The 72,089-nt window shown below is 43.8% G+C and overlaps 1 protein-coding gene across 1 annotated transcript; it reads right to left on the reverse strand.

The window, feature by feature from the left end:
* Window positions 1-11,172: 11,172 nt before the first annotated feature.
* PKDCC (protein kinase domain containing, cytoplasmic) lies at window positions 11,173-52,912 on the reverse strand. Its single transcript, XM_068939713.1, has 7 exons — window positions 52,247-52,912; window positions 37,977-38,099; window positions 34,505-34,776; window positions 30,403-30,482; window positions 29,250-29,357; window positions 17,394-17,567; window positions 11,173-14,443 (listed from the first exon to the last, which is right to left on the reverse strand). The coding sequence occupies exons 1-7, from the start codon at window positions 52,853-52,855 to the stop codon at window positions 14,358-14,360; spliced, it is 1,452 nt and encodes a 483-aa protein (XP_068795814.1). The 5' UTR covers window positions 52,856-52,912; the 3' UTR covers window positions 11,173-14,357.
* Window positions 52,913-72,089: the final 19,177 nt, after the last annotated feature.

The following is a 72,089-nucleotide window of genomic DNA, read 5'->3' on the forward strand; positions in this document are numbered from 1 at the left end:
GTTTGGCTCCGTTTCTGCACTGAATGTGTGAATGAACAAGCGCAGAGGGATAATTTCGTATTTACTTTGAAATGCATTTCCTCAGGTTTTCCAGTAATCTACTTTGTGCAAATATTTGGCCCAGTAAAGTCTAATCACACAAACATTACGGAAAGCAAACACCAACTAGGTATGAGCCAAATGAATTCATTTAAAATTCTAGGAGAACGTTTGCAAAGTTCACCCACTACCACTATCTATAGATTCTGAGAAAAAGAGATGTCTCAGATCCTCTTGCTGAATGTGAGCTACTTTGTATAATTAATGAAGAAGCTAATGTATCCCAAGTCCGGGATATACCCTAAGGGCTAGGCGATATTCCTATGTCTCTGTCTGCTTAAGCTTGGGCTTAGCCTTCAGTACAACTGTAATCTCACAGGGTTTCTGTGTGTAAGTGCTATGCGGTATGTAGAACCGTGCAAGTATGAAATACCAGTATAGTAGCATTTAAGAGTGGATAATTTAAACTGGGCCTCCTCCTTTTGGTGGTTCCTACACTTCTGCTTTTCTTTTTTTAGCTTAAAAAATTGATAGCTTTTTAACATCATTTTCATTTATTTATTTGCAGTTAGAATTCTTGAATGTAATCAGCTGGAAAAATAAGCACACAGAAAAGAGTGTTGTGGGGCTTCCAGCCAGATCCAGCACTGCCCCAGGAAACGCTGGGGCACCTTGACTCTCCCTGGTATCAGGAGGCACTCAGCACCTAGCGTGACTGGCCAATGTAAATGAATGTTGGCAGGGCACTGATACCCTCGGATTAAAGGTGATATATAATTAGTCCACATGCCTCTTTTTGGTAATAATTGCAGGTAACTGACTGCATTCTATCAATTCAAATGACTATCACTGTATGCTGAGGTCATGCGTTATCGGCAAAGGTTTCATATTTCATTTCAAGCAAGGAGTTATCCGTTAATAAAACAGAAAGTGATTACGTTAATGAGTTCTCTGCCAAGACTGCCTAGCAAACACGTGCAGAACTTTCTGCCAGTGCTTTCCCACTGAGCAGCGCTCCCCCTGCTTCTCCCCTCTGCAGCATGGTTAGCCGCAGAAGGGCTCCCAAAGAATGGCAGAAATGCCTGAGTAATTCACTGCAGTGAAACGCAACAAGTAAATACTTGAACTGTGTTGTCCATTGAAAAGGAAACAAGACCATCTTGCAGTGGGAGAAGGGGCATGAAAAGATGTTAATCGCATGAGCAGTAATCTCTTTGGCTGTTCAGTGTGCCACACTTGGGCTTTGTTTGCCTTGACTTATCTGGCTTACTTATCCCAATCCGTGTGATCATGGAAGTGGTGGAGGGCCTCTTTAAATGTGCACAAGATCAGCTACTGGAGAAGGGCAATGAAACGTTAAGGAGGAAAGGTGGTATCATAAAAAAAAAAAAAAGCAAAAAAGCAACCTTCAAGGCCACCTATCTAGACAAAAGGGCTCAGGCAGGCAATAAAAGCAAAAAATCATTGAGACAGCAATGAATTATGAAGGCTATTAAAACCCACAACTGAATTTACAGAATCAGCTTCCCCTGATGTATTATAAAAATGCTTTTTCCCATGAAATGGAGATACCAGAATTTGTATTGCAGATTAATTACAGCCTTATTTAGCAGAGCTGGGGAGGGGGAGTTCAACTCAGTCAAAACAGTGTCGATATTAATAGTGTTAAACTTTCTGAATCTCAAATACTACCAGGAAATCATTAACATTACATTTAACAATTTCAGGTACTTTTGGTTTTGAACTCCAATTTTATTATTTATGGAATCTTGATTGCAGAAAAAACATACCCAGCACTTATATTTAGATTCTGTTTACAAAGGAGCTCTGTGTTCTCCCTGGAACTTGCATAAGAACAGAAAAGTAGATTATGTGGTTTCTTAATACTTCTTCACAAAGAGTCTTCTGTTTCTAACAAATGGTTTATGCAAATGTATTCTCTGTACTGCTTCAAGCAGTATACATGGAAAAATGACATTTTGCAATAGGGAACAATGAATATTCAACACATCTCATTTCTTAGGTGAACTAATGGACAACATATTTTCCATGGCCAGTGCTATTCTCTAATTTTGAAATTACAACAGAGGGCAGAGAAGCATCAGCTGGCTACGGGCAATGCAAAGCACTAATTTTCAGCTCCTCCAACAAGTATTCCGAGAAAGGCAGTATGGTATTTTAAATTGGAGACTGGAAGAAAATTTGCAGTTTCTGCATGCTAAACTAAAGGACTGTTTTATAAAGGGGCAGTACAGATTAAAAAAAAGGTATATGTGCCTTTGAAGTCACAGCTACTGCTGGACTTTGGAAGGGCAAGAGGGTGAAGGCTTCACAGAAGCCTTCCGCAGATATTAATCTGTGGTGTGAATAGCACAAAAAAGAGCCAATTTGGAATGTACAGGCCATATTTTACAGACCTCATTCATACCAGCAGTCAGGCTGAAGTCAATAGCATTGTTTGTGTAGGGCTGGGACAAGCCAGAGAGCAAAGACTGCAGGAGGAGCCCTCATTTTAAAGTCCAATTCAGAAAGGATGGGTTGGCAGTGTGAATTTGACCTTTTTATGAAAAAATAGGCTGAGGCCATCAGGATCCTTCAAGTTCATACACAGGTGCTATATTTAAATGACAGTGTGATATGATATAGAGCAAAAAACTGAAAGGTTTAAGAAAGGCAAGTTAAAGTAGCCCTAATTTATGTTTTAAGCCTCCTTTGCCTCTCATGCACCTTGTGTAAAAGCAGCAAGTTTTTCATGTTGAGTCCTATGAGTCAATACAGCAATTTTAGGGGCAAAAGCTAGGCTTCTCTCTCTCTTCTTCTCTACTCTGCACTCTTGCAGTTTTTCCCAAACGTTTTTCTGATTTGGAGTTTGGACATGAGTTGTTCTCAAGAGTAAGGGAATCTCAGCTTGTCCAGTTCCTTAGCCACTTGTATTTTGTTCTTACCAGTCTTCTACAATTACCAGGAGACTGGGTAACTGTATCTTGGAAACATACATAGAAGTTTGGAGATAAAGGATTGTCCATAAAATCTTCATGCAGTTTGAAAAAAGGATCAAATTGCTTATTTTCATGTAAAGCAGATGTATACAGTGTATGCAGCAGAGTAATTAATACCTTTGATCAGTGGGCTCTCCTAGTTTATCACATTAAGTGCCATTGGAGGTTGAAAAACAATGAAGTTTCATGTATATGAATGCCTACTAGCAAGCAAGCTTGATTAACAGATGACCTAAACAGAGAGACTTTGGACATGGAGTGCAAGTCTGGAATTTGCATTCCAAACAGTGAATTTAACAGCAACGTTGTGGGGAAATCCACTGTGTAACAGGAACGTTAAATGAATAAACACCTTAGCTATTTCACATCCTCAGTTATCTGAAGTTAATAGCCTGAGTTCACTGTTCAGTTACATAACCATAATTCTTTAATTAGTTTGAAGTAAAATTCATTCATTCAGCGATGTACCTGGGGAGCAGAATTCAGCAGCTGAGAGCAGAGTGTGCACTGCAGGATCACAGAGCATTGAATCTGCCTCAGTTGTTCTCACAAACTATATCTAGGAAATCAGAACTGTAGTGCTTGATCCGGACCTATATAATAATAATGTATGTCAAAAAGAATGCAGTATTACACTTTTTTTGGTTCCATCCGCAGAGATAATTTGAGAAACTTTCCTAAATAACTGTTCAAGACACGACTGATAGAAAATTCTGGTCTATATGTAGCAATACCATCCACTGCAAGAAGTTTAAACTAATCTTCAAGGATGGCAAAAAGCTTCGCCTTCTTTGTGGAGGCTAAGGCTTTGTTAAATTTATGATTGTTACTGCCTGATGTGGACTGTATGTGCTAATATCAAGATTCTAAGCTAAGCATTGTTTCCATCTTCCCTTGGACTGCATTTCTGGCTGACGAACAAACAAATATTGAAAGTAATTTGCAGAGGAAAAAAATTACTGAAAGCACCAAAGACGTGTTCCATTTGTAGATTTAATTAAGATATCATGTCAATAGAAAAGCACTCAGTAACAGAATAACGATTTCCTCCTGCTGCATATGCACCATGCCAAAGCTGAGGAGTTTATTTTCAAAGTAGGAGATATTGGTCCTATGCAGCTGTCAAGAGGAGCGATATGACACTCTTGTAGATAATGACTGTAGTTGGTTTAATAATTAACCTTGTGGAAATCCCTGAGCTGCCACCTGACAGAGAGTAGGAAAGTGTCAGAAGAAGGGGTCAGGGCTGTACTGGCCCTGCTTCATTCCCTAGGGGTCAGTCACTGGCCACTGTCAGACAGCTGCTAGTGGGATTGGCTTTTTGGTCAGACCTATCAGGGCAATTTTGGAGCCTATGGAAATTGCCTGCGTGGCAGACTCTCAGCACGGCCACAGTTTCGCTATCCTCAATTGCGATAAAGGATACCTAACTTTTCATGACTCTTTAAAGCCAACGGGACGTTTTGAAAGCCCAGTGCTGCTCCATGTGTAGGAAGGCACTGGAATTTGTGTGATCTGGCCCGTTTGCTCACTGGGTGCCTTCACTGGAAGACCGACTAACTTAACTGTAACCATTACTCACACGGGATAGCTGGAGCGTTCTCACTCTGAAAAAACACGGCCTGGAAACAACTGCTCTGCTGGTAGCTCTGGGTGACAGGTGGGGAAGGAGAAGGAAATGACAGAGGGAGGAATAGGTGGAGTGCTCCGACAATTTCCCAGGGGAACTGTGGTCCTCAGAACTGTGCAGAGCCCAAACAGCTAACGAAAGCCCTTTGTAACCTGTATCTAGGGCCAGGGTCAAAGGGAGATTCAGGATGCCAAACCCAGTCCTGATCACTGTTTCCCTCACTGGTGGATTCAGCTCAGGGAGTATTCTCATCTCCCCATGAGGCTAGTTGATTTATTACAAATAAAATCTTAATGCATACAGAGCCAGAAAATGCTATGTCCCAGTAACTTTCCCCAAACAGGGAAAGATAGGTACCATAGCACCTATGACGTTAGCAAATCAAATTTCCTGCGCTGAGCTTAATATGAACAGAAAATGGCCTAAAACTTGACCAGACTCAAGACCAAGAATGTAACAGGAATGGGGTGTAAAGTTGGTCTCCTATTATTGCAGCCTCAAAGTTTCTCTCAAATTCCTTCTTGGAAGCTGTGCTTGCCCTACTTAGAAAGATGCTAAAATGCTTCTTATGTAACCGCTTAGTAAAGGCCGTACACTGGTAACAAACTACTGAGCTGGCATTCATTTTGCTCTAATGTTCTGCAATATGACATATTTTACTTTAGCTCCACTGCTAGAGGTTCTTCTATCTATCAGCTTAAAGAGGAGGGTTTGACATTGAATTTATTTCCTGGATAATATACTGGATGCTTCTAAAGTCTACACTGGAGCATGAAGTGGTAGTGTCTGTTGAAGCCATCAGTTCTTATTGACAAGTCTGGTTAAATTATCAGGTTGTATGTAATTTTATGTGAATGTAGGAAAATGGAGGGTATAGCCAAGAGCTTGGTGGGGTTTTCTTTCCTGCGATGATGATTTATTCATTTTGGCTTCAATAGCTACGGTGTCAGGCATATTTTATATTTTTCCAACTTTGACACTTCAAACATTTGATTTCCCTTTGCAACTTCCAACCTTAAACATGTTTCCCATTATAGATTTTCAAGTGACTGCCTTGCACACACTGACTCATAAGGCTGGTTTTTATTTTCACAAAATATATAACCCTATTTGAACAAAATACAGATGGTGTCCAACACATTAAACACAGCAAATTTGCCATTCCCTCCTTCATCCTCTTCATGTTCCGTTCCCCATATTTTCTGTGGCTATATGAAATCTTATCAGCCAGGGTCTAAACAGTTCAGAGAGGGCATGGCAACAGAAATTTGATGCCATTCATATCTGGTTTGCTATGATAAATAATGTGCAGATTTTAAGATTATTACTTTTCTGTAGGCTTATGCATTCAGAGTTCTGCTTTAAAAGTGAGATGCATGCCCTTTGGAAGGTACTAAATAGCCAGCTTCACATGGTCCATTGCTGGAGTTTGAACCAAGGACATACAACACGGAACATGTGGACACTTGGCATCAAATAACTGTGCTTTCCAGGGGACAGCTGGAGCAGACTCAGTGGCTTCTTATATCACCAAACAGTTTGGAAGCAACAAAGACACAGTACAGTAATAGGCTAGGATTTTGTTCTAAGTAAATTTAACCTGTTGAAACTAATTGAAGAAAAACTGTTCCAAATTTGCTATAAAAGCACACAGATCCTAGTGTACGCACATATAATGGTTACTCGGAAAGTGCTAGATCTAGGTTTGAATAAGATTCCATCAGCATCACTAGATGGCATTGGAGGGTGGTTTATCTCGTCACAGGAGAAAAGGTAGTTTCTGTCAGTAGCTTACAGTAAATTTTATTAGAAATCCTAGTAGTTAAGGAATTAATTCTAAGCAAACTGAAGGCATGTTCTATGCAACTTAGGATGAGGGAAATGCAACAAGAAGCAAGAACCAAGGCCAGCGGAGCAGTCAGTGCATTGCTGGAATGTCATTCTGTCTGCACACACAGAGTCCACCATCTGTGAGCTCGAACTGGGAGACAAACGCAGACAGAAGTAAACTGCAAAGAGTACTGAAGAAACTGAAAACTGATATTACATGGGCTGGTGACTTCAGGGAGCTGAGAATTAATCCCTTCCCAAGATGCAGGGTGGAATTTCTGGTACTTTGTATTTGTTTTCCAGCCACACCAGAATTTCACCATTAGACAAATATTTATTACGTAAATGGTTTCTCTGTGCTTATTATACCCTTTTAACTCATCTGGTTCCCTTTTTTTTTTTTTTTCCTTTTCACTCATCTAGGTCCCTTTTTTATTACTTTTAGAATGAGATAAGTTTGCCATCCTGTAATTTTTTTTCCTTTTAGCACCAGCATCGACTTTGGAAATAATTAATCAGTAAGCTATTGTTGTCTTTTGCTTATTATTGTAAAGAATCAGCGCAGACTCAATCACACACCACAACTACAGTTGTTTGTGACTTGCATAATTATTGCAGTTTTACAGCTCTCTTTTATTCACACTTTTTAGTAGTCGATAAGAAGAAGCAAAGAGGAGTTTGTTCACAAATGAACTAGATGTCAGAATAATTATAGGTCATGAAACATATGTTGCAATATGAGGCAGCAAAACGGTAATTTATTTTCACATCTGTCACCTTGACCTGCAAAAATGGGCAGAGAGGAACCTCATGAAGTTCAACAATGGGAAGTACAAAGTTCTGCACCTGGGGAGGAATAACCCCACACACCAGTACAGGCTGTGGGCTGACCTGCTGGAGAGCAACCCTACAGAGAAGGAGCTGGGAGTCCTGGTGGCCATCAAGTTGACCATGAACCAGCAATGTGCCCTTGTGGCCAGGAGGGCCAATGGTATCCTGAGCTGCATTAGGCAGAGCGTTTCCAGCAGATCGAAGGCGGTGCTTCTCCCCCTCTGCTCAGCCCTGGTGAGGGCACACCTCACCAGGAGGGCTGGGTCCGGTTCTGGGCTCCCCAGTACAAGAGACATGGATGTACTGGACTGAATCCAGTGAAGGGCCACTAAGATGGTTAAGGGACTGGAACATCTCTCATATGAGGAAAGGCTGAGAGAGCTGGACCTGTTCAGCCTGGAGAAGAGAAGACTGGGGGCGGGCGGGGGGAAATCCGATCAATGTCTGTAAGTATCTGAAGGGAGGGTGTCAAAAGGCTGGGGCCAGACTTTTTGGTGGTGCCCAGTGACAGGACGAGAGGCAACGGGCACAAACTGAAACACAGGAAGGTCCGTTTTAACATGAGGAAAAATTTTCTAATTGGGAGGGTGGTTGAACACTGGAGCAGGTTGCCCAAAGAGGTCGTGGAGTCTCCGTCTTTGGAGCTGTTCAAAAGCCATCTGGACACAGATCTGGGCAACATGCTCTAGGTGAGCCTGCTTGAGCAGGGGGGTTGGACTAGATGATCTCTAAAGGTCCCTTCCAAATTTAGCAGTTCTGTGTTTCTGTGATCGAAGTCATTAAACTTAATAATTCTCCAAGTAGAAGGTGCTGAGTCTGCTTACAAATTCTTTTCCTACATGACAAAATGGAAGCTATTTTTGCTTCTGTAACATGCTCTCTGTTTAAGAGCAGTCTGCTACTCTAAATTGCATCCTGAATCAGAAATCAGAGCCATGCACAGATGGAAACCTGATATTTAATCAAAGTGTTTTCATTTTTCAAATAGGCTTTAGGTGTGCCACTCTTGGTACTAAAGCCCAGGATGGTAAAATATATAGAAATAGTTGCATTTGCATGATTAATAGCTTGTGTTCAGGATTGAGATGAGACTTAATAATTACTCATGTACAGTGTTAATGGGTCATGAACTCTCACAAAACCAACATCTTGTATAAAACGTTAAGTATACCCACGTCTAAAACTGCCACTGTCCCTAGTCATCTATTTGTGGCTGGTCCACATTCCTTCTAGTATGTGTCTAGAAAGCTGCAATTTGTCAACACCAACTTGTGCCATTATCTTCATATTTGCTAGGTACTTTTAAATATTGAAAACCGGAAATTCTTATTAGTGTATAGTACATAGTGAACTCAGCAGAACAATAAATAACAATGACATTATACCTGTTGGCAATCAGTGGAAATGTGTGCAACTCTTCATTTATTTGCTGAGATTATTTATTAAATAGTATTATTTGCTTTGCCTTGCAAAAGCTTCATTCTTAAAGGTAATGTAATTCTTCATGTCTTCACTGCTCAGCTCTCACAGGAACCCACACATGTGCTCACATACACACACACATATATGGAAAAAATAGTGTTTATATGGTCAAAATATTTATATTCAAAAGGCAGGTTTGGCTTAGGCCTACTCCACAGCTATTTTAAAATCTAACAGTCTGATTCAGTGTTTTGGCAACAAAAATCAAGGATTAACCAAATTACACTGGTAAAGTCAAGCTAAGTAAGATCAGATTCAGGGTCTATCATTTCAGATAGTCACCAGATAGCTTAGCCTTTGTTCTCAGCCTCATAGTCATTTGCCGAAAAACTATGGCTACCCAGGTTCTTTGTTTACAAGCCACACTTTCTAATAAATGTATTGTTTGCCCTCTAGCTTGACATCAAAGACAGTTTCATGAGGATGGCTTCTATTGAATTATTTTTCGCTTCAGTTTGCATCAGGAAGTGATGCACCTATTAAATAAAGGCAATTGCTGACCATATGCAACTACAAAGGGAAGCAATATGATGTTTTGTTTCCTTCCCATTTTTAACATGCAGCTCTTAAAAGCCTCCATGTTAACTGGAAAAAAATTACCTGTAGTTGCAAATAACTTACCTATTAGAGTTAAAATGCTGAGATCCACATCTGTGCTGAAGGATATAGACCCTATGTGCCCTGGGCGCTCTATGAGGCAGTCAGTATGATGTATCTCACTCCTGCTTAAAACTCGTGTTTTAAAACTCAAAATGTTTTCTTAAAAAAAAAAAAAGGTTCAAACGCTCATGTCTCAAAACATTAACTAGACTATGATTTTAAAGTTTTTGTATACACTGCCTTCTTGTCACAAATCTTTCTCTCCTTCCTTGAGCCTCATTTTCTTCTTTTTGATTCTGATTGCTTAAAAATTTCAGTTGAGTCTGTTTAACTTCTTTCAAGAGTGTTTCAAAATGTGAACATTTTGACCAAAACGTTGTGGATGTGTTTTCCTAGAAAAAGCTTGTAAACGTTTCCATCACTGCTTTTTTTTTTTCCAATTTATTTATTATTATTATAGAATACGAGACAGGGCTCTCTGTACGAAAGTCTGAATATTCCTGTATTCATATATTTCTTTGTGATAGGCAACATAACATGATCTCTGGATGTTCACCATCACCTTCCATATGCTTTAAATGACAATTCCTCTAAATCATTTGCTTAATCTAAATTATTAACAACAGTGTCTAACTTTTTTGGACTCATACGTAACAGCGCATGAAGAGGTGGGGGGGCCTTATAAACATTAGTAAGATCAGCACACCACATCTACCGGTAGAAGTGGAATAACTAGAATAATAGTGGGAAAGGTGGAATAATATTTTGTCTCTTTGTAATGTCTGCCTCCAGCTTATCCCCAGGTGTTTCTTACAGCGAGGTGTGGGAGAGCGGGCAAGCAGGACAGCTCTGAGCCGAGCTGCTGAGGCTCGGCTCTCCATAGGCATAGCAGTTAGCCCGCATGGTAACTGCTTCTTTTCAGATGCTTGTCTGTGACTGATTGGTTAGCATTTTGCTACTACTTCTACCCCTTCTTTGCTCAGCTGGTTGCCCAGACTTATCCTAATACATGATACAAACTGTTTCATACGTGGATGGAGAGCGCAGGCTTTCAGAGGCAGGAGCAAGCTCTTGATGGTGCATTTATAATGGACCTACCATGAGCAGCTCCTGCGCCATGGCAGTGATCCATAGCAGTTACCACACCACGTATGGATACTATTCAGAGGAAGACCTGCCTTCAGTGTGAGGAGCTGTCCTCCCTGCACCCCACTCTCCGCCTTCCCAGGAGACTGTTCTCACAAAGTCCATAGGAAATTTGGTGGTGAAGGCTGAGAGAAATACTAAGCAAAATGCTTTGGTAAGGCAGAATAAAGTAAATTAGAAATAGTAGTACCTACCCTTAGTTCTAAACTCTTCAGTACTAAATTGTGGTGGAAGAACATCTCTTTGTGATTCTTGACAAACGTCTCACTGCACATCAAACCCCCTTCACTGTCTAAACAAATTTATCAAAGCTCCTCAGCTGACAACAGGGCCCACTAATTGTCAGGCTTTCTTTCAGGGTCATAAATGCTCATGGTCATACCATAAATCTCACCACAGATGAGATTTCTCATAGATGAGATATGATGCAATAACTTCAGTTTCTAGAGCGGACTGCCTGAGACTTCAGCTTTCCACTTAAAAAGAAGCATTTTTCAGAGGTAGGGAGAAAAGCTCGGCAAAATGACCAGAGAGAAAACTGTAGGCTCAGATATCATACAGAAAAATGGAAGAACACATTTTTATTTTGGTCTAAGCATCACACCGTAGGCAAGTTTCATTTTCTGGGAGAAAGAAAGGGCCTAGCCACTGGAAGAAGGCAATATGCTTTTCTCTGAAATGGCTCCCTCCAGTCTCTTCCCGTTGGGGAAGTCTCTTTGCAGGGTCTTGCTGGAGAGCTGTTCCCGTCCAGCCCAGGCTGCCAATGTCTCCGTTAGGTCCCTTCCAGGGTCCGGCCAGAGGTAAGTGGTGGGGTGCAAGGCAGTCGGTTGCTGAGCACATCTTTGCCTGAAGTCTGTTCCCAGTGATGGGGATAGTGTCATCTCTTCACCAAACCAGCACGGAGGCCGTGGGCAGCTCTGCGAGGTCCTCTGACCTGCAGCCAGTTTGGGGGGTTGCCAGATTTCCGCTCCACAATGACAGCCAGGAGCGAGCACTTGGCAAAGCCCCTCTGAGAGCAGCAGCACCCACTGCTTCACTGAGTTCTCCCTTCTCCAGATTCAACATCCTGGTTAGCACTTCATTTTGTACACAGTCAATTGGTTTTTCACTGAGTAAATAATAGCTCTCTGTTCAGCATGACCCATACATAAATAAGTACACACATACACATGCATGCATGCTCGCAGACATCAGTCATTTCAAGCCTTGTGGGTGTCTTCTTTCATATTTCTACCTTGTGGCTTGAGGAAGCCAGGAAATGTAAAAAGCAGTCAAAACGCTGGTGGGGGGGACAGAACTGCCTTTTTGCACAGAAAACGCGGTGCAGCTCCCAGGCTGCCTGGCCCAGACCCGCCAGCTCACTTCGTGCGTCCTCCTCCACTGTGGTTTCTCAGGAGCGTCCACGCCACGAGCGCCAGCAGGGCAGCTTGCTGAATCAGACCCCCAGCTGCCAAAGACACTTTCCCTCGATAAATTCAGTGCTTACTACAGCTATTACACTAACATATTGCAGTATTGCGCCTCTCTTATTAAGATTTTAATCAGCAATTCCACAGGAAAGCCTTACTCTCAAAGAGTTATAAAACTGCCTGGATAAAGCTGATTGCTGCTGAAATCTAGAATCCAGTTTCTTGACTCACAGTTCTCTTTCTTTCTTTCTTGCTTATTTGCTTTCTGTTTGCAAAAGCGGATGTAAATTGGTTTGGCAAGTTTGCTTAATGCCAGAGGTAAACATTTTCTGATTTCAGAGCTCTTTCTTTCAGGTGCACAGAGAATGACGGAATGAAATCATCCTAAGTTACCTGCCTAAAATATTAACGAATTATTCTGGATCTCTTTTTTCTTTTAACTGTTGATAATTTTTATCTAGGAATGTGACTAAAGAATTTAAGTATTCACACTGTTTTTAAACGGTGAGTATTTCTGGAATGGTGTGTAGCACTTAATGCGAAGGCACACTAGGGAGGTTAAAGACTTTCAAAATACATACCAGCACCTCGGTGCCAACAAACCGTATCACTGCAATGATCTGTGCAGTATGTGTTGGCATGATTTATGTAGCCTTTTTAAAAGAATCTTTAGTGTTTGTTTATTACCACAGAGTGATTGATGGATTCCTAAGTGCACAGTGATACAATCAGCTGAGCTATTATGGCTGCTAGTTTGATAATTTGTGAGTTATAGCCATTACAGCATGTCATGTCAGTGAATTGCTAGAAGTTTTCTTACAGTATCAGTGACCTGAGAGGAACTGCGGTGAGACAGGAGCTGTTGCCAACTGTGTCACTGTCAGGCCACCATTTAGCCCTACGAGCAATTACTTTAGATTCTCTTCTAATCCTCACCCGTTCCAAAGGCTAAAAGATTGGCAGCGACATGACTCAAACCACAAAGAAAGAAAGGCTGCTAAAGCATTTTCTTCTAATGGTCACTTGCTTCGCTACAGGCAAACATGTAGACAAGGCCAATGTTTGCCTCCAGAAATACACCCGTCAGTAGAAGTCACTGGAACAACTTAAGTTTCTTCCTGGAAAAATACCCCTGCTTAATTTTACTTACAACACATTATGTCCAAGTCTTCACAGGATCTAGGCATTTATTTGCAACACAGAAAAAACATGTATGAAAGAAACTGTATTTATCTTTTATTTATTTTTTTTTTTACAAAAATAAACAATTTAAGAAACAAAAGTACATTTTTTCCTGACTGTACAAACTACAAAACAGTATGACATTGGTCACTTTAGCATTTACTTTATTGCTTTCACTGAAAGCAAATACTCTAGACACACCATGCCTATAAAATGCATTTTATATAGAATTAAGGCTAGCGTTCATTTGCCATTATTAAGGTCATTTACTTCATTCACTCTAAGAATTAGCAAGAAGTGCCTTAGAAAACCAAGGATTTGATGATAAAAAATATGAATAATTGTAAGATATTCATTAAAATAGTACTGTTCCACCAGACGGATTGCTTTGCCAGTCTGTCAAAGATGTGGCTTAGTGAACAATTCAAACTTGATTCAACAAAAGTCTTAAGCACAGGCTTAATTGTAAGCATATGCTTAGGCCTATTTCAGCAAAGCACTCAGCACTTGGGTAAGTCCCTGCCCTTTCAGTGGGACTATTCATATGCTTATGTGATTTGCTAGACCTACAACATGACTCCTTTAAATTAAAAATGAAACTTTATGGTAATATTTGAAGCAAAAATGAAAATTAGCTACAGTCTTGCAATTCTAAACACAACCAATTCACTGATGAAGTAATCTTTCATTCTGACAAATAAGTTGGTCTTGCATATTTGATAGCTTTAACACAAATGCTGATTGTCTTCAGTAACGTTTGATATTTAACTTACAAACTGATATGCTTCAGTAACTCTGTTGTGATTGTATTTGCCCAAATAAATATCAATGCAGAGGATGCAGACTTCCCACAGAAATGATCAACTTTCATCCCTGTGCAAATATGCGCAGGTTAGAAAAATTATGCTAACCTCAGTTAGAAAAGCTAGAGCTGCCAGCTGATTTATAACCAAAATTATACCCTAACAGTGTATCATATTTTGTATTTTGCTTTGTTTTAAAAATCACATTTTCAAAATGTTGTTTTATTGCACATTCATCCTGGTCATGCAGGTTATTTCTTTAAAGTTTTGTTTAGCACTCTATAGATTAGAATGAGTAATAGTGCAATTATCTCTCCGGCCACAGCCGTCTTAAACGTAACAGCTGCCTATATTTATACACAAACAGCTCTTGTCACTCACAAGTCAAACTGAGCCACTTTAGCTGTCAGCCTGTCACTTTCACATATGTTATCTTGTCAGGATCAGGCATGATATGATTTGAGGCCATCTTGAAGAAGACAAGCTGCCGACCTGAATAGAACAGGAAAGGGAGGAAAAAAGAGAAAAAAAACCCCTGTAATTAGAAGTGATGAGCCCCTTGCCTATTTTGAAACAGTGACATTTCATATTATTTAGGTAACCCAAGACTAAACTCTTTCTTATCTTCAACTGGTGTAAAACTGAAATGCTTTCATTTAAAATTACACTGAATGTCCCTTAGTTTCAGTATGTTTACTCTCACATAATTATGATCAAGATATGGCTGCATATAGCTAGCTCAATATAAATGAAGGAAAGATCTGAAGATTTTAATACAAATTTCATATGATCTTTAAAAATGTATTTAAAGAGTCCCCCACAGATATAAATGAGCTTTGGTCCAGGGCTTAAATGAAGGGCACTCGTTTGATTTTACAGAAGCAGCAGTGTCTTTGCTTGGATCTTTACAAAACTGATCCGTGCAATGGGTGTTAAACAGGACTTTCCCTGAACTACCTCTTGCTGATCATTTCGTAGCTCTGGATTTTAAACCAGCTATAGCAGGGCTTGACTGGTCATACAACAAAACTCTAGCAAGATACAAACACCCTGGGCAGTGTAAGTCACCTGCCCCATATATATCCAAGTCCGGTGAGGCCGAAGATAATGAGGTTTCACTCGCTGGTATTTGTGGGACCCGCAGCATGGGTCTCGAGTCTCCCCATGCCTACTGGACTAACACCTCATTCACACCCCCACTTCCACCTAGACAAGCACCTCTCTGAGTGTGATCGAGCTCCTCGGCACAGGGGCCACAGAAGATGTTTGCTACAGCTGTTCAACCTCTGCCTTCAGGCTCTCTAAAGTCCAGAAAAATCAAATGCTACCTACTCCCAGCCTGCTTCTCTAGAGGGCTCCAATAGCACTACTTCCTTAAAAAGTATCACGTGGCAAATTGGATGCCTGGACTACTGACCAAATTTCCACTCCAAATTTCCACATTTCAGGGACTCAAGTGCTCATACATCAGGAATGACATAGTACAGCTGATGATAAATAAGATTTACAGTATTGCTACTCTGACTCATTTGCTTTTAATATTGTAATCTGAAACAGGACCTGCTCTAAACTTCCAACGAATTTCCCTGTGCCAAAAGATTTTTTTTTACTATATTAGTTAACTTCAACGGTATGACTATAGATAGTTGGACATGATAAGCTAGTAGTTGCTGGTTAACCATAGGCCAGGTTAATATAAATTAGCTTTTTCTGGGTTCCACGGAAGTCTCTGTTCACATCTCTGGGAAGCACATGAAATTCAGAAAGCCATAGCAGTATACTGTCTAAAACACTCCGATACATAGGAAATTTCTAAAGTTTCTACTCATTTGTAATGCTTTTAGATCCGGGGGCCTGCACTGAGAAACAGACACATATTTATACAAGCCTGGCTTGGTGTATATTTATGTTGCCCACCTAAGCACAATTAAAGCATCCAACTGCACACAGGATACATTTTGACTTTAAGGTTAAGATATGCTAAGGTCTCAGTTTTACAGACAGAAAGATGAGTCTTAGAGCCTAAGTTACATGCCACACAAGAAGTGCGTGGCAGAATAAGGACTTAAATCAGCTTTCCCAAGGTTTAGCTAGCATCAGTCATCATTCCTCTCAAAGGCAGGAGCAAGGGAGCTGACCCGGCCTTAGCAATGGCCATCCTGGGCAGGAAATCAGCTCTGCCTGCGTGACGACGACACACAGCACTCACCGGATGCTAAAGGCCACAGCACACATTTGAAAGTCCACAACCAGTCATCAGAGAAGAAAAACTGGCTTCAGTGGGAGTTTTATCTTGTGGGAGGATTATGAAGGAACGTGGATTCGGATCAGTGTACCTTCTACCCACAAATCTGTCTTTCTTCATTACACTTCACAAGGTGCAGTCACCTCACAGGGACATTACAGGTGGGTCTGGCCGGCGCTGGCTGAAGGGAGACGCAGCTCTGCCAGGCAGCGGGAAGGGCTGTGGGTTAGGAGCCCCCTGCTCATCTGCGTGGAGGTCAGCCCTCCTAAACCACTAAGCCATCCTGGAGATGCGGCTACTGGGGGATTCTTAGCGGACATTTGCAATATTTTTGTTTCTCAGATTACTGTGGAGTTCCTTGAAATAAGCCTAAGTTTAGTTCAGAAGTAGTGAGCCAGAGCCAGTTCTGTACTAATCTAAATCGGCATTGCCTGACTGACTTCAGTGGGACCACAGTGCGACTACCAGGCCCACAAAACTATTGGCAAATGTATTTATCTTTTCAAGCAAGCTATATTCTGTTACACAAGACAAGAAAATGAGTTGTGGCGGCAAATGGGATTTTCCCCTACCAAGTTCTTTGTACCCATCATACAGAGTGCTAGGCACTTCCATGTCACCCTAGTTTTAAACACTCCCTCCTTGCTGTCCTTCAGCCAAACCCATACTGAGAAAAACACATCATTCCCATCAGAAGAAGGATATCGCCTACATCACTCGGAAAGTCCCAGATGGCTGGATGCACGGGAGAACCTGTTTGGTTTTGTGTCAAACCGCAACCACCATATGGATTGGAAAGATTTATTTAAATCCAGATGTTGGGCCATGTCCTGCATATTTAACTGCAGAAACAAGTCACGGACTTTTGTTGTTGTTTCTGCTGCTGTATTTTAAAATGAAGTTTTGGATCCCCAAGTTGGGGAAACCTATGTTCCATGCGCAGCAGCCCTCGGTGCCCGCTCCTTGGAGTTCAGCCACAGGCTCCTGCTTCCCCAACAAGGCAAAGAAAAGCCCACCAAGAAGCCAAGCTCTGCTGAAGCTGAAGCTTCAGAAACTGTCCCATTTCTGGCTGCTGATGGCAGCTGCCATGGACGAGCACAGCATGTTCCTCAAAACATTTTAAAATGCTGCCTCATTTAAAGCAGCCAGGATATACAACTCAGCTGCTCTTTCTGTTGAGCAGCGTCCGTGACCTACCTGTCCAAGTCGTCTGGTTAGTTAAGACAAAAGCTTTGCACTGGGAGTAGCTGTCACAGATCTCAATGGCTTCGTTGACATCAAATACGGAGAGGAGGCAGCCCTTATGATGGTAAGATGGCCAGCATCTGTAGTTCTCATCAGGAATAAAAGCTGCAGGCACCCGTTTGTACTCTGCAATCAACCAGAGCAAAGTAATCACTTCGAAAGCTCTAGCAAACCGCTTCTGTTTTTACCAGGCAAGGTTTATTATAACAGCTTAGGAGAGGGATATGTGACGGAAAAGGTGAACAGCTAGACCAAACCAGCCCCGTTTTACTCCCAAAAGTGTTTATGGCTCTGCACCTTACTTTGTTTTTCCTTTTTTCCTTTCTTCTTCTCACCTTTTTTTTTCTGAGAAAGTGTCTGTAAATAAACAGTCTGTGCACAAAACACTTTCCCCTTCCCCACTGCGCAGGCGAGGCTTTGATTTTATTAGGAGTTTTACAGGAAGAATGTCCCTTTGAATAAACAGCATCCACTTGAATGAACTGACTCACTGTCCTACTTCTTAACAGGGAGAGGGATTGTCAGGGTGAGACCCGACCAGGCGTTCCCAGCCCTCCCTCTCAGTTAGAAGAGCAAGCTATTTTCCTCCAGCCCCTTTAGAGAAGGAAGAAAAGACAGGCTTTTAATTAAGCAAACTTTTTTGCTTGCTCAGATTAGCACAAAAGGGGAGTTGCTTGATGGGCCTCCGAGAGAAGAAAAAAAGTGCACGAAGCATGTCAGCTTGGTTCTTGCCCAGTGCCTCCGCTCTGCCCGCGGATTACTCGTCTCCTTTGGCTGCCGTTCAGTCTCACTTGCCTTTATGAGCTCCCTCTTGTTCTCTGTGCACAGCTCCTCTTGGTTTCCCAGCTGCTTAGGGGGGGGTTCGCTAATGAATGCATCAGCAAATTAAACTAATCATTTATATATATTTCTATTTAGCTTGCAGGCACACAAATTGATGGTTCCCTCCCATTCCCCCCACCCCACCCCCAGCACACAACCCCTACTCAAAAAAGAAATACATTCTATATTTCTTGTAATTGTATCTATTAACGGAAAATTGGAGCTGCCCGCCCTGACTCACAGCCTATTCTTAAGTCACTTTGGTTCAGGCATTTTCTGCCTGACATTGCAGACTCAGCCTGCTAATATTTCAGGCAGCGCATTATATGAACACCTCCGAGTCAGAGGCCAGCGTGTCTACCAAATTGTAAGCTACCAGTATTTCAGTTAGGAGAAGAATTATACATCAACAAGTGCTCATTCACACCACACAGTCTGAAATAGTGTGAAAGAAATGCCGTAAATGGACTTTTTTCTAAGCGTAGCTCATTAAAAGTATCGTAAGACACGTTCACCAACAGGAAACTAAGTCAGAGAGAATAAGAAAAAAGCTTGACTCAGAAAAGGCAGACTCACATTCACAAAGGAAAAAAACAGAATCAAAAAGCAGTTTTACTTGGAAATGGTCATTTCACTGTCAAAAATATGCATACATTTCCTCTGAAGAAAAGTTGCTACATAAATCAGAACTGCTACTGGCGGGAGAGGTTACGTCCCTTTTTTTCCTAACTTCTGTAGAAACTGTATGATGACAACAACGATAGAGTGTAACTGAACAATATTCTCCTATCTCTGTATGATGACCGCTGAACATTGTACCCTACAGTCAAGGTCAGTAAAATGATGTGTGCAAATGAGATGCAAAAAGTATCAATTCTCCATTGTCTGCCCAATATACATCACCATTTACGTCAGTGTACATGACAGGTTGACTGGATACAAAATGTGATCATTCACAGCTCTTCTTTGTATGGCTACGGAAGCGCTGCGTAGCAATGAATTGCACCAAACCCCACTGCACAGAAGACGGCCGCAAAAGGGTAACATTGACTGCAGCAGAAGAAAATGAACACATCTCACTAACACACGATGAAAGCAGGGATCACGTCCCGTCCCCCTACCGGGAGCTCGCCCAGCTCCTAACAGCAGTGACTACGATCAGGCTGCAGCAGCCCTTGGCACGTAGTCAGGTACCGACTTAGCCAAGCAGCCCCAACGCCACATGATATATTTTTCTCCATCTAAGGCAGAAGCTTGATATTTTGAATTACTGTTCACTTTTTAAACTCCTCTACTCACAGCTATGCCTCTTAATATGCCTCTACAGTACTCTCCTTCCTCTCAGCACTCTCTCTTCCCATTACCACTGTTACGGGTTAGACTCTCGGCTGACTTGTACAGATTTCAAAAGCGCAACAGTGATTTACATGAGCTGTGGTTCTGTCAGAGGTAGAAGATAAAGAAGTTCTCCCTTTTTATTGACTTTTCCAAGGTGACTGAGCCTGGTAAATCATTTGGGCAGCTTGGAAACATTAATCAACAGAGATGGGCCAGCAACAACTGTGATCATGAAAGTGAGGTCCCGGCTTGTGAGTTCAAGAGAGGAAGTAAATCTCCAAGATGGTATTTAGCATGTTCTCATCTTGTGAAAGAATACAACTGCAGTCCTTCCTCTCCTTCAGCTCCCCGTTAGGCAGGGTGGCTGCGTTGGCCAGGCCCTAAAACAGGCAAGGCACCAGCGATCTCAGGGTGCAGGACTCACATAAATCACGTAGCATAACAAAGTTAGTACCTGATAGCGTGACCGCCACACAAAGAACACTTCCCTGGCTGTGAAATCATTGTTTCTTGCACAGGTAAAGATGAAGCCCCTGGAGTCTAAGGGAAGCCTAGAGGCACACGGCTTCCACAAAGGCAACTTTGGCAGCTCCCCCAAACTGGCACGCACCTCTGAATTCCTGCAGATTTGGGGATTTGAGCCTCCCACCTATCCTGCCTGCTGGAAGTCTAGCGGAGGGGGAATGCAGCGAGAGAAGCACCATGACAGGACCCTCACAAGTTGCTCTTTCCACCGTGTGGTTTTTCTCATGAAGAGGAAGGAGCTGCACAAACGTCTCAAGCATGAGTCACTGTTGCAGCACCACCCAAAGAGACCAGTAAGTTGGTTCTCAAAACTCACATTCACACTTGGAGCCCTGAGCCTGATCCTACATCCATGTGGAGACTCGACAAGAGAGACTGTCCACCTCTGCTTCCACCAAAGTCAGTAGCAACTGGAGCATGACCAGACCTTTTCATGACGGAGGAAATGCCAGCTAACTTTGCTGTCAAAGCAAGGACCATATGGCCGGAAAGGAAGAAATAGCCACATCAGACACTGCTGAGCTTTCCTTTCTGCACACCGCGTTTCTTCCTACCACTAGCATAATAAGTCTTACAACATTTTTCCTTTAATCGTTCTTTCATGTTCTTTTAAAAACAGACGTGTAGAGCTGAGCTACTCACTACGGACCAACTACGCTGCTGCCTGATGTGGCCGTGCAGGGGGAAAGCAGGAAGGCAGCTCCTCTGCCTGCTTGTGTGGCCCGCAGAGGAAAGGCCTGCAATCACCGCACACGTACTCAGGGACTGCTGCCAGCAGCTCCTTCCCCTTGGAAGCACCTCGCCAGAGGGATGGCAGACTGGAGCAAAAAGTAGGTCCAGTCACAGCCCCGCGCCCTCGCTCCACTCCCCAATCAGCCCAGTCCTCCCACCTCCCTGGGAAGCCCGTATGGGTCATCCTCTCAAATTATTATTATCACGACTGATTCTTCCTCCCCTCACGCTCATGCAGAGATGCCTGGAGGCACTCTTCCTGGGACGGTGCTGTCCATGTCTTTTACGTCCTTGTCATACCTGAGCCTACAGAAACCAGAAACTCACTGCGATACCGACCGAGTGCTGGTCCGAGGAAATCGCATCTTTCTTCAAACTTTGCTTTACCTTGAGTGTGGCAAGGCAGCGGCCTTCCTAATTTGCAAAGCGAAGGCAAATACCTTTGGAATCTCTTGTTTACGTTGTGACAAATTAGGGAGCTGACCCTTTAGCCCTTATTTGTACAAACTGTGAAGAAAGAGACTTTTCTCACATAAGGTAGGAGGAGAAGGAGGAAGGCCAGTCTTGAAGGATGCCCCTTTATTAAAATGTGTCCGGCAATGATAGGCACCTCCTGCTTTTACTTGTACTCCATTAGCAGCAGCCAGCAGGAAATAAATGCTCACACTGTGTATGTGTGGCTATGTAGCCGTCAGTCCAAACAGGGCTGCATCAGCTCCTCAGACACCAGTCCAAATCATACAGGAGGGAAATGCCTAATTTGCACGAGATATCTAAATACATAATGAATCCAAATGTTGATACTCTTTGCAGTAATTTAAAGGGCTGTTCCCCTCTTAGGCAAAATTGGCTCAATAACCCGTTACAGCGAAGCACAGCTATAGCCCTTTGTTTCATGCTTCTGCAATCCTGTAGAGCCTTTGCGGTGCACACTGCAATATACCTCAAGACAAAAATGCTACAGCACAAATTTATCTTGTGTTACAGACACAAAGCAAGTCAGGCAGACATTAATGCCAACCATATCAAATCTCAGCTAAAGAGCAGGGCTTCCCTTACACCTTTAAATGATCATCCAGCCACTATAGTGCAGCTACTTGCCCAATTTAGCAATACTCCGCCGGTTTAAAGACAGCTCTAGTTCAGGATTTTGTCCTGCCAAGACCTGAAACTTACTTAAATGGAGTCCATGGAATTCGAAGGCTCACGGCAGTAAATCACATCATAAAAAGGTCAAAGTTCTGGTCGATTTCCAGACTAACGGTGTTTAAAACCAATAAATACTTGCCTAATACTATAAATGCAGCCATAAATTTACACTTTTGCATACATCTACGTAGTGTGACACAGAGTATATAAAGTCTATCACAGTAATGGCAAGGAATGGATCAGAGAAGTGCAAGACGTTCTTACCGGTATCACAATCAAAAAAAGGATTTCTTTTTTCCATCTACTCGCTTGTGAGGATTGAAGCAAATAAAATGTAATGTAGTAGGCCTGATCTTGATGTCACTTATGACAGATTTACTCCAGCTTAACAGATGGGAGCTGATTCGTTGCTCATAGTTATGCAAATAAATCTGAGTAGGAAACATTTTTCCTGCCACATAAACATTTTGAAATTTCAAACTATCTTCCTATGTTGAATCTAGGCAAATCTCAAAAACTTTGTTCTGAGATTTGTTTAACAGATTTAAAATGTTTTTAAAGCTTGCTCTGCTCAACAAAAACACACCGTTTCGATCAATCCCAAACTGTCCATTTCCAAGTCAACCTTTTTATTTAAAAAAGTAATTATAAGCTAATGGGGACTGTGAAACCATAAAAATAAATCAACAATTGTATTATAAAACAATCTTTGTATTTTGTGTTTTCTTAACTTAATAAAAAAGAAAATCATTGAGAAAATGGCCTTCCTGTGAGAAGTTTCACTTTCACTGAGTTGAAATTTCTGTCTAAAAGATACTGTGTTGAAAACTGCTCGGCCAGTTCTCAGCATGAACCAAGAAACTTCAGCAAAGTTGTACGCAGAGTCAGTATAAGATCAGAGTCTTATACCGACTTCTTTGAGTGAATGCTATCATTTCCCATTCGTTGCAAGTAAGCAAGAACAAAATTAGGCTGATTTTCTTACAGCTATAGCCTGTGCAAATTGAGTACCTTTTCAGGACAGATAAAAGAGGCATCTTTAAAAATAATCTGCAGCGTCACTGACTAGTGCGAGAACTATAAAAGAAAAGTAATGCTTAAAAATCATAACCTATCAAAAATCACCTGCATTGTCCCAAAGCCAGCTATAATCTACAAACATACTCATTTTCACTGTACTAGACTGAATCATATAAATAACTCCACAAGTATATTATAAACTATGTGAAACCGCCTGTGGTTTCCCCCTTTTAGCTTGTTTGAGTCACCCTAAATCTGACTTTAATCAGCCCTAATGACCGTTTATTTCAGCCACAGCAGCCAGATTGCATTTTTACTACCAGCTACAGCTACTAGTTGGAAAATTGCCCAGTTTTCACTTCTAGTTATCACCTGCCAATACACCATGGGTCAATCACACAGAGGCAATAATGTCCATCCCTGAAACAGATATTGTATTACTCTTTTTCCTCCTTCCTCTTTTCCTCCTCTCTAGCATAAAACAGGCAGTTGAATCTGTATTTTCTTTTAATTGCTTTGCTTGCAATTAAGCAGAAAGACTCTGATCTTGCCAATCTCAGTTAAATGTGGTATTGAGCAGTATTTTGCTATACAAGCAGTCCCACTGACTCGCAGGGAGATTAAAGAGAAGAGAATCAGTTTCTAAATAGATAATAATACACTTATGCTGTAGTATGAGTTGTTTTATGCTAAAATTTCCTCTTACTTCAATATACCACATTTAAACACTCTTCAGACAAAAGGCTTCATAAAAGCTTATGCACAGTTGTGCTATGGAAAGCTATTTTTTGCTGTCTCTGAGAAAAGGACACGCTAGGTGTATCCTGGGCATCTCTGCTTTAAAACCTTTCTGACAAGTCACAACCGCTTAGAAGGATAGAAAGGTCTGGCAGGGCACTGATTTGCCATAAGACCAGCAGACAGTATTGCTTCTCTGTGTGTATTTTTCATCCTACGGCTGCTTCACACATGTAGGCTGCAAGCTAAGCAACATTACCTCTTTCTATGTGCTTCTATCGTGCTTACAGTGGACCCACATTTCAAGTGGTATGTATGGTGCCACTGAAACACAAATAAATAAGAAGGACATGTTATGTTACATTGTATTCCTATTAACATTGCACAGCTGGATTCTGTTCTCCCTTGCACACCACGGTCCACAGCCAGCTCACCAGGCTGCAGCTATGGAGCCACTCTGCATCCACTGCCGTTTCTGCTGCACACACCTATTTATTGAAGACTACCACACCAAACAACTGAGCGCCAAAAACGTCCATAAACTGCATGGGGCCCGCTTGCTCATAAAAACAATGGTGCTGATGCATGACCCAAAAGGTGTATAGGGTCAGATGTACATGTATGGGGGTATTTAAATTTGAAGATTGACGCCTGCAGGATTTAAAAAAGATACTTGATAAGTTCATTAGTATTTTTCAGAGGAGCTGAGGATCTTGCCTAGCAGCAAAAATTATTTTGCTGCAAGCTGCCAAGTTTGGCCTAGAGAAGTTTAGCAGCAGCAGACAGAAAATTAGACCAGAACACACCACTTAATGAGCAGCATGTATTATGTGCACGATGGCGGAGATGCACTTCTCCCATGTGGGCAACAACAAACCCATCACTGTTTTCTATCTGAAGGCTACAACCCCTGCACTAATGACAAAACTAGTGACATGGAGAAAAGCTGCACCTTGCCAACCTCATGGTGGAGGTGAACATGGCCCCCTGCCTGATTTATACGCTGGGAGAAAATCACTGCCTGCTGCTACACCACCCTCCCTCCACCACTCAGTCTCGCTGGAGCAAACCTGTGCTGCCCTGCTGCATTTCCAGCACCATACAGAGTGCAATGAAAAACCCCTCCTGTATCTCTCTGCGTGCTGGGCATGCCTACGCAATTAATACGAAAGCCTTCAGCGTGGCAGCGGGTAGAGGGAGACACGCGCTTTCAGTCCCATGTACCTTTACCCCTCAGCTCACCACGAAGCCGCCTGGAAAAGGAACACAAAACACCCGAGCGCCAGATAAAGCAGGAATCTGGGCTGCCAGGGCTGCTCTGCAGTATGTTCCCTGCTGAGTCTGCATGCGCCTTCGGCAGGACGCTTCTGGTCTTAGTGTTTCGCCTTCCATAAGGTATACAAACCGCCCCAAACAATATTCAGCAACCTTGCAAAATTTCTCTCTTGCACATGCACATGTGCACAACCACACATGCCCTACTTGACTCCAGCAATTCCTGCATAGATTTACAATTTCCTAAGCAGGTTGCTATAGTGACCCTGCAGAATATTTTTTCAAAACACGGTTGTACTGTAAATGTTTACATACAGCATAATCCTGCCAAATTGTCTTAAGACAAAGGAAAACACAAAGTGTCTTTGCTTTATGTCCACCCTTCCAGCTTTTTCAGGATTGCGAATGTACTTTCAACCAACAACAGAGGCTAATCATGCCTTTCTGTGGGCTTGCACAGCCTTAGGCCTAATAATGGGTCATCTATTAGCTTTAATGAATAACAAAGCTATCGGATTTACTAGTGTTAGCTGATTTCACGCATTTCTGAGTAAATTCTGAGTTAACTGAAAGGCTGGGGCTTAGCTTAAGGGCCAGACAGCCAGTTGGTACAAATCAGTGTCAGTTGATTGAAGTAATAAAAATTTTGATAGTGGGGCAGGACTTTACAGATGAACATCAGTAATTTTTTTTATATTTTTCTCAATCTTGATAACTAAAGGAACAATTTAATCATTTTAGATAACAGATGTGAAAAGAAAAACATGATTCCTGGTTTAATTCACATTCTTCTGGATTGCGGCAAGGGAGATCAACAGTCAACGAAATATAAAGGTATTTGCTCATGGTGTTGTTTTAAACACTGTAATGTTCCTATATCAACATTAACAGTAGTGTGATTTATGATTACAGAACACATACATAGCTATCGAATGTCTCCCGCGCCTCTACTCTGTTTCTAAGATACTAAAGCAAAGTCCAGGGCATAATATAATTTACAGCACTATAAAACGTTTTACAACTGAAGCACAGTGAAAGCTTAATATCCAAGACCTTCTGTAATATGACTATGTCATCTTGTTAAACTTTATTTATGGGAGCACTAGGATTGACAAGAACTTTCTTCATGTCACTTTCCTACTGATTATCAGTATCACCTTTCGCACTTCATGTTGTTCATAGGAGGAGGTCTTCCTTTCAAAAACATAAGTTCACATAGATAACAGCCTGTTTCCTAAAAGTTTATATTTTAATTATGTCTTTAGATCACTTGCCCAAGATCATGATCTCTTCCTTCCTAGTAAGAATTTATAACACTCTATTCAAGACAATGGATAATTCAAAACATTCAAAACTTTTAAGGCAAATCCTAAAGCATCATTACCTGAAAGTGCTACTTTTTTATTAAAAAAAAACAAAAACAAAGAACAAAAAAAACCAAAAAACTGCACTTCTTGGATCTGAATTCTTCTCTAGTTTTGCTTTTAGTATTTGAAAATAGATCATACACCAGAGAGGTCTTACTTTGTCACAGTCTTTCAGATGTCAGTGGAGACTCGTGGCAATTGCTGCTTTTTCTTTTAAGATTTCAGACCAAAATAGAGTTTGCCTCACACTGAATAGTTAATTCTTATCTTTTCTGCCATTTGAGAGAGTGAAAATCTCGGGAATCACTCATCTTGTGAGATTTCCATCATCTGAACCAAAATCTATGTGAACTTGTGCCTGTGAGATCTTGGCATCCTCGTATGTGAATGCAAAGCCCTGATTAACTGTGATCTGGCTTCAGAATCAAACCATAATCTCTAGTTTTAACTTAATCTAGCACTGCATTGGAAAACAGTCTCATTGAGCTTTCATTACGTTGCAGAACAAGACAAAAAAAGATTTAAAAAACCCATAGCCATAAAAATATTTTTCCTTTGCTTTCTGAGTAATACGGTGACCTCCTAAAGCCTACAGAGGACCAAAATACTATTGCAGTTTGGGAAAGTATCACAGTTCTCTCTCCCCCCTCGCCCCCCACTACCCACCAATTATACAAAATATGGAATGTCTTCTTCTGTTCAGCCCTGGTTTTGCTAGACCAGGAAGCCAACTCAACTGGGAATGTCTCACCAGCGAGGAGAGGTTGGTAACACGGACACCACCAATCCTCTTTCAGCACCACTATCACCCTCTCCTGCAGCATCACTGTACCGCAGAAGAATTTCTCATTTCTTGAATAATCTTTGGACTGGGAACATTAACAGTGAATTCTAGTTTGACTTTGTAAGTGAAATATTAGTTGAGGGGGGAATGTGTGTGGAATAAAAGTGATATGAATGAGTAGGTAGGGCTACTTTCACCCTTATGGTATGACTTTGTCATATTTTTCTGGCAAGGAAAAGGAGCCTTAAAATAGAAATAAATTACAACGCCTTTTCTGTTTGGGTAAAGCGGCCTTAGAGCAAACGAGAAACAGGCCTGCACATCTTAAAGATATGGCAGCTAAGTCTGAAAATATATCTCCTGTAAGCATAATTTCTACTAGCATGTCTGATTTCTCAGGCTTGCTGTAGGTTGAGATCTTTTTCATATCAATGTATTTACACTCATGATCTTCAATTTAGCACCCTCCTAGACTGGCCAAACATGTTACTCAAAGTTTCTACGTATTTTCAACATCTTTGCTGATGCTGACAAGTACATAATTGCCCAAGCAGCGTCCTCAAAGTGAAAAGGTCTACTTGCCCAGGAAAGCATTACTAACCTTGAACAAGGGTAGCAGATTCTATGTTATATTATCCAGAACTCTATGGAATTAAACTAACATAAAAATGTGTATTTATTATAGTAGCCAAATGTACAGGGAGCTCTGCTCCATATTACTAGAAACTTGTACTGTTACATTTACTGCTGCTGTCCTAAACTTTTCTCCCTTCATCCTGATATGGCAGTTAAATCTGGAATCAACCAGCATCACAGAAAAACTTCAGCCCTCCTGGCACTTCTTCAACAAAGGACGTGTTTGTACTATTGATTGTACTGCTGAAAATAATTCTGCTGTGTTGACAGGCATCACTCAGCACAGATTGTGATGAAAAGCTGAAAATTAGAAAGTTAAATGAACACCTGCAACAATTTTCCTGCCAATTTTACAACAAAATAAATATTGAATTATTTCTGATAAGTGGGTCAAATTCATCCCCGGCGTCACGGCCCTTTGAGGTGAACAGTGCTACGACAGGAATGAATTTGGCTCCTTTGTCTTTCACCGAGAAAATGCTTCACTGAACTTTGCAAATGCTCTGTGCCAACATTCATCTTCATTTAGAACCCATCTCTCCTTCTGTACTGTGCTTTTGCAGCAAAACTGTAATTTTCCTATCAACTTGCAGTCAATTATGTCAACAGTCTGACATGAATATTGTACATACACAAAAAATAATTTGTGCAACAGCTTTTTCAATTGTTCAGCTTCACAGACATTTCCATTCCATATAATCACATTTGAAATGTATGACTCCACAAGGTATCCTTCTGGGTGGAATATGCATCCCTTTATACCAGAGTTGCTTGAATAGCATTTTACATACCTGCGGTGCCAGAGATATTTTATGAAAAAGAAAAGATGCGATTGTGCAGCTTCATTTTCAACCTGTGCCTTTTTGCTATCCTATTGTTAGCAGAAGCTGGGAGATACCGTATCCTTACGGCAAAGCAAGAAATTTTATTCTTCCGATCTACAGAGGCTCAAGTTTGCAAGAAATTCTTCTACGTCTCAGGAAATCCACAGAGGATTAGGGCATCTTTATGGGGTTCCTATTTTAACCTTCCCATCAGCTCATGTTTGGGGTGGATTCTCACACTCCCACAGTAGGGAAGCACTTGGACCTGCTGAACTTTTCAGCGCAAGTTTATGAAACAGATTTTCCACAGGTCTGCTGCAGAGAGCAACGCTCCATGCCCTGCCCTCTTCCCCAGCACACCCTGCTCGCACCTACAGAAGCCCGACTACCTTATTTAGTGTGAGCGGCTTCAGAAAGTGCCCAGGAAGCAAGAAGCATACCTGAAATCATTTCTTACTTGAAATCATTTCATACTTGCACTCGTGCATGATTTCAAGAGCCTCTGAGTCCCCAGTTTTCTGGATAATATCCCTTTCAAACCTCAAACAAAAGACAAAGCAGAGCCTCTGATGTTAAACTTTGAAAAAGAATACTTTACCGGTTTTGGGTATCCGAGTAGTGTTCTGTAAGTACTCTCCACTCTTATACAAATTCAAAACTCTTTCTAGCTGAGCAGCTGTTTCATCTATTCCCCAGTGAAGTTCTCCTTTAAAAGCACAGGAAAAGAATGATTTAGATGAGGAATAAAGTTCACAGACGTAAAGAGAGGTTGCCTTCAGATAAAGTCCTAAGCATCAGAACTTGGTGGTGCCCTACTTTACGATGGTCTCACGGTGTGGATATAAAGTTCATTAGGTACTACAAAGTAACCACCAAATTGGTTTTCACACCTGACACGAGCCCTGCTGTAACTAGGCTTGCCAAGGGGTGACTAGTCCAGCTGGACACCCTGGGCCTGCAGGCAGAAATCACTGCATTGGGCTCCCCACAAGAGACAAACTTTAGACAATACAGGGAATGCCAAAGGATTTGTTTGTTCATTATTTGTGGCCCGGCCTCGTTAAATTTCCCCATGAAATGGGCATAGTACAAGATACAAAACCCCCAGAGCAAGACACCAAAAGCCTCAAAATGCATACACAACTCAAACCACTCTTGTCCCAAAGGCACTGTCTTTGTAATTAACAAAGATCTAGGGTAATTCCTCTGGCTTCTGAAATATAAAAGCATAGTTAGCACCACTGGAGATAGGGAAATATCTTGTCTTTATAACTCAAATTTCCCCTGGCAAAGACAGGGACTTTCCAGATCATACAGTTAAGTCCACACTGACCCAACCCTTCACGTGGGACTAAAAGGCCACAGAGTGTTGTGCACTGGCCCCTTGAACGGGAATGAATTTTATTTGGACTGGTCCTTGTGAGATTCTGCACTAAAGGGGGATCACACTTTTGAGCCACACACGCACTTATCCCAACTGTTACTGAAGTGCATATAAAGACGCAATCCACCCTTGTGCTGAGGTATCAGGAAGGAGTATGCGTGTCTGAAAACCTAGTTAAAACCTCAAAATATGATTTCACTGATATTCAGGGCCATTCTTGCTTTCTCTGCTCGGGGAGAATTTTATCCTGTATAAAAGAACAATCTGGTTCTATTGCAATACACATAAAAGCAGCATCCCTCACATCCCAAACATGACAGTCGCACCAAAAAAGGATATTTGGCATTACCAAGTTTAATGGAATTACCTGTTGCATTGACTATCTTATCCAATAATGGTCTCAGTGAGGACGGAGCACTGTGTGGCAGAAGATACGTAAAAAAAAACCTGCAATGGAAAAGTAACCCATATTGAAAAATAAAAAAAAAAAGTTTACACATGTCTGGTAACTACTGAACAATATAAGGAATAGAATTCCAGCTGCTTATAAGCCACTGACCTATTCAGGAAATACAATCATATTCTATAGTCAAATAAATATATAGCTGAGACTACTCACACAGCTGTCTGGCATACCTAGACCAAGCTGTTACATACAAGGCCGCCTTGTAACTGCGCGTAAATGTTCCATTAATACAGAAATTTGCTATGAAGCCCCACGGATTGTGACTATTTGCAAAGCTGTTTGTACTTCAACAAACTAAAAGGACATCATAAACCTCAGAAGTCTTGGGGGGGCTTTCAAATCTCCAAATCGCAAAAGCCAAATTTCTCTTCATTTCATTTATCTATCATTTTCTTTTCTACAGTTTTTTTAGACTTTAAAATGAACGGCCACGAGAAAACCTTCTCCTATTGCTGGAATGCCCCTGCAATTCAGAATGTCTTCTCTGTTCTCATCGTTTATCGAAATTCAAGGTGTGTTCATGTGGATAGTCATGTTTGGATGTAGATTCTCTACTGAAAACTATAATGTTTCAAGTGATTTTGATCTATTTTGCATACATATAGAAGTACTATAGCAATTCTAGAACATCCATATCGAAAAGGGTCTGCAAGTTTTAGGCATACTTCTCACAATCTTAAACTAACTGATTATTTTTATGACTGTTCCTAAACTATCTAGGCTCACTCACTGTTGCTAAAACAGTGGGAACACCTAACAGGAGAGAGAATTTAAATTTTGATATTCTTACAAAACACCTCTCCTACGATTTAGAAAAGGGGGGCTGTAAAATGAAAATATCTTTAATTACGTAAGAAAAATTCATATGCCTTTTTTTTAACATTAACTGAGGCATTCTTAATTTCACATTATTCCTTTAAATTTCTATTACTCTGCCAATATTACTAACCACTGCAAACTCAGTGTCATGGCAACATAAGATAGAGGTGGACAGTTCAGGATCTGACAATATAAACAGAAGTATCAGATATAAATATTAGCTAATGAGCAGAACAGTAACATAATTGGGAAATTGCCCTGCTTTATTATCTAACGTGCAAAGCAAAGTAAATGTTTTTTCGCATACAAAGACCACATTGTCAAACAGAAACCTACAGTGACTCATGCTCATGAGAGAGAATAACAGATGTCTTACATAAGCATAAATTAAAAAATTGAGTTACTGATAGTAAAGTCCACAGGCACAGGAATTATTGAGCTGACATATTCCACCTACACAATGAATATTTCCTTGAGATTTTAACTTACATTATGGAAGACTCAAATTCATCCGTCGCAAAAAGAAAATATTTACGATTTTCACAAGCAAGATTTTCCACAGGTAGGTTTTCTCACAAATGAGTATGAAACAGCCAATATAAATACATGTAGAAGTCTAAAGACTTCTACAGCAGCATAACGTTTGCAATGAATAATTTATCTGGTAATTTTTACCTCATTTTTCTGCTTAGAGAATATCCATAAGCAGAGACCAATGGATTGTGAACAGCTCTTTGCAAACATTCAGTAGCTGTCATTTACTTTTCTAAACAGCGGATAGATGCAAGTCATGGAGCTTATTGTTTTTCCTTGGCTATATAAATACACAACTTGGTCTAAAGCAAACACCCACATGTGCAACTCGGAACTGTACAGACCCTGGCGCCTGTAAAATTCAATTACAGGAACATTTGTTATTCATAGATTCTAAGGCCAGTGGCATCGTTTGTGATCTGCACAACATGGACTGTCAGATTCTCTTAAATTTGCTCCTACGGGGTTTTTCTCGTTTCTTTTTTATCCGCAGAGAACTAGCTGATCTTAATTTAAGAATTGTCAGTGATGGGAAATTCATCTCAGCCATTGGTTAACAATTCAAAATATTAATTATCCTTACTTTCAAAACTGTTAAGTGCTTTTAAGAACGTTCCTCCAAACAGTTGGAGGAAAACTCACACAGATGTGTTTGTGATAGAAGGTAACTATTTGAAAATTAAAGTGCACCACCAGCTCTTGCATAGCAGAGGGTTTTTTTTTAAAATGTTTTCCCTCCTTTAATTATTTACCTCATAAAGAAACGAGCCAGATAGCATAATTATCTTTTCAAGGCCAGGGCCTGCTATATTTTAAAATTACAAGGGATTTATGCAGTTGTTTGATATAGTGCTCCTTTTGACTTCTAGCTAACAGCACTAGTAACCCTTTGCTGAGCATGGGGACAGCAGTACTGTTAATTTCTAACCATATGGCGACAGAGCGCATGAAAATGTGAAATTCAGGAGTCTACATCTAATGAACTGAACTAAAACCTTCCTAGACAAGCGCACGGAGATTGCTGCTAATGCTTCATCATGGATGGTTGCAGCCTGCTGTAGTATGACTCTGCTACCAAACAAAGGCCCACCGCCACCATCACATTAAGCAAAAACGGGGGCTGAAAACACTGGGATACCGCATGTGTTACACCCTGGCGGGCGGTTCAAAGGAAGTGTTAAGAACTAGAATAGAAACAGACTGCTTCCTTCAGCGAGAGCGGCAACCTGCCCACCACACTGCAGACAAATCCCTAGATTGGACGGAGATATATGGATGCCAATTAAAGGTTTCTTAGCCAGACCAGTAAAATGGTTATAACGAAAAGCTAGCTAGCTAAGCAGGATCTTTAATCCAAGCAAATGGAAATGGAAAATTTCACAGGACACACTAATAACTGCGCTGCGCAAATGCATATGGTTGTCATGTGGCGCAACCCACTTCAGTGTGGTCAGCTAATGCAACACACATGCTGGCGAGCGCCCTGGGACCGAAGCAGAAGACTCTCTCTGGAGAAGATTCTCCTCGCTGTGGTCTGGCAGGGAGTGAATGGCATGATACTTGAAAGGGAAGTCTAAGGAATGAGCGCACCATTATGGTATTGCTTTGAGATCCTCCACCATCGTATCTGGATCAGACACCATGGCCGTCTGTCTCGGCAGCGCCCTTCAGCACGAAGCCGCGGCAGTGCTCGGAGCCCGGCATTAAGAATCAATTACTGATAAAGCTCCCCCAGGCTCCAGTTGCAGCCCTAAGGGGAGCACGATCAAAGTTAGGGAAGAGCCCAGACCACAAACACAAAGTCATCGCTCCAAAAAAACTCAGCTGCAAATCTGGGGAAGCCCTTAAAATAAAATTCAGAAGACGGACGTTTCAGCTGAACGCTTTCTTCAAAGTTTCTGACCGAACGGGCGATCGTCACCCACGTACCCCCACTTCTGGAGCACAGCACCGCCATAAAGCTGGAGTGGGAGCAGCACGGGAAGTGAGTAATCAACCGCGTCCCCACGCAGACACCGGGGCTGCAGGAGGAGGGAAGGAATGCAAACGGAGCCCCCTCTTGCTTCAGAAAGCTTGGCATCACGCCCCAGATCATCCGCAACTGGCGTCTGAGCGCTGCAACAGGGTCAGCGCTCTCGGCTGTGCCGCGGCTGAGCCAGGGAGCGTTTTTCGTCGGAGCGAAGGCAGGCGCAGGAGAGGCAGGAGCATCGTGCCGGAGCACGCAAGAAAAGCTGAACGCTAACTCTGCCTCTGAGGCCAGCTCGCCTCTTGGCTGGTGAGAAAAGAAGGGTGAAAACCCTTATGAATTTACACCACAGAAGAGTTGTTAAGAACTGTCTCGCTGCAGAGCTAATGGGCCTCCATTTTCACAAGGCCTCAGTTTTACTCTTATGAAACATTTTACTTGTACGACTGATGCATGTAAAACTAGACTAACTCAGTGAATCACACTCAAAGTATGCAAAATATTTCCAAAATTAAAAATGCTACATTAAAGTATTTTCACATATGAAACAATTATTCATGGCTTAACTTATTCTTGGATAACAGATCCGAGCTAATATGTGCTCACTGGTCTAAATAACTGTAAATGATAATGCAGAATTTTTGCCCATTTTAAATTCTCTTTTACGTTATACTGATCAGGTACCTGTAGGCATTGTAGAGATTCCTCTTCTCATTCATGTTTTGACAACGTCCCTCAACGGAACAAGGAAGAGTGAAATTTCGTGCTGGGAATTCCATAAAACAGTCACTATTACTGGTACAAGAACTTTCTTCGATACTGGCATCATCTAGATCTGTCACTTTCAATTCCCCATCTACAATCACAAATTGTCGAGGGCGAAAATCCAGTAATGTCACAGAGCCAAGAGGAGAGTGAGCCAAATAATGCAAAAGCCGAACTAAGCTGAGACATATCTGAAATATAAAAACATGGGTTCCTTGTGTTATTTTCTTAGTACAGAGCGCATGAATTAACCCACTTTAATTGTAGATATACTCATAACTGTATGACTAAATATAAGCATTGTAACTTATCTCCAAAACGGAATGTTGCATCCAAGGTATTTTTCAGAGGATTAACATAGTTGATTGTAATAACCCTTAGAGACTTGAAACCAAAATAAGCTTCTTTACCAGTGTTTTCCCACACTATTCTTGAAGCATGGCCCATTGTTGCTATTCTTACTTTTAATAGAAATAAAAGCATTTACTTTTAATAACACATTACATACAGGCCTTGATCATGCAGTCTAAGATTCTGTTCTTTTACAAGCTCAAGGTCTGGGATTTTTGGCTTCAACACCCTGCTCCTATAACTGGAGTGTGAATAATAGAAGCTGTCTGTATTGTCTCTTTATTGATCACACCTTTTGATTGCTTCTATAATTGTTTTCCACTGGTTCCTCTTATGTCTGCCTTTTTCCAGGGGAGAAGAAAGCATATATACTGAAAGCGTGGTTCGGTAGGTCCTCTGACCCGCCTGTAACTCTTCACTGCGCATCAGCGAAAGCGTGTATGTCTGTCTACCTAGGTGGACCCTTATATGCCCAGGGGATGCCCACTTCCAGGCTGGGGTAGGAACTCTGCGCTGACCCTGCACTTTTCAATTGCAAGCTGGAAACTTGAGAAATTATAAGACATCAAACTCGTTAAACGTTGAACTCAGTCCCCTTACCCAAGTACTGTTTCCAATTCATGCATTCCTCTAAAATCAAGTATGTAATGCACTAATACAAAACTAACAGTAATAAGAACACAGTTAATTACTGGAATTTTTACTCTATAAATTCAATTAACAGCACTCTTTATTCAGTCTAGCAAGCTTTTTATTTTGTATATATAATCTTTGGTTTTTGGTAAAATATGCTGTTAAGGCCACATGTATTACAGAAGTCAAATCAAAATTCAATCTCAGGACAGAAACGGTATACTCAGGGGGGCGCCTAAACGCACACTTCAGAAGACAGCAGAGGCTGAGCTCGTCTGAAGTTCTACCTCACGGACGGTGTGTCTGTAGGACATCAGGACTATCGGACACCTCTATCATCATCTCCCTGCCTGACCAGGCTAGAACATTTTTACTCTACTTAAATGATACCAAAAGTCTCTGTGGAGATACCAGTAGGTACAAAGGCACACAAGCACAGTTATGGGATGGCAGATATGATGGCGCTCTCCTCCCTCTGGAAGCACACAGAATTCTTGCCTGTGCTGTCCCACAATACAGCGCGCTGCATATAAAAGGCGTATCATGCTGCTGGGGAAATGCAAGCAGATTAAAATGAAGCATTTCAAAGCAGATTAAAATGAAGCATTTCAAAAATATATTTTTTCTATGGGTCACAAGTGCATCGCTGAACTGTACCAGGACAGGGTAGTGCACTGACAAAGCTTTACTGCTTTGAACTGCTTTTTTAGCCAAAACTAACTCGCAAGCTACATAGGCCAACAAAACCCAGAATTTTGTTTGAATAAAAATACAAGCTGTCCTCTGAAATTATTGCCTTTTCCCAAACGCCAACAAGATCCTGCTCCTGCACTGGCAACCTCTGTGACCAAGCGGAGCCCCCGTGGCCTGGAGCCATGGATGGCGGGAATGAAAATATCCCCGTAGGACAAGCTGTGAGCACACCGACGAAGGCTTTGCTCTGTATCGCGCACCTCCACTGAGCGGCCAGGTGCTGGCCTGGGGAGAACGCTTACTTCAGAGCCCTTCGACACAAGGAAACCGTCTGCAGGAATAAAGCTAGGCATATGTTTTCAGACTGGGCCACGAACAAGTCTCTTGTGTCAAGAAGACGGGATTTTATTTTCTCTCTTTCATTAAAAGTTTCATTACAGTAGTCTCAGGAATGTGTCATTCGTCATTACAGCTCTGCGAATCAGCTCAGTGTCAGCAGGGTAATTCCCCTTCATCTCCCTTCGCACCTGCTCTCTCAGAAACATGCTGAGGGGAAACTTCCCAATTTACCACCCATAATCTAATATACCTGTTTGGACGTACTTTGTCCATAGTTGCCGTCACAATCCAGTACCGCGCTGCACGGGTGAGAAGTGACAAAGGCAGGAAGTATATTTAGGGAGCTGTGGCAGGTACCTCGACCACTTATTAAGAGCATAGCTCGTTTGGGAAAAGGGAGCTGAAGTTTAGCTCAGGGAACATGCTCGCTCCATCTGCGTTAGTAAAACAAACTGGGCCAGGGAACATTCCTGGGCACAGAAACGTTATCTCAGGCAGCGTGGTTAGCGCAGTGCCTGGCCTGGGTTTGACCCGGACCAAGCAGAGCTCTCCCAAACAACTGCCAGACGTGACTCAGGAGGCAGCGGGGCCAAGGGACTGTCTCCAAGAGGCATTTTGCATTTAGTCACTCTGCTTTTGGAGAGTACGAGAATTTAATCGTACAGACGTGGGCTGTGCCATGCCTGTTCGTCTCCAAGAACGGTCAGGGGCACGTTTAATTTACTAGTACAGATGTAGCCGTACAGTCCAAAGTGTTTTCGATGAAGACTGCTGCTGCCTCGATATGTCTTAGGGGGTTAACCTCAGTTCACTGCACGTCTCAATATACACAGCACTGTCTTGATCAAAGCATTGCTGCAGTCTGGCTTCGTTCTGGACAAATTAAGTGTAACCTTCGTGCTCGGGCAAATTGCCATTTGTGGTGGACAAACCAGGTTTGAGAGTTGTGTACGTTTATTTTACTCTTCCCTAGTAAAAGACAAACAGAAGAGGAAGCAGTAGAAAACAATTATAAAACTAACCTATGATAATGATCAGGATAGAAATGTAACATCCTTCTATTGTTTCAATTCCAGTTGTACAGCATAATGCTCAACAATTTTGGGCCTTGACTTTTTAACAAGTATGAAACGTTTGAAGATATAATGTAAAAAGCATATAACCAGCTACACTTAGATAACTTCAACAGACAAAATAGCACATCTTAAACACTGCGTGTTAAAATTTGTTTCTAAACCAAGATGTAATCATAAGCCAGGCAAACGTTTCAGAAATGCGAATTATACAGCATAGTACATAACCTCTGCTTCATGCTTGAAGTTATTCTGTATTCACAGCTGTCTTAAAAGTCCTTTTAAAAAATGTTGTTACTTACTCGAAATCTGTCTTCCCAGGACGTCTGTAAAAGCTGAATCATCTCTAAAGGCGAGCCTAGTTCAGTGATGGTCGTCAGTGTGTCTGGGATATCGTTGCTATCCTGGTAACAATAGCCATAGAGCTGAAAAAAAATCACAGTGAGGCAATTATCAGTGTAACATATCTTGGCATGCTTTTACTTTTCTCCGTGGATGAGGTGCAAAGTAAGCATTTCTTACAAGGCTCCGAACTCTATACATTTTACAGCCTCAAAGTCTCCCCCCAATAGCTTTTGTATCCTCACATCTGAGGAGTGCTCCCTTGAAAGCCCTGAAGGAAGCTCTTAAATCAGTTAGCACAGTCTCTGTGGGCATCATACAGCACAAGGCTAGTTAAGTGGTTTCTGCATACCCCCCTGCGCAGGATATTATACTAATGGCTGTGTAAGAAAACCAGATAATATCTAAAAATATCCATGAATGCAGAAACAGAATTCTGTCAGAGGAAAATTAGCTTAGCCTATGCATTATCTGGCTAAATAAGAATCATTTTCTGCCTAAAAGACATTGCAAAAAACCTTTTAATGACATTTCCTACCAGACGACTACTTGTGCACTGGCTGGCAATATGTGGTTAAATGACATAGTAGCTTAAAAAGCAATTGGAATGCCAAAAGTTATCTTCTCCCATCCAGAAATTGTCTCTTGCTGTACCTGATGGACTTTCATTTGCAGTATCATTACAGAAGGGCAAATACTGAAAAATATTATCTGCAAACAGTTTATGCAACTTAAAAGAATTGAAATGGCAATTTGAGCCATGCTCCAGCTCCTTCTTGCATTTGCTTTCCAAGGACAGTTGAATGATCAATTTTCCCTTGCACTAATACTTGCACAAGAAGATTATTTCAAGACTGTGGAGAAGATGGCTTACTTTATATGGAATGGGACAACATTTGACACAGCTAGGGGGACAGGCTTTTGCAAACTCCTTGCCAAGCCCTGGCAGAAAGGCAGTTAAATGAGCCTGATAAGGATCTGACTGCAACTTTCCAGCTAGAACAGCATGCACAAGAAATAACGTTAAATGTAATCTCTGCCCCGAGTCCAATAAGCCTTACAGTAAAAGGCTCCATGTGAAAAAGCAATTTTTACACATGTTCTGATTCTGTTCATCTACCGCCTTCTCTGAGTAATTTGTTTGTTTGCCTCTTTGTTTCTTCTTCAAACTTCTTTCCGTTCTAAAAGGCTCTGGAAAGCTGACAAGGGCCCCCGCTAAGCTTGAGGGGACTTGGATACGGCCCTGCAGAAGTCAGGCTCATCCATACCAGAGCGAGGAGCACGGATTCACCAGGAATGCCAGGATCCCGGGTAGTGAATGCAATCAACTGACAGAGCTGGGTGAGACTGCAAACAACCACTGCAAATATATCTGCATATCAAGCGCATTCATATGACTCATGACCCTGACAGACAAAAAAAAGCAAAAAGAGCGGCTAAAGTCAGCAAATATGTGATTTGTTATGAACCACTCTGCTAGCTCTAAGTACAGTTGTCTACAGTTAAATGACAAAAAAGTGCTCCAGAAATGTAAGTGAAGTAAACAATTATTCTTTTTGGTGTAAGAACAGAGCTCTATTTCAAAAGAGCTGCTAAAACACAGATATTAAACTAAACAAAAAGAGCTAGAAGATTTTATTTTAAAACATGCCATAAAGATTTCAGCATCGATGCACAATAGAGAATTTGTGAGAGATGCAGATATGAACATCTGAAATAAGAAAACAGGCCTTTTTTTTGTTTACTGCCACAACCATGACAACAATTGCAACAGCAATAATTTATTAATCTAAAGTAATTCAGATTGGTTGTAGGGTTTGTTCCTTATCATCTGTGATACCATTTTTGTCCAGCTCATTTAACAACAGTCAAAACTGTGTGCTGCAAGCTATCTTAGAAGATCACACCAGAACAATCATTATGTTTAAACCTTGAGCAATAACAAAGAATGAAAGTAAAAGAAAATTTTAATTACAGTATACGTCTTGGGATCATGAGCTTGGTTTTGCAATTCTTACTAGACACTTGAGTTATCTTTTGTGTGGATGCAGACTAAGAAGGCAGGATCAAACTCAGCAACTCTGAAAATTCTCAGTTTTAAGTGTCTGAATCTAACATCTGTTTCTGCATTATTTGCAGAATTTGGTTCTTGTCTATAGTATGCTAACGTTATCTATTGGTAAAAAAGCCATAATGGCAATTAACAAAGAATACAGGCTGGAAAAATCATAGTATCACAATAAATGTTAATTCACAGTAACAATGAACACAAAAAGGGTATCAGTCTTCATTAGGCATTCTCAACATTTGTGAAAACTACTCTAGGAACAGAAATAAGGAAGACAAATGGCAGTCATACATTTATTTGACTGTAAAAGCATGATACATAGGTATCCATACACACAAAATATCGAGAAAGTAGTCTCATTATCTATTTATGCGGATATTAACACATCAGTAGAAATGAATTACAGTATATTTGTATGTATTCTATCTCAATGATTGAATTCTAATAGTTTTAACAATGACTTAGATTTGTTCTCAGGGAGATGGCACTTTGCTTGTAAGTAATTCATTTCAGCATTCAACTGTACCTTCGCAAAAGCCTTCACTGCCGGAGTATCCATGTCTTTGGTGCATGTTTTACTATATAAGAGCCCACTTAGTCACTTCAGTCATTGCAGAAGCTTAAAGGACCTGATCCAGTTTTGGTTTCATATTAAATTGCTCTTTATTCCCATAAGAAAAAAATTTTTGCACAAGTATGGCTGAATTTAATCAATCTTACAAACTAAAAACGTAGTGCTGCGGAAGTTAGTACATGTCTAACTCAAAAAATATATAATCTGAGTTCTTTATTGCTTTTACTTAAGTGAAACCTCTCCAGATGTAGTGTCATTACATAATTATATAGAGTTATAGAAGCACAAGTTTGAAATGTAAGGATTTATTGGGCTGCATTTATACTTTTGTAAATGAAGTCCTGAGACTAAATGCAAAAATGCACATGTAATTACATGGCCATATGTGTATGTACAATTACCATGATTACAAACTGGGCATGTCCCACAGCCAATTAAGCATCTAAAAAGGTTACATCCATCCCCTCCTGATGAACCACCACCCAGAATACAGATGTTACAAAATATGGAATATATATAGTTGCACCAATTACCAGAATGGTAATTCTTAGGCCTTTTGTTTGAGAAGCTGATTTATTAGATAGATACAACAAGTAGCAAAGTGTTACCCAAAATACTTTTTCCCTTTTTGTTTTTTTCCAATACGTTTTTAAGGTCTGAAATGAGAAAAATGGTCTGTATTCCCAGACAGTGAAGTAAGAAACAGATATCTGGACGCACGTGGGGAAAATGAATGGGATCAAAAGATGGTCCCAAATATCTCCACTCTCTGAAATTGTTAGGATGGACATCTTTTCAGTATCACAAAGCTACATTTTAGATATATTCGAGAGTGATGGTTTTCATACGCTTTTTCAGCATGGTTTCAATTAAATGAATGGAAAGAAATACAATCCCACGTCTTTTTTGATATCTCACGGCACTGCATTTAAATACAAATACATTGCCACCAATATATTTTTGCGTAAGATCTAATAGCAAACAGTCACAATATTGGGATGCCTTTCCTTCTGTTTAGAAAAACGTAAGCCAGATATGAAATGTTTAACTGTTCGCACATTGTGTGCCGTAATCCATTTAAAGTAGTCCTGTTTACTGAATTCTTCAGCAACTGTTTGGATTTTCTCAGTCGCAAAGGCTCTCTCCTGCATTATTCTTTATGCACCAAAAACTCCCACTGACTTCAATGGTTTTAGGCACCCTGGGCATTCAGGATCAGCCCCTGAGAAAGTTATATTCCTTTTTAGGAATCGGTGTCGGTACAACCCGTCAGTTCACGTCCCTTTACAATTCCCTTCTACTACAAATTATAGAGACAGAGGTGCCCCTTTCAGACAAGCTGGGGGGGGAAGGGGGAAAGCAGAGGTCAGGCTCCACACAAAAGCTGACAAGCGTACTGAATAAAAACACAAAATAAAGGAGCTTATTAAGCTGTCATCAGCAGGGTAAGTATATGCAAACAACAGACCCTCCTGCATTAAGCGTGGGCACCCTCGCTGGATTTTCAGAAAAATAAACGTCAAGGCAGAGCCTCAGCCAAAGCGTTACATTTCATTTAGAGAAGCTGCTCAGTCGGGATGGACACGCTCGACAACCCTCCCCAGCAAGGACCCCAGGCTCGTCCTGCTTTCGCCCCGGTGCGGGTCTGCAGCAGCGGCACTGCCCCAGGGGCTGGGCTTCCCCAGCCACCATGCAGAAAACTGGCAGGATTCGCCTGAAACAATCATGTGATTTCTCTAAAAACTGTAATAGGTTTTCAATCTTTTTCTTTGCCTTGCTACTTTTTAGCTCTTAGCATTGGCATTTTGTTTTTAGGTTTTCTCCACAATCACAAAAGCTACGTAAATTTCTGCTTTTTTTTTTTTTTTTTTTCCTTCAATGAACATGAGATTCTCCTGATTCCGGGCACTGGAACTTCAAGAACACTGTTCCCAGCAGTAACATAAGTGACAATTCAACTGTACTACACCACAAGGAAACTCAAGAGACCTAATTCTCTTCTCCTGCAATTTGGACTTGCCCAGACTTACCGTAGTAAGGCACTAACTTTGGCCCACAATAGAAAAGTGCAATTAAAAAAAAAAGTCTCACTTTTAGGACTCGCAACAGTAGTCAACACTCACCACAATCTTTATTTTCAAAAAAACATGGGCACAAGGTTACCTAATCAAACTGGTTATGGCAAGATTATACTCCCTAGTGGCCTGGGGCCCAGGGGAAATCAAAAGCTCCCACTAACACTGGTAGCCATTTAACGAACCATTTGCATGAGCTGCTGCATGTTAAAACCAGAAAAGCCCGTTTTAGAAGGTCCTGCTATTTGATTGATATCCAATTGATCATAAACCTTTCTGTGCAACCAATCCATGGATTCACCTCTCTTTCCTGGAGCACTGGGCCAGTCTCTGCAAGAGCAAGACACATGAACACGCAGCACGGCCTGATACAGCTATGATTTACCAATAAAGGATGCGAGACATTTATGTCACCCTAAAATCTTTTCATGTCTCAGGTTTTAAACACTTCCTTCCGTTGCTGAGCGTGTGTATGCGTGTGTGCATGTGTGTGTATATATATAGGTATATATATGTGTATGTATGTCTCTATCTATCTATATCTTTGCCACTCCTGCTCAGCCCATGCCTTTCCCTGGAAAAAGATTTAAGCTCCCTGAAAGGCCTGAACTTTATTATAAAGATCAGTCTGAAGCCAGCCTTCCTGCTACAGGATATATACAGCTGGTGCCTGAGAAGTGAACTAATCTTCCTCGCTGACATCAAGTGATCAAGTCCTGCCAAGCGCTGAGCTTCTTTGGAAAAGCCCAGCACGCAGAGAGTGTCCAGCACAACTCAGGACTTTTTAAGGCTAGGACCACAGCTGTATGCTGAATGCAGCGAGGCAGAATTTCTTCTGCTGCTGAATACTGAAACTAGGTAGGTAATTTAAATATTAAACTCTAAATTCACATCTCTGCCTAGGCTTTTATTTATAAATATATTAACAGCACTGCATTTTAGAAGGGTTAAAATGTACCAGAATGTCATACCTGGTACTGTTACTAACCATGGGATTCAAGTACATTAATATAAAAATTGGAATGTGTTATTTAGAAAGACACACGTATGTATATCTAACCATATCTACAGGTATATTCACAGACGTCCATAGATATCTCCATATATTTTATATGTGTGTATATACATCCATATATACCTGCTGGTCTGATATACATTATGCTGGCTATAATCTTATGATTTAGTAACGTTATCTGCCTTTCACTCTCCCTGCTTTCCTTATACTCTGAAGTGGAAAATTCTTGTACTAAAAACATTTACAGCACTTTGAATTTGCATTGCACTGCATAAGCTCAAGGCCCAACCCTGCAAATATTTAGTCACACAAGTAGTCTCCTCTTGTAAAGTGTTCAGCGAAGACAAATAGATCACTCATACACCCATGATTTCAATGGCATTGCACTGGTCTCACTGGAGGCACAGTTCATTATCTTGTAAATAACCAGATCAAAATCCACCCTGACCTCCATCCACAGCGACTGCACTCAGCTCCATCTCATGAGAAGTTTAACCCTTAATTATGACATTATTTTGCTTGACAAACTCTCAAATAATCTCTATGTGTGTTATGTTCTGAAAAGGTAAACTTGCTGGAATGTTCATTAAACACGTCTGTATATAATTTCCTTTGTTAGGTATCTGAGTCATAGTCGCTGCGTAGTTTATCATTAAAATGAACTTGGGGTCTATCTGCAGCTATACGGTTCAAGAAAAAGCAGCTGTTTCCACGATATATTTTCCCAAATTTGGCCTGAAATAATACAGAACATTCATGTTTGGTGCCCACTACCTAAATTGAGTGGTTCAGCTGAGCCTGACGAAAAACAACTCCTTTAAAATTAGTCTAGAATCAATATTAGTATTAGCGTACTGCCTGTGAGAACTAGTTCTTGGCAAGTCTTTCACGGCCAACACAGAAAAGAGAAATTGCAAGGGGAGTTAGATGCCACAGGGCACCCATCCGAATAGCCAGGTGACTATATTACTGTAAAAACCCACATAAAAGACCTTTAAAAAAATCTAGCTTGCATATCTGACACAGGTGCCTTACCAACAAGAGCTGCGACGCCTCCAGACATGGGGCCAGCTCATGCCTAAGTCTATCCACGCTCTCAGCCGCCGCGTGGGCAAACAGCAAGAGGAGCAGAGGCAGCGGCTGAGCCAGGCCAGCGCCCCTGGCCGGGAGCTCACCTCTCTGCATCTGCTCTTGCCATCCAGCACAGCCTCGACGGCTTTCCTGAACAGCGAGTGTAGCCAGAAGCTAGAGCAAGTCTAAAAGGACCCTGATGATTTGTCAAAGCTGGGTCAGCATGCGGCTGAACTGATCCATTGCAACGGTAGGGCACGTGCTAAGAGGGGCGCTCGCAGTCCAGGTCCCTTGACATGGGGCAGCTACACCAACTGCAGGTGAGAGCTGTCGGGAAACGCTGGGACTGGGCTGGAAGAGCTGCCAGGGCCGGCAGAACAGGCCCTTCAGTCAGGCGCATGAATAAGCCGCATTTTCGCCAGCCCAGTGGAGGGAAACCCACCAAATCGGGGCACAATAGGTCTCCTGAGAACACACAGGGACAAGCATAGACCCCAAAACCAAGAAAACCTGAGCCGTACCTTAGCTCTGACAGACTCCATGTGCAGCCTTGAGCAAGTTATTATACCTCCTACATCTTACACTCTCTATCTATACTTAAAAAGGAACTTGAACACTTACAACTTACTTTGCTACTCCGTTTGGGGGTAATAAACTCTAAATAGCACGTGCTCTCTCTTGCAATTCCCAAGCTGTTACCTGGGTCAAAACTAGCTTCCTGGCCACGTACTCGCCAAACGGAGAGGCTCTGCTCACTCATTGTCGCTCCTCCGAGGGAGGCAAGCAGCACAGGAGAACTGGATCACATTAACAGCATCCGGCGGTGACCGGTGGCCTCCCTGAACTGCTGTGCAGAAGGAAGAAGGCTGGGCTGCCACGAAAGGGAGCCAGGTGAGGTTGCAAGTCATCAGCTCCCATAAAGGAGGCAGAAATTCAAACCAGAGTCTTTTGAAGTGATTTACATGGCACATAAAACAAAGAAGCAATGGCAGAAATCATTCAGCAAGCGATGGGGATTAGTTTGATGAACAAGATTTTTGAACGTGAGTAAGGAGGATGTCCCTTTTAACTAATTTGATGGCATGTTCTTGCTTTATGGAAATCTCTTCTTGCCAGCTGCTCCGCAAGTTGAATACCCTCTGCTATCCCATGCAATTCAATGGGGAAAAATGCTATTTGGTGACTTCAGAGTCAAGACGTGCAGCTTGTCTTACAGTGACATGTACAGTTAGAGTTGGTTTGCAATTGTATGAGCTCTGTGCTTCCAACAGCTCTGGAGCTCTTGTTAACAGATCCTTTCTTCACTCTCAAAAGTGCAGGATAACATCTGGGCCTTTTGGGAAGCACTCTTGCAATAAAGAAGCACTTTGTGTAATTCTTCTTTCCTCGCCAAACCGCATCTGTCTGCTCTCCCTGCCCTTCTCCACTCCACCCCTCGCTCCTTGGGGCTGTGGGGACATATGCTAGCAAAGCTAGCTGTCTCCACTGAGTCATCAGTAGGTGGCACTGCCTGCTTTTCTCTCTTCCACCCACACTGACGTCCAGGGCTGCCAACCTAAATTCAACCAACACCAACAAATTCAAAAATCACCTAAGTGACTTAGAAGCCTTGTCTCCTTGAAGGTAGCGTCAATTAGTGTACTGGGGCAGCTGAGACAGAGGCACAGCTCCGTTTGCGCTCTCTGGGCAGCGGACATGACCATTTCACCAGATGAACGAGGTGGAGAGTGAGAGGTGGGAGCTCCTCCAGCCACCCCACCAGCTTTTGGCAGACTCATCCGCCTGGGGCCCGAAGCTCGTCTGATCCTAACGCCAGTTAAACAGATGGTGTCAGCCTGGTCTTGCACTGTGTGAGGTGGCCGCAATCATCTCGGTTCAACCAAGGGCAGTTAAACTGAGCTATTTAAAATATCTGTTAGAAAATATTCCCTGTCTAAAAAGACCTTCACACTTAAAACAATCCACTACTGACGACCGCACACGGAGAACACAGTAAGACCCCAGCCCGCCTCTTGGAAAGTGGATTCTAAGTACTTAATTTTGAAAGGTACGCCCTAAAATAACCACAGACATGTGCCGCCCCATCCAAAATTCGGAATGACAATTTCCCCATGTCGTCACCCACGACCTTGCATCTGTAGTCAGGCCATTCTTCTCAGGCCAGCATTTTCCAAAATTTTAAATGGTTAAATCGAGGGCCTGGTTTGTTGGTCAGCACCCGGTGCCATTGCCACCACAAAGGGGGTGCAATCCCTCAGCCTCTGCCCCAGAGGCATCCCCACCCACTGCAGCGGAGAAGAGACCCCCGAGTAACTGTTTCCACCACCACCTGATCTCGCTTTCTCCTGCTTTCTGTGAAAACTGCAATGAATTACTGCAAGAAGGACAGTGACAGACCAGACCTCCAAGCATCCATAGATTTTCTGTGCTGATGCCTTTGCACTGGAAATTAACTGCAAATTGTTTTTTTTTAATACTTGGAAAGACTGTCTATTTCCACATGGAATAAGTAAACTGTATCCAAAGCTTTACTGTTTTAATTCTCACATTAAAAATAAAATTGTGCCCTTTCCAGCTGGCTATGCCTATGCATAGGGAAATCATTCATGGTAAAATGTTCCTCAACTATTTTCATTATCAAATGTAAAAAGAAAATCATATTTAAAAACATGTTAGCTGGTTGTAATAACCAATAGCATAATCAACCAGCACATCTTAAGTACTACTGAACTTGTCAACAGCAAGTGGCATATTATTTTAATCGTACTTTAGTCAATGAATTTTCTAAGTGATATTCTCACTGTAATCATGACCATTTAAAATAAATCAGTAAAAAACCCACTAGTGCTAACTGGATCAATTCATATAAAAACTGCTTTGACGTCATAACTTAGATGGTGACTTTTTCAGTGTTGATGCTATTTCAGCAGTTTGCTTTAACCTTAAACTAAAACTAAATAAGCCAAATGAAATGGCCTTGTCTACACAGTCAGCAAACCACTGGTTATGTTACCAGCTGTTGTCTTCCACTGCCTTCAGGAAAAGCCAACACTTTTAGCTGAGCTTTTGTGTTTGTTTCGAAGGAAGTGGTATCTCCTTCTTAAACGAATCATTGTGAACTCATGCTAGAAGTGCTGATAAATATCTGCCACAGAAATAAGCTTGCACTTCTCCAAACGTATGCCAGTCTCAAACTTCCCTCCCCTTCCCGCCAGCTTCGGCAATGTCAAGGAAGAGAACTGCTTACGTCCAGGAATGGCAGCACCCTTAAGGCTGACACGCCAGGGCTGTCATTACTTTATAACAGTAAATCAAACGTCGCCGATGTGTCTTTACAATTGTGCTCATTGTTTGAAATTAACTGCAAGTGGTTTGATTTTCTTTTCTTCCTCAAATAGGGCAGGGAGGAATTAAAGCACACTTAAATCATCTTCCTCACTCAATGCATGGAAAGGCAGGATTCAGACAAGAGTAGTTGAACTTTGCAAGGAAAGAAAGCATCGCACGGAGGGAAAGGAAGAGATCAACTACCGCATTTGAGACAGAGTGCCTGCAAAGCAATTAGCGGGCTGCTAAATCCTCAGTCACAATAAATCAGTGACCCAGGTCCCCCTCTTCCGCAATGCCCTTCATTATAAAATCGACTTTAATGAACTACTCCTCTCTTCCCCACTCCAAAGCAAATACTTTTCCCCTGCAGTCTGCACCTGCCCTTCCCAGCGGCAGCCGCACCAGGGAGCCTCAGGCAGCCTCGCGAGCTGCAGCGGGGCTGGGGGCTGCCGGAGGCAGGGGGCAATGCCCCAGCTCACACACTCTGGCAGGCATGCAAGCGTTCCTAGTGAAGGGCAGGACACGTAAATAAAAATACGAAAGCAAGCTGCCTTTGCATCAATGTTGGCTAATGCAAAAACACTCTCTCTCTTGCCAGTTTTCCACGTTTCTTTTGATAGACTTGATTCAGCACATCTGCTGGAGCTGACACATCTGGCTCCTTCCAGAGGTGGAGGGCACAGTGGATATGTCAGCATGTTGTCTGAAGGCCGGGGTACATTCTGGAAAGAGCTCTTTTCCCCTCTATCATATATTGTACAATAATCAAGTATTTTAAAAGGATGCCTAAGAAAAAAAAAAAAAGCTGATTTTGACAAGAGACAGGCCAGAATGGGAACTGCTGAGACAGTAAAGAACAAGTCTGTTATCTTACAAACTACACTTCAGGCTGTCAGCTGCCAGAGATTTACAGGAAAATCCCCTTTCCTTGGACAGAACCTACACGAAAGGATAACTTTATTTCCACCAAAAGAAACCCATAAATATATTCACCCTGAATAGCCCTTGGCCCAGGCCGGGGGAGGCGTGCGCCGGGGAGGCAGCGTGCTGCGGCTGCCCCCGGGGGGGGGGGGTGGCCCCTGCGGCCGCAGCCAACACGCTCCCGCTTCCCGGAGGCCCGTGGAGCGGAGGCGAAGGCACCCGGCAGGCAGGGTCACGCCTGCCCATCCCGCCTGCTACGATGCTGTCACCGCCTCGCTAAATCCTGGGGGAAAGGCAGCGGCTGCAGCGGCCGCACCGGGGCAGGGGACGGGGGGGGGGGACGGGCGGGGAGGGGGCGACACGTCCTCTGCAGACTGCTCCTGGCAGCAGGTCCCGTGTCGGTGTGTTGGACCCGGCCAGGCAGTCCCACCGGCACTGAAGCTGCCGTTTCTGTGCCAGAGTTAGGAAAAAGACGAGGAGCGGACGCAGAAAACCTCCTGGCGTTTTATTGCCCGATAGATGGTGTGCAGTGAACGTGGCATGTGCGAGCAGCGTGGGTCCCATCACTCCGATTAAAACTGAAGCTTCTGTCAAATGCCAGCAGAGAGGGGAGGAGATGTTTGTTTTTGAACCCATTTCCTCTCCCTTGACTGCAAGCCCTGGACAGTGATTGCTAAGCCCAGAGAGGCCCCTGGCCTGGCTTCCACTGAGAACAAGGAGAACATCACTCTTGAGGTGCAAGATCCTGTCCCCTCTGAGATTTTAACAGAGACATCATCAGGAAATTTTAAGTTGCTTGTTGGTCCCCGTTTTATGTATCCATTTTACGACTCCAGTATGACATTAAAGACCTATTCCTGGCCCATAAGGCTCCTCCGACTCTGACTAGATAAAGCCTGTCAGGTTGATTTTTATAGTCTCCTTTCAAGGTAATGTCTTATCAAACATTTAGTCCTCACTCACACCGCCGTAACCTTGCCCCATGCCTCCCTGGAATGAAATATATTAAACAGAAAGGGCAGTGATTTACGGGGACTCACAGCTCTTTTTCTGGTGCATTTCCTTTCTGATCTCAGCAAGGAAACTCTGCTAGTGTCTGATGGAGACAGAGGAGAGACAAAAGAAAAGGCAATGACAAAATCGGAACAAAATTGAAAACATGTTTCTGATTTAAGTGTAATCTATTTTTAAATTGGGTGGCATGTAAATATGAAGCCCTAATTAACACGAGGGATTTTTACACATTAGAACATTTTCCCAGCACAGAGGCTGGGCGTGTTTCTGCTCACTGGCGCTTATGGAAGCGTCTGCTCATGTTCGAGCTGTTTGCTGCCGTCCAGGCCCTCCACGCTGCGACTACTCACAAAGGGACACTTGACGTCCTGACTTGGTTTGCCCATTCTCGAGCCCACCTCACATCCAGAAACAGAGCAATGAATTAATCTGCAGCTCCTCTAGACTGATACAGAAAAAGCATTGCTCCTAGGTGGCTTTAGAAATACAGTGTCTCCTCGTGCCAGCCCAATCTGGAGGGTCCTTGGCACATAAATGCCCTACAGAGATAGCTGCTGTAGCCCTTTCCACAGATCATGCAGCCCAGGAGCTTGGCTTCCATTTTGTTGGAAGGACAAACTAGTTACAAATTAATCTTTCCCTAGGAAAAAAAAAAAAAAAAACTAAACCCAAGCAATACCTGGGAGAAACACAGCATGACCACTAGTGCCTACTAAAATGACCTACGACTTTAGAAACACAGACATCAAGCTCATTTTTGCCAACTTGCTTCGCTTGCCACTGAACAAGAACAATAATCCTGGAAAAAATCCCCCCAGTATTTACAACTGTAGGCTGCTTTTCCTGCTGTCACCTCAATCAGTAATCATGGCTGCACTACAGTCACAGCAACCTAACTTGGTTTTCCAAAAAGAATCCATTCTAGCAACAGCAGAGCAAGTAAAATCCTTAACAGAAGCACCTCTTCTGGTAGTTTGCTAAATGTTGTTCTTCGTATGTATTACAGTTAGACCTGGCACCACAGAGAGAATACTAGGGAAACAGGAAGGAAGGAAGGAACTTTAATATCTACTTTATTGGCGTAGATAAGCCATGACTACTCTGTCTTTGCACAGCATATGACGCTCGAGAGCTCCGATCGTTTGGGCCCAAAGTTTTAGTGGGGGAGCTGGTACTCTTTCTGCTGCTGAGGAAGAAACACAGAACTTCTCGACTCGGTTCAATAAGCACCTACTGTGAGCCCGTCTGGTCTAGAGTTCATTTTTTATTCTACTGCAACGTTCGTGCTATGCAAAACGCAACAGGAATTTCCATGCCAGCATTTACATCCAAATGGACCCGTTGAGATTCATGCTGATGTGTAACAGTCCTACTATGCAGCCCTTCTGGCAAGTGGAGCGGCGTCGGTGTACGCAAGACCAACGCTCAGCCTGCTCCCGTCGGTTACGCCTGGTGCTCACCCATCTGGCAGGACGGCGCGTACCCGGGCACGGCGCGGTCTAAGGCGGACTGCGCCCACAGGCAGCCCCCGCAGCGCCGGGTGCCACCTCGGCCTCCTCCTCCCCTGGGGGCAGTGGCACTTAACACAGCCTGATACTTGATTCTCCACATTGGCGAAACGCTTTTTAATCTCCGAGTCCTTCCTAAGCGCCGTCTGCCACCTCCTTCCTCATCTCAATATTGCTTTTATTTACGAGGAAGAGCCATCAGGAGAAAGCTGCAAGGCGGGCGCAGCCGGAGGACACCGGCCAGGGCACTTCTGCACCCATTAGCAGAGCGCAAATGCGCCATATCCTGAACCTTTTTCCCCAGCCCTCGGTCTCCAGGCGGGGCGCGTCCCGTCGGGGTGAATCGGGCCGCGGAGGGGGACAGGCAGCACCGCGGAAGCTGCGCACCCGCAAGGCGCCCGCCCGCGCGGTCCCCTGCCTCCCCGGTGCGCACGGGGCGAGGGCGGCGGGGGGGGGGGGGATGGAGCGCCGTCCCGCCGCGCACACACGCCGACACCGCGCCGCTGCCCACGCGCGCTCGGCCCACGGCAGCGCGGGGCGCGCAGGCGGTGCCGCGGCAGGGGGTCCCGCCGCAGCCCGGGCGCGCCCGGCACCCGCACGGCGCGGCCGGCCGCGCGCTAGGGGCGCGCCCCGTCGGGGCGGGCGGGCGCGTACCTGGAGGATGTTGGCGTGCCGCAGGCGCTGCAGGAGGATCATCTCCTTGACGATCTTGTAGGCGGCCAGGCGGTAGCAGTCCCCCAGCGCGGCGAACTGCTTCACGCAGTTGGCGATGTCGTGCCCGCCGAAGTCCACCGCCTTGAGCGCCACCGCCAGCGTGCGGTTGAGCACCGCCTTGTAGACGGCTTTGGTGTAGCCCGAGCCCAAGTAGCGCACGCCGGTGACATTGCGGATGTCGCGGCAGCCCAGCAGCGGCGGCTCCAGCGAGAGGTCGGCGGTGGCGCGGGTCCGCGGCGCCGGCCGCGGCTGCTCCGCCGAGGTGCGCGGCGGCGCCAGGTCCATGAGGCGCCGCTCCCGCGGCCGCAGCGCCCGCCGTCCCGCCGCCGCGGCGCGGTGCTGCCGGTAGCGCAGCACCTCCTCGTAGCGCTCGCGGAGCTGCCGCGCCAGGGCCTCCCCCGGCGGCAGCGGCGGCGGCGGGGCGGCGGCGGCGGCGCGGGGCGGCGGCGGCGGGTGCTCGGGGCCGGGCATGAAGAGCACGTTCAGCGACGTGCCCAGGAGGAAGGCGAGGCAGCAGCCGGCTGCCGCCGCCACCTTTCTGCGCCTCATCGCCGCTTCGCTCGCCGGCTGCCCCAGCCTTTCGGTTTCCTCCTCGCTGCCCTTCCCCGGGAGTCAGGTTTGAGCCTTTTTTCCCTTCCCCCCCCCCCCCACCCCGGCGGCGGCGGCGGCGGGGCGGGCGCGCAGCCGGCTCGCACGGCGCGGCGGGGCCGGACTCACCGCCGCGGGCGGGCCCGCATGACACTTGCCTCCCCGCTTTTAAGCCCCCGCCGCACTCATCATTAGCGGCCGCGGAGGCGGGCGGGGGGGTCCCCGCGCTCGCTGCCCGCCCTGACGTCCCCTGATTGACAGCCCGGCCCTGCCAGCGGCCCGCGGAGCAGCAGGGGGGCCTGGGAAACGTAGTCCCCGGCAGGAGCCCCGCCGGCCGCCGGCGAGCCTGGCAGCCAGGACTACATCTCCCAGGCGCGGCCGAGCCCCCCGACGCCGGGCGCGGGGCGGGGAGAGCGGGCGGCCCCGGCGGGGCGGCCGCGCAGCGCGTCCGCCGCCGCGGAGAGGGGGGCTGCGCTGCTGCGCCCCGTCGCCGGCGCGCCCGCGGCGGGCAGCGGCCGGTCCCCGGGTAGCTCTGCCCGCGCACCGCCGGCGCTGGCAGCGCGCTGCCGGGAGCGACACCCGCAGCCGCACATACACATGCACGCAGCCGTGCGGGGAGGCACGCAAAGGAGAGCGTTCCCGGTGCGCTTCCCCCACCTCTTCCCTCGCCTCTACAATAAAACGCACGGGGCCGGCGGCAGCGCAGCCCCGCGCCGCCACCGGCTCCGGCGGTGCCTCTGCGGCGAAAGGCGGCGGCGGCCCCGCCGGCGCGCCCCGAGGGCGGCGGGCGCGGGGGAAGGCTGGCCGTGGGACCAGATAGCCGGGCTTGGTGTGTCACACGCACTAGACTAAAGCCACAAATCATGGGCTCGACATGGGGTAGCCCCTGCCCGGCTGGAAATGTGAATTGCAGGGGTGAGTGCTAATGACACGGTTATCCATCAAGCCCACATTACGATGCTGTTAGCAACTAATTAACAAACACAATCAGCCAGAGAAACTTCCACAAAGGAAGCCCATCAGCAAGAGAATAAGCCGTAAAGAGTCAGGCGAGGCAAAGTTCACCACAATGGAAGCGGGAAATCATTTCCAATAAGGGAAAGGGATCTTTAAAGAACGAGCCATTTAGGTAATACACATCGGACGCAAAAAAAATTCAGCGATCGTTCCCAGGAGCCTGTGTGTTATGACTGCAAGCATTTCTTTTCCGCGCTGGCAGAAAGCAAAGCGATATGCTGTGTTGCTTGGAAAAATTCAAACTCCCGTCTCCAGCTCGCCCGGTTTTGGTGTGCAGCGTGTTACACCCCTGCTAGGTCACGGGGAAGAGGTTTGCCTTGTTTTTCGAGACAGAGGCTAGACTGAGAACAGGCCAGCGGACGGAGCATGCCGGGGGGAGCTGAGCGCATTCACAGCCTCCCGGCAGTCTCGCCTTTTTATCCCTGCCTCGTTTAAGCCCACATGCCGGGAGAGCTGCGATGCAGCTCGCTGCCGGGCCGGGGGACGCGGGCGGCACATCCCGCCGCTCCTCGGGAGCCTGCCTCAGCAGTGAAACGCTGCGAGCAGGCGCCGGAGGCAGACACAAAGCCCGGAGCAGACGGGAGCGCCAGTTTCTAGCGCGATGAGAGCGGCGGCGTGCGGACACCAAATCACCAGCTACAATAAAAATAAGCGGCGCGGGAGGGGGGGGAAGGAGGAGAAGGCGGGGGGGTGACTGTGCCCGGGGCGGCGGGCGGCTGCCAGGCGCGCTGCTGCCCGCTGCGCCGTGCGCGCTGCCCCGCGCTTAGCTGCGCGCCGCCCCGCGGGGCCGGCCGGGGCGCACGCTCCGCCCGCCGGGGCGGTGCCGCTGCCCTCCGCGCCTCCACGGGACACAGCTACTGGGGGGACGGGGTTGGGGGAAACGCGCTATGTGCGTTGAGCAGCCAGGCTTTAATGCTTGCTACATTTTTTTTTCCTTCCCCCCCCCCCAATACTTTATGTTCTTATATAGCCAGGGCAGAGTTTTATCTTTCAGCCAGGCCAGGGCGCCTTCACTGTAGCTTTCCCGAACCGGACCCTGTTCCTATTGCGGTTAATGGGATTTCACGGGTGTAGGGGAGGACGGGTTGCAGGCCGGGATATTTTCTGCAAAGAGGGCTCCTAACGATATGAAATGCGTTTCCAGAGATGCTGGGACACCTGCAGCCCTCCGTGTTTTCGCTGGGCTCTCCCCACCCCCACCGCCGCAGGCTGCAGTAGGCTCGGATTGCCTTGCTGCACTGGCTATTGGAGATCCTGAACGTACCGGACCTCCCCCAATGCGGAGCCCTTCCTCCCTCCTCCGGCAGGGCAGAGGGGTCCCCAGGAGACACCGTGTAATATTATCCGGCCGGTCATCTAAATCACATATTGCAGGTCAAGTAACCACGGAGCGGAACACCGGTACCCTGATTTCCAAGCCAAACGCACAGGCTGTGCAGCAGAAATAGCGGCTCCGTGGTCTGCCAGCCGGGGATTCTCCGGGAAAATCACTGTGATTTGCCCGTGAGCGCTTTAAACCTGCACATTATCGTGGATTTACTGCTCGCTTGATGTTAAACAACACCTATTGCAGAGATAGAGCCAAACGAGTAAAGTCGGATCAATTGCGCAGGCAGAGAAAGGAGGTGGCCCTGGAAACGTTACGTGCAAACGGTGCGACCTCGCCGGAGTATTTCTCACAGGCCAAATCCGGGGGGGGGGGGAGTATGAGGGGGCTACCCAAGGCCAACAACCTCTTGAAAGAGGAAGGAGAGGGCTTCTCGCAGCCAAGAAACACCGGCAAAGCCGGGCCCCTTTCTTCCGACGTGCCCTTGCGCACGGCCGGCTGGTTGCACCTGCCCTCGCGGGTGCTTTTCGAGGCCGGGGTGTCCCTGTGCCCGAGCCGGAGGGAGAGCAACGGGGCTGCCGCCAAACGCAGCGGCTTCGCTCCGCTTTCCGCTGCAGCGGTTTAAGGCGCGCGGCCCGAGGGAGGGCGGCACCGACCCTCGCCCCGCCGCCGCCCGCCCCGCGCACCGCCCGGCGCCGCGCAGCCTGCGCGCCCGCGCAGCCCCGCCGTGTTTGCGCGGTTTACAGGAACAAAACCCGACTGCAAAACAGATGCTTCGCAACCCGTTAAAGCGGGCCACCTGTTTTTCACATCACGCCTCATCTCAAAGCCGGTTTTCTTCATTATGTCACTCCCGACAGATACCATGAAATACATCACTCATTTAGATATGGGAGCAGACCTCTGGAGGACGACTTGTGCCGAGCACTTTGATGTTGAGAGACAGATTTCAAAAGACAGAAAGCCCCCTCGATGTTTCTAATTACCCCGCGCCCGGGATCTGCCACTGATTACGGCCCCGGTACCGCGGCGGGCGGGCGGCGCGGCGCGGCGCGGCGCGGCCCGGAGGGGCGAGGAGCTGCCCACCTCATTAAACGGCGCTGCGAGAAAAATCAACACGGGTTTATAAACAGAGCTACTGGCTAAAGTCAACAGCGAGCCGCGGCGAACAGCAAACAGTACGTGCCAGCCCCGCGGGGCTCGGGCTGGGGCGAGGGGACGCAGCGGAGGTGAAGCGCAGCTATTTGAATGAAAATGGAGCAGGCAAAAACATTTTGCTGCCTCCCTCCTTCCTTCTCTCTCCTCCTCCCCCCCCCCCCCAGCCTCCCCACCGCTGAAGGAAATTTAGGAATAGATTATATCTGCTCCTGCAGCCAAGGCTGTTGCAAGACGGTGCGCTGAAAGCATTACCGACCTTGCTAACACTTCTGCTCACATGCGAGCCTTTTATCTCGGCAGCGCAGTTGGAAAAGCTGAATCACCGCGGAGAGAGCGAGGACTGAAGTGCATTTTTTCCTACGCAACAAGCTGCTCTTTATTTGATCCTCACAGTCCTTACTTCTATCAGTATTGCTAAAGCTGAGGGATCAAACACGGAAAAATTAAAACCATGCTACCACACTAAATAAGATTAAGATCGTGGCAATATATTGACTGCTCCTTGGGGAAATTACTGTGTTGCTGCAGGAACCATGGCCATCCTGGAGGCAAAACTTGTGTTTCGGGAATGGACAATGGGAATGAGAAGCTTGGGCATCTGCATCCAACCCGAGCCACGCACAGCCTGCTGCGCCTGTGCCCACCTCCCTGCACGTTCCCAGCCCGGCCACGCGTGCGATTTCATTACTCCCAATGAGTAAGCCAATGAGCCTTGCCAAGCTAAGCGTAACCAGCCCTAGCTTTTATACTCAAAAGCAGGCATTTTCAAAGGAGCCCCGCTATTGGTCTCAGAGCGCTTTGATTCAAGGCCCAAACACCAAGTGCCAGATTTTCAAGCAAGGGAGCATCAAGATCTCAGTTAAAAACCACAACTGGAAACACATTTGGGGGAGCTGGGATCCTGCAGAGCTAGTGCTAGGGAAGTCTATTCTTCCCAAAGTGCTCTGCGCTCACATTGCTCCCCCTTTGACACTTAGGAGTTAATTTTTTTGCGAGGACTTCATAACCTTTTGAATTCCTGGCCACCTGTTCTGGCTGTTTACATGGAAGCAGAGCTTTTTTTGGAAAGCCTAGCCTCAGTCGTGCGGGCAGAACTCCCTTGAAAACACAAGTCCATATTCTGCATGCCTTTTCTGTGACAGCTCCTCCGCTTCCAAACTCTCTGTCATCCCTTGCTTTGCCAGGGTCTTGTCATCCCTTCAAGGAGATTGAAAAGCCTCTCATTCTCAGGGATGTGAGAGAGGAGGCAGGCCCTTGCACATGTATATTCTGTAGTCTTTTGTGAGCATTCACACATGGAGAAATCTTTATGGTGCTTGTTACTTTAAACGAGATTTCTTTTTTGATGTTATTTCTTCCCTTTCTCTCAGTCAACCTGCTCCCTTGTATATTTGAAGCAAGCTGAGATGCAGCCAATTGTATTAGTTCTGGCTACAGCAAAAATGCATAATGAAACACTGGGTGTGTGGTGTGAGTCCAAAATAAATGGTCACTAGCAGAGCCAGCAAAATCCTGCAAGCACAGACAGCGTGCAAAAAGGAAAAGCTTGGGCTCTACCTGCAGTGCTCTACACATTTCCAAAAGGAAAACTAAACTTTGGGTTTAGAGAGCTTGCGAAAAGAGGGGCTAGGGTGCTGTGCCTTTTTGATTACACTTACGCATTGTGATGATTCTTGCATTTTTTGTGAGTCCAGCATCTGTAAGTGGGGGAAGGTGTTTTATCTCTTAGCCTGTGTTCTCAAAGCACAGCAGTTTGGTTTTTTATATGCCAGATGTCAGTGCGCCCTTATTCTTCATCACTCAGTCGGGATTAATGCGTCCCTGTATCAGAGAGCTGTTGTAAGGATAACTCCATTAAAGCGCCTGGAACCCTGGTACTGCAGCGATAAAGACCCTGTAAATATTTACACAGACAGAGCAAGCTCATGGAAATTTTACATTATTAGCTTTGCTTCATTATAAGGAAGTAGCTGAGAAAGTTGCTAATATATCACATTCACTTTTATCATTAATTCAACAAATATATTTGGTGCTGCTTCACACAACATTCAAAGAGTTGCTGCTCTAAACATTTTACAGTCTGCAGGGAAATATCAAGTCCCCAGGAAAGGCAAAAAGTAGTTTTTGCTGCTATAAGAATAAATCTTGCTAGTTAGACCTTTTACACTTTTAGGAGTTAATAAAACAGTGGGTGAAGGACAACCAAAGGATATAATTTATTTAGACATTCAAAGGCCTTTTGATAAACACCCATACCAGAAACTGTTAAGGAAACTTGGTAACCACAAGGTGAGAGGTAAAGTCCTGTCATGGATTAAAATCTGGTTATAAATGGGTATGGAATAAATGGCCAATTCTAGTAGGGAAAGAGATTAATAATGAGGTGCCCTAGAGATCAGGACTCAGACCAATATTGTTTAATGCTTTAATAATAACCTGGGGGTGAATAGTGAAGTGGCAAAAGTTGATGTCAATAGAGAAGTACTCAGTGTAGGTCAGGAGCAACTTCAGAAGAATTTAATAAAGTGGCAGGACCATGTGCAGAAGTATGAAGGCACCTTGGAAACTGCCTTCAAAACCTGCCACAGCCCTCCTGGGTCCTCGTGGCCCGCTAGCACTGGCAGAGGGGCAGGCCTGTCCCACATTCGCACTATGGTAAGGGTAGGTAAGCTGAGGACAGGCAGACATTTCCACGTGTCTCAACTGCATTTCCACTCCTCCCCGTTGCTGCCTTAGTTTCTCAGGCCAAGGGGAAGGACCCCTGCAATACTGCAGGCCCCTCTACTAGTCTGTGAAAAATGCCCCCATGAGATCCTCCAGCAATTGTTTTAAAAAGCTGGTGTGAGTTCCCATGGCTGATTCTCCCCCGAAGTCATACCAGAGGCTCTGGGCCACCCCTCGCAGGCTTTTTAGAAATTACGAGTTTGGGCTAATGAGAGCGACGTGGAAAGAAGCCTCAAGTGCACTTAATCTAAGAACATAAGTGCCAGGGTTCATGCTCTGTGCTGCCTGGCACCTAGAAAAATACAGCTTACCAGCACAGCTGGGATAGAAACGTCCAAATGCATCCTCTAGTCGCATCCTCTGGTACCAAGCGGGGTAAATGCTCAGACAGCTATCTGAAGCTCCTGAACTTACTACCACTGAGTTCTGGGGTTAGTTCTTTACTATGTAGCTATTTCTTCCCACCAATTCCGTTTTTACAGTGTAGCTATATTTTACCAGTCTTTCTTGATGTGAACTATAGAATCATGACCTGCCGTAGGCCTGAATTCACACTGCAAGCTGTTTATTTGAGTCTGGTACACAGACAAATATACTTTCCAGCAGTCTGGATAGCATTTGATGGTATATTTGTGTAATCTTATTACTGCCTTCTCCAACTGTTCTCTTCTCCACATTGCCACCCAAACACAACACAGGCTCTGATGGCTTTTGAGGTGATGACATTCACGGAAAATCAGACTGCTGTTTTCCACAGGGATTTATTATTATTTTGGTTTTAACCAATGGGTCATTTCCAAGGATACTGTTCTAGAAAACAAAGCAGCTCATAAAGAAAGATTTTTTAAAATCCTCTTGATATAGCTAGTAAAGTATTCTGAAGTAGCAGCCACAAAAGAAATAGTTTTTAATTCCCTCTTTCATCTGGTGATTTATATTGCATTAGAAATAACCCCCACCCCAACATCAGGATCCCAGTGTAGCAAGTGGGGTATAAAGGTGGCTTATGGCTGGGTCTGTCCCCAAAGAGACCTAGGACAAGTCCCACCACATGAGGGAGGAGGAAAAGGCACATGTGAGTGGGAAGCACTTTGTGTCAGACCCTGTAGCACCCAGGAGGGAATCCAGGGCTCCCTCTTCTGAGGCTGGGTCCAAGCCACTGAATCACAACGCTTAGCCTTGTCCTCACATTTGTATTTTGATCCAAGCTATATATGACTTTTGGGATTCTTACTCCCACTTTCTGTTTGCATAATCTGAAATGAAAAACCATACACACATGCACAAAATATCCATTCAGCCTTGTAAACAATAGCCTAATACTTTAATGTAAGGAGAATGGCTCCAGCAGGTGTAAACAGGTTTCATTTCTGGAGTTTTATAAATTGGCATCAACTGAGGACCTGTTATGAAGCAGTATCTTCCACAGTGTGAGAAACTGCTGTGCTACCACGAATGTGTCTGTCTTGCAACAAGCATGTGTTACCTATGCCAAATACCAGGCAGGAAAGCAGTCCTTTGGCAGGCCAGTGAGTGGGTACTGGTTTTGTTCCTGATGCTGAAGCCTGATTCTCTCTGAGCATGGTTCCCCAGAGCTGAGTTATGGGAAACAAAATGTTCAGGCAATGTTATGCTAACATTTGCAACTAGCATGATACTACATGAGCATAGTGCTCAATAACACAAACGCGAAGGTCACTGAATGGCTTGGGCCTGAGGGCATGAAATTGGTGTATGTCACCATTACATTCTTTTCTCCATAAGCACTATCACAAGAAAAAACTTCTGGAGCCTGTTCTGAGGATTCAGAGTAAGCGAGAGTTTTGGGCGACCAGGGGCTCTGGGTGCACTGCAGCGTTCAAGTAAGAAAGACTAAACCACAAGGTTTGACATCAAAATGCAGAGGCATTTCCCTGGAGGTGGCTGCCCTCTGCCTGCCTCACCACCCCGGTGCAGTAGGAGATACTGCTTTGTTTTTATTGTCCATCTCTCCGGGCCCCTTGCTAGTGCAGCTGATGCCATGAAGGCTTGTCGCTGGCAACACCTTCTCCTCATACAGGCTTTGAAACTTCTCCCCTAGCTCCTCCTTTGCGGTCTAACTCATTCCGATTTCTGTCTTTCTCCCTTGGGTTTCTGCTCCATGTCCTCTCTCTGTGGGATCTCCTTTCTCCTCTGGTCCCAGCATCTTCTCATCTCCATGCAGCTGGTTGCAGGCACTTGCCTGCCTGCATGCCCTGCTTGGCATCTTCCTCTCTTCCCCAACTGCCCTGCTGAGCCTGCTTCTCCCACGACATCCCATTCTCCTTCCAGGGAGTTTTCCTGTACTGTCATCTCACTACCACTGGCACCACCTTTGCACCGCAGCTCCTCCAATCCCTTCGGTGGGACAAGGAGGTTTGTGGAGCTCTCTGTAATGCTTCTCTTTTAGTTCATGGTGAGTGAGCCAGCAGAGACACCGCTTCCGCACCTCTCTCCTGCCAGCAGAGGAGAATGGCAGTTTCTTAACCTTGACCTCTTCCATCTTTTAGGACTACAGTGACCTGCTGCGTGAGCTGCTTCCAGGAGGACGATGCCAATTCATTTTCTCCTGAGGGTCCTAGAACAATTACCAAAGCCTGGCATTTTGTTAATCCGGGTATAATTAATCACTACCAATGTTTTTATTTTAATTTCTCTGTTTTCATAGTCTGTGAGAGCTTTAAGACCTCTGAGCTTTTATGTATGTCTTTAAAAGATACTAATGCTGATATTTTGCCAGGCCATAAAATCCTCTGTAGCAATAATACTTTTTTGGAGGGCCTAGCCTAACAATTTTGGATTAAAATCAGGACAGAAATAAAAGGGCCAGACTGGAGAGGTGCAGGAGGAGGTTGTCTGAATCTTGATTGCTTTAGTGGCACAGAGCAATAGAAAGGCTTATGAGCAGAATATTTTGTACTCAGAGGACAATTTCTTGCTACCTACCAGTTAGAAGAGACATGGAAAAGCAGAAGACCTGGATCTATAATTTCTTCCTGTGTCTTTGGTATCTACCTCCAAGGGTGCTGTCAGGATAATTGAATTAACAGTTGTTAGAGACGAGAATGTCATTATGCACTACTTTCTATGAGAAAAGTACCCAATACCGCATCCATGAGAGATATCAGGTCATTTTACAGCCCCTCATTTGAATAGACAAGATATTTGAATTGTTTCCCAGAGTCACTTAAAAAAAAAAAAAAGGCATGTGAAAATGTCAGAGAATTTCCTCTTTTCCTTTCCCACCCAAATGCAAAATCAAATAAAAGCAAACACATGGGACACAAATATAGGAGCAGCCCCCTCTGCACGTACTCTCTATGTTATGCAAGCTGTTTCCAGATGTATGGATTAGATCTCATCCAACTATTGCTTAACCATCAGCCTTAATACATTGACTGAATGGCTCACCAAGTCAAAAACTTCAGGAGCCAGTGGAGTTACTCAGAGAAAACTAATGCATTCAGCAGTTATGCTCCCACCTTCTGCAGAGCTGTGGGTTGCAGCATCCAATGTGTGGCCTTATTTCCATCTCTTCATTCCAATCAGACCATTTTTGAACCTTTTGAAGTATAGATTTAAAGTCCCTGGAATGTCATTAAAAATGAAAAATAAAACATGTGAATATTTTGTTTTTCTTTGCGGGAATATTTTAAAATCAACTGTTGCTATAATGCAGGAAATCTATAGCCCTGATAGCATGAGCAGGAAAGTACACGCATGCTGAAATAATGCAGAATCAACACTATAACGTGTATAAAAAACCCCAACTGCCTGCTAAAGACAGATTGTTTAAAAGCACCTCAGGATCTGCACTCAGAAACAGTTAAGGATTTTTGCACTTCCTGTGGTTGCAGGTTTCTCAAAACTACTTTTGCTAATTAGACATCTGTGTATGCAGTCAGACACTGAATGAGAATTTTCAGACATAAATACCCATGCAGAAATAAGAAGTACCCATGCAAGACAGTGTCACTACACTTGTCTCCTGCCCTAAGCTGTAGTTGTTATTACCACCTAAGATGGTGCTTAATATTTTTGGTTCTAATTCCAATATTAATATGCTTCAGCACTGATCTCTTAATTTTGAATGATCTTGGCATGAACAAGAGTAGACAGTGGTTCTTACAGCTCGATGTGCAAGAGGCACTTTGGCATTGCAACAGCTAACTTTACGGTGCCTGGTCCCTCACCAAATCTGTAATTTCTGTGATGCACCAAGAGTGCCTGGGCGCCCTAGCAGAGAGACCTGCTGCGGATGGGGCTCACAACAGCCATCGGGCTGAGGGAAGAGCTGCCTAAGCTAGTCAACAAGAAAAGAGAGCAATACGGAGTTAGGTGCCTAACTTAAGACTGAAAGGAGACGTCTCTCTGCACTTGGGATTCAGACGCTGAACCAGATGCCTGGGCAGCTGGTTCCTGTGAAAAAGCAGAGCCTGAGGTTCAGCCCTGAAACCCCGTCCTCTAACCTGCACCAATTAGGTGCAGGATTGCACCAATTATCCAGGAGACCTAGGTTCAGATCCCTCCACTACCTCCCTAGTCCCTCACCTCTTAGATCTGAGTACTCTAGCTGTAGAGTAATACGGCCTTCCCTCCATCATGCCTGTTCAAATTGGGCTGTGTATTAAATGTTTTAAAAACGCTCCAGAAGTTATTCTATGCTGTAGTATTTTTTTATCAGCTGGTGTGAGAACTGAGAGTCAGTCCCTGATCCAATTAAACTGCTTAATTACAATTAATTATACACAGACAAACAGAAGAAAGAGAGACTCCTAACACAGAGATGTCCAATAGTTGGGGCATGTTTAAATCTAAGAATTAAAAAAAATTGATTTGAATGCAAGTTTCTCGGCTTGCATGTAGGCTATAGGAAAGTAAACACACTGATTGAGGGGCACAGGGGAGATGCAGCTCTTTCTGTGAGGACAGCTGAACTCAGAGTATGCTTAATGAATCACAACCTCCCAATGACATAGGAAGTCAAGGTTAGATGTGAATCTAATCTAAAGGATTTTTAAGAATCTAAAGATTTTTAAGCATCTCCATTTTGGACATAGCTGCTTATAGAGGCAGTTAGTAACTAAATCTCTCTGTGAACGGAGCCATTTTTCTCACAGCATTTTGCGGATGCCCTGTGGATGTATCCTCAGACACTGTGGCTACATGTTACACAGGGCTTTTTATTAAAACCTTTCTCTAAATCATAACAGATATCAGCCAGTAAAGTCAACAACATTGTTTTGCAAGTAGAAAAGCTGACGGTCTACTTGTTAAATAAAGGACTTCATTATTTATAAAATATGCTTTAGTAATTTGACTCTATTTATCCTGAAAAAATAAAGCTGTTATTCAGGAAAAACAGCTTAAAAACTTTTCAGTCCTCAGTTCTAGGTCAAAGGCTGGAGTCACATTTGAATCTAGCAAAATCCTGTTGATCTCAATTGCTTTTCCAGAAACACTGAGAATGTTCTATGCTTTGAGCACCCTGATGGGCTGAAAATATTCCTGAGAGATTAGTAGGCTCTCAGCTACTGCTCAAATTCGTAGAAATTAAACCTTCCATCATCTGGTTTTTATATTTGGAAAATGTCAGCTATACTTCCTATCACGTACACTGTTGCTTCAATGCACTGAGCCTTCTGTGAATTTCAAAACACATAACTCAGCTCTCAAGCATTTCTTTTGTAAATATTGATAATGGTTTCAAGTTCTTTATTAAATAACTTTTTAATGAGTTTGAGGACAAAGAACTATTTTTTCACGGTCTCATGAAGATAAGAATCATAACATATCTTTCTATACCATGGAACACATGGTTCTCAATACCTCATTGTGCAGCATAGATTTTCCTCACTTTTGAAAGGTTTACTTTAACAAAAAAAACCCCACAATTATAAGAAGTAAAATCTGTCCAGGTCATACTAAAACGTCTGAAATTGCGTGCAAATTCCATGTGAGAGCTTTGCAGGCCAGTGTGTGCCGGGATTTGGAGAGCATGAGAAGGCTCCCTTCACCATTTTTATCAAACAGCAAGAAGAACTCCAGAATGCCACAACCTCTCTTTAATAAGGCTCAATGTATAGACCTCTCCTCGCTCAGCATTATTTATTGTCAGTGCTTTTACCAGAAAGGATCCCTGTGTATAAACTTGGGATCGAAGACAATAAAATATTATGGAGAGGTTCACCCGGGGAAGTTTCCAGGGAGAGGTTTTTTATCAGCGTGCAGGCTTGGTCAAAGAACTGAATGGGAGTTCTTCAGCTGAGCAGCCTATAAACAATTTACATTGGGTAGGTAATAGGAAGTCTTTAGAGTGCCTTGAAAAATATTAACTTATAGAAGTTCTGACCTCTGTCTTCTAGATCTGGCCCAAAGGACTGATGTTTACTAGTAAGTATTTGGCTCTCTAGGAAACTGCATACAGTCAGTGGAAGTAGGGTTATTTTTTAATATATTTCAATTAAAAGCTGGACTGTGTAGCAGTATGCTAAATCAAATATGTTGTACAACTAATTTTCGCTATAAAAAAGCAAATGTTTACCTTTGAACTTAAAAATGTTGCCTTCAGGCATGTAATATTCCAGCCAGCTGTAGTCTAAACGCATGGTGCAGGTTCTATAGCTTGCTTCTTCATTCAACGCTCAAAATCATTCATACTGGCGTAGCTGAATTAAAAGCCAACTAGGAACAGGTTACTGGTCCCCTGATAGTAGCCACTCTTCTCCTGCATTCCCTTGAAGACTTTCAGATCTAATAATGACATTTTCCTCGGCTGGTGCTATCAACAGCTTGAAACCTTAATGATCATTGATTTAAAATGTACATATTTGGTCTTATTTGCACATGCATTCAAGGGAATGTGTATCATTTACCTAAGACTACAAACAGAGGCCAAGGGACAAACAAGAATGCTTTGGTGACTTTAGCTGGTGTCTGAGCATGGGCATGAGCTAGGGGTGATGCCAGAGCTGCGCTTTCCCAGAAATACAGGTAGACGCCTCTCTGAACCCCGTTCTCCCCTCCTCCTTTCTTCCTCATCCCTGTCGGGCGGGGAGACCTTCCTTCCTCTTTCCCACCCTAATGTCAGGGAGAGGTTTGAAACAAGCCAGCTAGACTCCTCCTTTGTGCCCTAAGCCAAGTCCAGGTGGGTCCAACGGGCATGGAAGGAAAGGACACGGAGCCCATTCTCACCCTCACAGTGTTATTAGTCCTGTCTGGACCCTGGGAGCTAAGAGGGGTTGGCTCCAGGGGCCAAAGTCTCCAGACATAAAGTTGCTTCAAACGTGGCTTCCACCACATTTTGGGGAATTTTACTTATTAAAATGAAATACAAATGGCAGGCGTTGGTGTTGCTTTTTTTCCTGCAGTCAGGGTGGCAGCTAAGCCACAGGACATCTCTGTTAATCACGTAAAGGAAAGATAAGGGTTGGAAAGGAGCTGTTGTTGATTACTGGCTAGCAGGTTCTTATTTGCATCTATTATTTTAATGATGCCGAGACTTGACTGCAGCATTTAGGGTGTGTTAGGGTACCTAGAGCATTCCAAAGGTATCTTTTCAGCCGTTTCCATTTAAGAAGTACACGTTACTTAGTTGTGAATTAGAAGAAACATTCAATCTTCCATCTTTGTCACTGAGCCAACACACAGGGAATGACCTCGTTCTAAAAGCTGAGCACCTGCAACTCTCGTTAAGGTCCTTCTAATGTCACCCACTGCTTTTCAGACTCCAAAAAGGGCCTCTTACAATCTACCTGCTTCAAATTCCCTGAGGATTTATTGGCTCAGAACACAGATTACTTGTCTTGGTATCAGGGATTTCCTTTCTTTTGAACAGAAACATAAAAACACAAAGAAAGTCTAAACTCAAGTAATGTGAAAATATTGTGTTTGATTCCAACCCATGCATTCAAAGTTATAGCTAAATGTCTGACCTTAACTTGAAATGTGATGCCTTGACTCTGCATATGATCATATGGCATATAAAATGTTTGGAAGCCTTTGAAAAAACGGAAATATTCTTGGCTTTGGTTGCACTCTTTTATTATGCTTTTTTAAATGCATTTATAGTTGGCTCAATAGATCTTTACGTTTTTCAAGCTCGGGTAGCAAGTTTCAGGATCTGTGAAAACTGTATTGTTACTAATTGTAATGATAATGCGCTGTTAGAAGTGTGTTGTGCACTTCACAGATGATATACTTTTAGATGAGAGGATACCGCACAACAAATGTATAGCTTCATCCAAATCTTTCCCTTTTATTTAAGTGACATGCAGCACCATACTATGAAGCTTGAAACCCTGGACTCTTCTTTCTTAAGAGGTGAGCAGTAAAGTGCATGCACCTGTGACTTTGCACTAGCCTGAACTTATCTTACTTTGGTCCTTTTACATTCAGGCAAAGCAATAAAATTTAATGTATGCATGCACTTACCACATTAAAATTAATGGTTTCATTTCCAGACTGATTACTAACCATGAGCTGAAATGAATTTAGTCCTCCTAGAAGAGGTCCAAGTACCCTTATAACTGAATACTATTTTTTAGACATAGTAAAAATGCAACATAGAAAGCAATGAAAAATTTCACGCTCAACACGCTTCAGTGCCCTAGTGATCTAAGATTTTTTGATAGATCCTGACAAGAAGTAATCTCTGTGCTCCATTCAACAGCTGATTCAAGTCTGAGCTAAAAAGAAAAATATCAGTCATCTTGAAAAGTTTAAATGTAATCACTTCTAACCAAGAATATTTTTTTCTATTGCTCTATGTTCAATTTTAATCCCGTCAGAAGTCTTCTGTATACTTTATACAGAACTCTATACACTGCTTATTGTAAAGAAGAAGAGCTCTTACCTTCATCAGATGTGTTCAGCAGCGTTCTCCCAGCGGTGACTTTTGTCTTGATGAGAGTAAAAATATAAACCACATGATTAATTAGCAATTAGAGCTGGTAGGATGTGAATGAAAATGAAGAGTTTGCAGTCAGACCTAATTAATATAGTCACATAATTAACAGAGGCTGAAAGTTCATGGCTCTTTTCAGGCAGATGCTGCATGACTCCTGGAAAGAGATAGCCCCTACCCCGCAAGTCTGTTAATTAAAAAAAACCCTTGTCATTGTGTGAAGCTATCTTCAAGGATTTTAAATGATCTGAAGGCTGATATTGTTCCCTTTACAAGTATTGGTCAGTGGTTCATTTTGTAATTAGTCTTATTGAAAAGCCTGGGATCTCTTCAAGGCTAGAGTACTCTTCTATGAATAACGTGGAATGAATGTGTTCCTAGGTAAGACTTTAATCAATAGGAAAATGTATCTGAATTAAGGGAATATCTTAAAGACATACTGAGTCAAATATCCTTGTACTGTAATTTGCCTGGGACCAAACGAGCTCCGAAATCAAAACTAGTTCCACTGAATGCCATCTAAGCCTGCAGTTCTGTTCAAAAGTTGGCAAGGTATTATTTTCACAGCTGATTATAATGAACAGCTAAAGTATAATCACATTGTGTTTGCATGTGAATTGTGTTTCTTCCACTTTCAGCAATTTTTATGTAGTATTTAACTTCCCTCAGTTTTGCACTTGTTATATAAACACTTACAATGGATGAGGGAAGTTGCAAAACATGAGTCGCATATCAGACACCCCAGAAACATCACAAAAATATGGGTTCTTCTTATGCATCTTCTGGCTAACATGTCAATAGGCAAATATGCAGGCAACATACTCAGCAATCAACATTAAGCACGCTTAGCAATTTTAGCAATCAACATCTGGAAAGTTGGCAGAACCAAGCTCAGGATTTAGAGTACAGCTTTTTTTTTTCACAAGGTGTGCAATTGTCCTGGGCAAATAAAGCCTTTAAGCGTCATAAGGAGCTTTAGAGTATGCAATTACTTTAAAGAACAACTATTTAAAGGGCATTGAAAGCCTCACAAAATTTTACAGACTATGTGGCAAGAATTTCTGGCTCTAGCTACCATACTCAAACCAATGATAACAGTTTGTCTCACAGGGAGAAAAATACCCCAGTGAATGTTCCCAACCCCATACAGAGTCTCAGCAGCAGGGAGTCTCTGGATGGAAGAGTAGAGGTATTTTTCTTTAGTTCCCCCTGTTAGGTTCTTGTTAGGAAAAAGAGTTGCAGAGTTAGCCCAGTTTTCTCCTAATTTTCTCCTTAAACATGAGCTCCACAGTAGTGCTGGAGAACAGGAAAGTCTTTATATTATATTCCAACAATGGGCTGAAGGACATATTCCTCAACCGAATCACCATGTGTGAGGAAGGCAGTATTGTGGCTAGGGCCCAGGGGGAAGAAGCCTATGAAGTTATTGTGCAGGCTGTTTTCATATGAAAAGGGTTCAAAAAGATGCTGCTGAGCAGCTAATGCCTTATTTACTTTCCTGTTTTTGTTTTAGCCCAGACTCTCTTACGTAAAAGGAGACTCCAACACACTCATGCAGTGTTTCTTGCCTGAGGCTGTCAACCTAGCAATTTCATCTATCAGTTATACCAAACCACAGCACACTTTTCTAAGCTTAGCTTGTTATTGTCTTTCAGGCTGCAGAATAACCCAGGGCAATGGAACAGTTACTGGCACTATAAATGTTTTCAGACATTGAAGCTAGTAATATGCAACCTTATTTGAATTAAATTACCTCTTTAAGAGAGTCTGAAACCGGATGACTTCATATAATTCATTATGTTTAAGAAGGCAGTTCAGTGTGGCATGTTAAAACCCATTAAATTGCTCTGTAGTTTTCTTGGCTGTGGTTGTTTTTTTTTTAAGAGAAAGTAATTAAACATAAATATTTACTAATATCCCAGGCTGTGAAACTCTATAGCCAATAACAAGAACAAGGAGAACCGACCCAGCGTTGGCTTCTTATATTAATATTCTACGCTGGCTGAAACCTTCTTGCTGACTTTCAGCAAATAGGGCCAGCTGATGTGGAGCTCTGATGGGGAATTCAGAAGCTGTGCAGTTGAATTTATTTAAACCAGAGGAGGAAACCACTTCTCAGATGTGATTTTGTGTTTTTATATGCAGGATTAATGTGATGGGCCATAAGACACTACAAGTAAATTGGCTTTTTCCCTACTGATCCTGCCTAAAGATCTGCTCCAAAAATCTGTTGATATCAATGGAAAGAGTCCCACTGAGTTGAGTGCGCTTTGCATGAGAACCATAGCTTCAAAAGCACTTTAAATTAGCAAAAGCGAGCCCAGCCACAGGAGAAGTCCTACCTTTTCCTGCTCTGAACCACCTCTTCTCAGTTCCACTGAACTGTCTCCCTGCGGCCAGCACGAGCCGTTATGTGGCCACACAGGGAACCAGGTCGGGGAACTGAGGCAGGCTAATACTGCCAAGTTAGCTGACATTTTTGGTCGCTGTAAAGCAAAAGCTCCACTTTGCCAAGCTCTGCTAAGCTGATGGGATGGCAGACCTCGGTAGAGGCAAGAAGCTGTGAGTGTTAGTCTAAATAATGCAAACTCCCCAAAATGCATGTTCTTAAAAGGCCTGTCAGGAGACGGCCGAGTAGGTCCAGACTGGCCCAACGCGCCCAGTGAGTGAGTACCTCTGTGTTAGTTTCAGGGGCAGGTATACTGGATTTGGCCTTGCAAGAGTACTCTGCACTCTCTCTTCATATTCCATTTGAAACAAAGTGGCCTCTCTGTTGTGCTCTTAAAACTTTAGGACTCAAAGTTAATAGAGAGATAAACAGAATAAAAATATTTATATGCTGTGGTACTTCACTAAACTGATCTATGGACAGATTTTGCCATTTCTATCTGTAGTGGGTCTAGTTCATGCTTATAGTAAGACCTCTCTTCCCCAGCATCTGTTGAAAGGATGCTAATAAAAGACCAAGTCCTTCTGTATGATCAGAAAAATAAGAATCTACTTAACTTGAAGTCAAGATACGAATATTTGGCCTCGGGGCACTACTCCCAAAATGAGGTATCACACACTATGAAAATCTGAACACAGATGGCACAAAGTGCTTGGGGATGGACATCTGCCTGTCCTCAGCGTTGGCTGTCCCTGTTGATTTCTGTTGTGTGCCACGGGATTTGAGGGCACTCAGGCCTTGCCTCACCACAGTTGGGCTAGGCATTTTGTGCAGACATACTGTGCAGGAGGATTTCTAAGCCCTAAGGCTGGGTGCTGAGCTCCACGCCTCACACATGGGACTAGCATCGCTGTAGCTGCAGCCAGGTGCCCCAGGGCTACGGCGGCATCCTCAAAGCGAGAACCCAGTCGCAGGTCAGCCAGCGCTGTTAAAAATAATGCCAAGCTCTAAACCCATCCCAGTGAGCAGACAGGCTTGCACAAACAGCAGGCAGGTGGAAGGCTTGAATTACAGGGACGAGGGACGTTTATTAGCAAACTCTACTGCTGAAGTTTTATCCAGAGATCTTGTTGCTGCATGTTTAATATCGCTGATGTCGCTGTGCTTTTTTAAAGAGAATGGGGAACAGTGATTTATGGCATTCGTATTTGCCAGTGTTTTTTCCACCCAGAACTGAAGGTTTGCCACAGACAAAGCACTCAGGGAGCAGGCCGGGAAGAAGGTTAGAACAAGAATAATTCATTTTCAGAGTGATTTTTTCGTCCTGTGAAATATCAGCTCCCTTACTCAAAGTCCCCTGTCCAGAGAGGTGATGCAGCATGAGCAATGATGCTGCAGTCTTTCCTCACTGACCCCTCAGAAAAACACAAGCAGGGTTCAAGTCCATTCTGGACCAATACAGTTCCTCTGCATTTACTGCCAGCCAGTGTGCCAGTTTATGCAAAGTATGCTGTTGGCATATATGACGTGTATTTCAGTAACTGTTAATTCCGAAACCTTTTGCCAAGAATGACCCTGTTAGAAGCTGCTTTAGTCAGAAAGATGAAATACTAAGCTGCCTGCTTTTACAATAGCCCATATGAGAGGCCTGCATTAC

The sequence above is a fragment of the Struthio camelus genome, chromosome 3 (genome assembly GCF_040807025.1).
Source record: "Struthio camelus isolate bStrCam1 chromosome 3, bStrCam1.hap1, whole genome shotgun sequence".
Lineage (NCBI taxonomy): Eukaryota > Metazoa > Chordata > Aves > Struthioniformes > Struthionidae > Struthio > Struthio camelus.

Bases quoted from the DNA above. Each gene is read 5' to 3' on its own strand.
- PKDCC (XM_068939713.1), bottom strand. From the start codon at position 52,855: ATGAGGCGCAGAAAGGTGGCGGCGGCAGCCGGCTGCTGCCTCGCCTTC. The intron at 34,777-37,976 runs GTAAGTAACAAC...TTTATATTTCAG, and splicing joins CCTGGGAAGACAGATTTCGA to ATATGTCTCAGCTTAGTTCG. The intron at 14,444-17,393 runs GTAGGTCACGGA...TGTTCTATTCAG, and splicing joins TAACCAGACGACTTGGACAG to GTCGGCAGCTTGTCTTCTTC.